The 71,125-nt window shown below is 34.4% G+C and overlaps 7 protein-coding genes across 7 annotated transcripts; 4 read left to right on the top strand and 3 right to left on the bottom strand.

Moving 5' to 3' along the window:
* Positions 1–630: 630 nt before the first annotated feature.
* Positions 631–11,843, bottom strand: LOC133303441 (homeobox-leucine zipper protein GLABRA 2-like). The gene is made up of 11 exons (XM_061503351.1): positions 11,645–11,843; positions 11,254–11,531; positions 10,347–10,464; positions 10,012–10,206; positions 9,533–9,907; positions 9,243–9,344; positions 3,122–3,331; positions 1,890–2,064; positions 1,533–1,804; positions 1,355–1,441; positions 631–1,247 (listed from the first exon to the last, which is right to left on the bottom strand). The coding sequence occupies exons 1-11, from the start codon at positions 11,795–11,797 to the stop codon at positions 867–869; spliced, it is 2,346 nt and encodes a 781-aa protein (XP_061359335.1). The 5' UTR covers positions 11,798–11,843; the 3' UTR covers positions 631–866.
* Positions 11,844–20,148: 8,305 nt separating this feature from the next.
* LOC133303453 (pentatricopeptide repeat-containing protein At4g21065-like) lies at positions 20,149–22,240 on the top strand. Its single transcript, XM_061503363.1, has one exon. It carries the CDS (start codon positions 20,164–20,166, stop codon positions 22,117–22,119), a length of 1,956 nt encoding a protein of 651 aa, XP_061359347.1. The 5' UTR covers positions 20,149–20,163; the 3' UTR covers positions 22,120–22,240.
* Positions 22,241–24,728: 2,488 nt separating this feature from the next.
* On the top strand, positions 24,729–34,039 carry LOC133303435 (golgin candidate 5). The gene is made up of 20 exons (XM_061503346.1): positions 24,729–25,005; positions 25,311–25,466; positions 25,667–26,685; positions 27,568–27,639; positions 28,369–28,443; positions 28,920–29,034; positions 29,739–29,800; positions 29,900–29,947; positions 30,370–30,654; positions 30,768–30,827; positions 30,959–31,042; positions 31,135–31,200; positions 31,289–31,387; positions 31,468–31,686; positions 32,121–32,235; positions 32,310–32,530; positions 32,757–32,816; positions 32,893–33,006; positions 33,424–33,498; positions 33,625–34,039. The coding sequence occupies exons 2-20, from the start codon at positions 25,319–25,321 to the stop codon at positions 33,658–33,660; spliced, it is 2,973 nt and encodes a 990-aa protein (XP_061359330.1). The 5' UTR covers positions 24,729–25,005; positions 25,311–25,318; the 3' UTR covers positions 33,661–34,039.
* A 1,848-nt stretch (positions 34,040–35,887) lies between these two features.
* Positions 35,888–50,479, top strand: LOC133303436 (probable plastidic glucose transporter 3). The gene is made up of 12 exons (XM_061503347.1): positions 35,888–35,991; positions 36,078–36,145; positions 36,238–36,370; positions 39,970–40,069; positions 40,155–40,267; positions 40,412–40,505; positions 47,995–48,148; positions 48,299–48,442; positions 48,537–48,610; positions 48,923–49,011; positions 49,505–49,619; positions 50,291–50,479. Exons 1-12 carry the CDS (start codon positions 35,888–35,890, stop codon positions 50,477–50,479), a joined length of 1,377 nt encoding a protein of 458 aa, XP_061359331.1.
* Positions 50,480–51,422: 943 nt separating this feature from the next.
* LOC133303448 (uncharacterized) lies at positions 51,423–52,452 on the top strand. Its single transcript, XM_061503357.1, has 3 exons — positions 51,423–51,713; positions 51,829–51,969; positions 52,121–52,452. The coding sequence occupies exons 1-3, from the start codon at positions 51,525–51,527 to the stop codon at positions 52,283–52,285; spliced, it is 495 nt and encodes a 164-aa protein (XP_061359341.1). The 5' UTR covers positions 51,423–51,524; the 3' UTR covers positions 52,286–52,452.
* Positions 52,453–52,669: 217 nt separating this feature from the next.
* Positions 52,670–57,730, bottom strand: LOC133303446 (protein NRT1/ PTR FAMILY 1.2-like). Its single transcript, XM_061503356.1, has 4 exons — positions 57,616–57,730; positions 57,052–57,269; positions 54,006–54,553; positions 52,670–53,925 (listed from the first exon to the last, which is right to left on the bottom strand). Exons 1-4 carry the CDS (start codon positions 57,728–57,730, stop codon positions 53,001–53,003), a joined length of 1,806 nt encoding a protein of 601 aa, XP_061359340.1. The 3' UTR covers positions 52,670–53,000.
* A 2,074-nt stretch (positions 57,731–59,804) lies between these two features.
* Positions 59,805–62,759, bottom strand: LOC133303454 (protein NRT1/ PTR FAMILY 1.2-like). Its single transcript, XM_061503364.1, has 4 exons — positions 62,651–62,759; positions 62,320–62,537; positions 60,982–61,529; positions 59,805–60,894 (listed from the first exon to the last, which is right to left on the bottom strand). Exons 1-4 carry the CDS (start codon positions 62,757–62,759, stop codon positions 59,979–59,981), a joined length of 1,791 nt encoding a protein of 596 aa, XP_061359348.1. The 3' UTR covers positions 59,805–59,978.
* Between the last annotated feature and the right edge of the window lie 8,366 nt (positions 62,760–71,125).

Below are 71,125 nucleotides of genomic sequence, written 5' to 3'. Positions count from 1 at the left end.
TATTGGGCGTAACATAGAGAGAATAGATATCATTTTCCCACTTCAAGGTGAAAAACAAGATAAGAAGGAGATAAGTTGATTCGATTTTAAATTTCAACAGCAAAGTAGAAACGTTATGTTAATCATGGATTAATTTAACGGAAGGGATTATTCGTGGTTTTCATTTTTTTGTGATTTCTGCCATGTTCAATTATATCATATTCAAGGAATTTTAAAAATTATACTTATCCAGCAGAATTATCATGCCATTAATCAGTGCATGGATTTAGATTCAAATATAAATTCAGGTTATAAATTACGCAAATCGATAGAGAGAAAAGGGAGGAGAGAAAGAGTGTGGGAGGCAGTTAGAAGAGAGAAAGTTAAGAGAAAAAAAGGGGAAAATGATTTATTTTATTCTGCAACTCTCCACCGTTGAATGAGATTGTAATTTAATGGTGTTGAGAGAGGTAGGCAAAGGTAGACAAAATAAGAGTAGAGAACTAGAGATAATATCTTATCCCAAATTCTAATAGCTGATTTCCGCCAAAAACCAAACCACATAAGGCACATGAATCACAAAATTTACAACCAAAAAACAAACAACATAAGAATTCACAAATGATAATTCTATACAAGACATACTTAATTTCTACGTTCTAAAAGCTTTTTGTGTCTCTTTATACCTGTAAAACTGCAGATACAGATATATAAATTTTCAATCCAAACCGTCCTTTTTAATGGAATAATGAATATAAGTAACCCAGAATAAGGGGACAAACGCAAGCTATTTCTGCCAAACCGAAGAATACAACCCAAAAAGGGAATAGAAAGGCATAACATTATCACCCCTAATTAAAGTCTATCAAGTAATTATCTGATTTTGACTAACCATCTTCGCATTGTAAACTTGTTCTGATATTTCTCAATGTACAAGACAAAAGAGTGTTGACCGAGTCCACAGACTCAACTGTTAACTTGGCTGTAGGAGAAGCATTAGTAAGGATCTGGAATGCTATTGTAAATAAAGATCCTCCCTCTGTATTCTTTTCTTCCTGCCTTGAAGTAATGACCATTGGCCTTGACTCGAGACCATCAGGAACAATTGAGAATCCAGATGGAAGAATGGCAAGATTGCTTGAATCACATCCTGTCATCACAGACTGAATACCAGTAATGTCCACAGGAGCATATACCACCATTGACTCATAAGGATTTGTGCAGCTATCTTGCAGTATCCACATACTATTTTCTTGAGATTTAATTGTCTACAAAATCAGAAGAACCCCATATTTTTACTTAGAACAATGTTTTAATAAAAACATTTTTGCATTAATTAATTCAGTTTATAAAATATTGAACTATAACTTATTACTTGGATGGTTACAGCATTGCCTCTGTCTTGTCCTTTGGATAAATTTGCAATGGACTGCACTGATCCACCACTGGACATGATATCCCACTGTGACAATGATAATTATGAACAAAGTTAACCATCCAAATCCACATAACTACTCACCAAATTGACAAAAGCATTATGAAGAGAGTGGTACCTCAGTTCTGCGAGCTTCATCCCTCAAGAAATCAAATAGAACATTAGGAGAAACAGGTAACCATACAGAAGAAACTGCGCACAATATCAACCCAAGAGGTTCACCAGGATCGTTCAAGTTCTTTCTAGAACTAATCCTTATGTCTTCTCCTGTTTTGCTTGTAACCTTAGTCCATGTATGGAAACTTGACGCGCCAATTGCATGGCAGAAACTCCATGTCATTCTTTGTGCCAACTTCAGAATGCTTTTTCTCCCAGCCAATGTGGCAACACCTAACATTTTAATCATCACCAATATTATGTTTAGTGAATGTATTCATTCAGCATAATAATTAACTTGTTAGAACACGTTACTCACCGGTTGAATCCTTCATGGGAACATTTGTTGCCATGAAGAAAACTAGACGTTCACATTGAAGTTGCAGTGTTGCAATCCAGTGCCTTGCCCCAAAGGCTAGACCACTGTTGACAATGGTGCGATACATTGTATGGACTGTGCTCTTCTGGCATTCCAAGTGCTCCACCCAGATTACCTTAAACCAAAAGGAAGATCAATATTTAGCCTTGTTTATTTTGCACTCTTAAACTTAAAGTTCTACACGCAGTTAATTCTATTTTCATTTCTGAATTCAATAATTCTAAATTCTAGTAACCAACCAATTCTCCTAATATCTAAATAATAAATAAAAAAGTATTGAATGATTTTTATACGAGGAAGGTTATACGTACAACTTTTTTTTTTTACAATTTCTTACAACTATATTTTAATACTGTTGATTTCCGTCAATCAACGGTTATTATTTATTGTGAATTAATAATTAATTAATGAGTTTAATTTGCAAAAATCATAACCGTTGATTGACGAAAATCAACGGTGTTAAGATATGGTCGTAAGATATTGTAAAAAAAAAAAAGTTATAAGTATCGAAGTTAAATTACCCTACAACTCCCATTAGTTTCAGTAAATTTTTAAATAAGTGCGTAGTTTAGAATTTTTTAACTAGGTTTTATACTTCTATTTTTTTTTTTAAAATTCCTGATTTGTTATTTGGGTTTAGTGTTTGTCATTTTAAATGACATAACTTTGTGTCATTTTTAATGAAACTACGTCGTTTTGATGTGTTTTGTCATGTTTTCTAATTTATAAAATTAGAAATTAAAAGAAAATGGAGGAAAGAGAATGTTAAAACACACCAAAACAGTTTCATTAAAAATGACATAACTTTGTATCATTTAAAATGACAAATATTTTTCCCTGGTTATAAATCATTAAACTCCATTAACTTTTACTAAATTATAGAGACCTATTTAAAAAATTAAATAAATTATAAAGATTCATATATATGACAGAAAGCACGATTGAATAGGCGAGTTTTCAAATAGATCCTGATAGTTTAGCAAAAGTTAACAACCGATATTGGGTAAGGGCCTATATAATTTTTTTTTCAAAATTATACGGACTCCGATAAAAAAATAAATAAAATTTAGATTATAGACTTGTTTTAAAAATTTTGTGAAATTATAAGAAACTACGTAATAATTTAAAGCATGAAAAATGAAAGCCAATTTAGAACTATAATTTGTACATACTTTGCAATGACCATTCGAATTGTCTTCAATAATGCAACCTGATGGGCGTTTTCTGCATTTCACGAGGGATGCGTCGATGTTGTCTTCTACTTTGTCTATGGATACATCAACGATTGCCCACTGTTCAGCACTCAACTGTTTGCAGTACCTGACAAAATACACTTCTCTTGTGGGCACCATTGGTGTGAGCATTTGCACCTCAGCAAACATCTGCAGACAATGCAAATTTAAGGTGTCATGTCAAATTTAACTTTACGCCTTTAGTGCTTCCGTGACAAGAGTTTCAGTAACCACATCTAAGAACCTCAACAAGAGGTCATGTTTGTCTTGCTATGTTCATGTAACTGTATATGGGATATAAATTATAAAACACATGTTTCTGTGTTTGGTTTGGCATATAGCCTTTGAGTGGAAAATCTTTTCTAGATATGAAGGACACGGAGAGAGAGAGAGAGATTCCAGCTGGAAATGTTGGATGACATATGGGGAAGAGTGAGAGGAAAGTGCCAAAGAGTTAACTAATTAAGTGATATTCTTTTTTGAAAAGCAATTAAGTGATATTCTAACTTTTGTATCATTATCCTTTTATGTATCTTTATCAATACTGTGTGATATGAATAAAAGCCGTATTTAAAGGCGCGGAAAAAGTCATAAGCACTTACATTTCCAAAAAGATTTAATGCATGGGTTAAGAAACCATAATTTCTATATGCGCAAGCGTAATTATACACATGCAACTCAAAATTTTCATCTTAATCATTTACAAGGTTAGGATGAAAATTTCAAATGTAGGGAATGATCATTTTAAATAGCTAGAAACCATCATTGGCCCTGTTTGTCATGGGTGGACCACTTGAAAAAAAAAAAACCTTAATAATATCAATCAATCCACTTTCTAACTGTTCCTTCCTTATTTGCAAGAGGAAATATGTTGGAATAGAAGATTCGATCTGATCTGATTGTTATTAGTTGTAGATTGGTTGTTATCTTAGTTTGTTAGGATACCTTTTTCCTAGCTTATTTTGTTATCTGATGTATTCTAGGATAGTAGCATCTTAGCTGTTGCATATATTTAGGAAGTAGTTGCACCCATCAGGAACAACCATAGGCCTATTTATTTGTATTCATGTTCACTTCATACGATAGAGAATTAATGGAAACAATTTCCTTTTGTACAATTTATCATGGTATCAGAGCTTGTCTTTCCTAAACACTTCCGCAGACGTGCACAACTCTAAAGCTGTGAGCAGATTTCAGTCTTACTTGAAGATGACCACTAGTGGAACGAAACCCACAGACCCGGGTTCACATTTCTATCTCGCCGGTTCAGATAATCCTGGCATTCTCTTGACAAATGTTACGTTGAGAGGGGAAGCAAATTATGAGAACTGGGCAAAACTCATGAAAAATGCCCTCAAATCAAAAAACAAGTTGGGATTCATTGATGGATCCATTAAGAAACCTGACAAGGCGCAAGCAGAGGAGTGGCGCGCCTGGGAGATGTGTAATTTTATGATCAACGGATGGATACACAATACCATCGATCAGAAATTGCAACCATTCATTAAGTGCTTTGATGAGGTAAAAGACCTCTGGAATGACCTGAAGGAAAGGTACGCTGTCGAAAATTTTACTCGTCAATACCAACTCAAGGCTAGTTTGGCCACCATAAGGCAGCAAGGTACCACCATTGCAGAATACTACATGCAGCTACGTGCTGTCTGGGATGAGCTCGCCAGCAGCAAAACTTATACACATTGTCCGTGTGGAGCAAACTGCGCATATGCAAAGGCAGTTGAAGAAGAAATGGAACATGATCAGGTATACAAGTTCTTTATGGGCCTTGATGATGTCTATGGCAATTTGCGGTCTCAAATCCTCAACAATTCACCTCTTCCAACGATGAATAAGGTGTATGCCATTATGACCCAGGAAGAGACTCACAGAGCTATCACTCGAAATCAGACTCCTCGTAATGATGAAGTTGGAAATGCAGTACAAGCACCTGCACCAGCCAAGGACCGGTTTGCCGATCGTCCTCCATGCATCCATTGTGGCATAAATAATCACGAGGCCTCGCGTTGCTGGCAAGCATTCGGATTCCCTGGTCGTGACGAAGGCAAGGGGCGCGAAGCTCTCAGCCGCGACGGTAGAAGGGGGCGAGGTCGTGGCCGCTTTGGTGGTTACAGAAGTAACTCACAAGGGGGATGGCGCAACTCACAAGGAGGTTCCTATGCAAAGCCTTTTGCTGCAAACGCAGCACAAACGGAGGACTCATCTGAGCAAGCAAATGCTTTTCCTGTTTTGACACCAGATGTAGTAACAAAACTACTCACACTGGGTGATCAGCCTCAACAATCGAAGGAAAAATTAATTGGTAAAAATTCACATTGGCTTATAGATAGTGGGGCATCGCGCCACATGACAGGAATTCTGGACTTATTTGCAAACATTACGACCATTGAGCCTTTGTCAATAGCTTTACCTAATGGAGCTGTCACTTATGCAAAGCAACAAGGATCTGTTTTATTTGACAATTTTTCTTTATCCAACGTTTTATTTGTTCCTAATCTAAAGTGTAATATGATATCAGTTTCTCAATTGATACGACAACAAAACGTTGATGTGGTGTTTACTTATGATTGTTGTGTGCTACAGGACCGCAAGCTGAGGACGGAGATTGGATTGGGTGACCAAAAGGATGGTGTGTATGTGTTGAGACCAAGCCAAGTAGCAGCCTTCACAACACGTTCAAATGATTCACAAGAGCTTTGGCACAAGCGGTTGGGACATGCATCACCTGAAGCACTTTCTATGCTCTCTTTTTCTAGAGGTTTTCAATTTTGCAGTATGAATAAAAAGGCTTGCGATGTCTGTTATCGTGCCAAACAAATTCGATCCTCTTTTCCTATTTGTGATCGCAAAAGCAATAAAGTATTTGATCTGATTCATTGTGATATATGGGGTCCTTATAGAACTCCCTCTTCTTCGGGTGCTTATTACTTCTTAACCATAGTTGATGACTTTAGTCGTGCTGTATGGGTTTGCTTAATGAATGATAAAAGTGCAACGTATTTATTTCTGCGAAAATTCCTTCTAATGGTGCAAAATCAGTTTAATACAACGGTTAAATCAGTTCGGACAGATAATGGCACGGAATTTACTTCTCATAAGATGGCTGAATTATTCACTGAAAATGGTGTGTTTCATCAGAAATCATGTGTCCATACGCCACAACAAAATGGACGAGTAGAAAGAAAACACAGGCATATTTTAAACGTGTCCAGAGCACTTTTATTTCAAGCTAACTTGCCTATTAAATTTTGGGGGGAAAGTGTCATGGCTGCTGCCCACATAATTAATCGAACTCCAACCAAGGTTCTTCATGGAAAGACCCCTCATGAAATTCTGCATGGGTACACTGATGACTATGGGCACTTAAAGGTATTTGGTTGCTTATGTTACGTGGTGACGCAACCGAAACCAGCAAACAAGTTCAGCCCAAGATCTAGAAGGTGCATGTTTATTGGTTATCCTTATGGGCAGAAAGGTTGGAAGGTTTATGACCTTGATACTAAGGAATTTTTTGTTTCACGAGATGTTAGCTTTCATGAGGAGGAGTTTCCATTTATTGCGGCAGACTTACCTACTCCGCGTCCTTTATTGCCTTCTTCTCTTCAAGAAGATTCGAATGAAGTGACCCCACATGTCCCTGATCATCCATCACGAAGTTCTGTACTTGAAGCACAACCCGACGCCAGGGGGAGTTCTACGCGTGGTGCAACAGAGTGCAGTTCTGAGCACCTTGAGCATTCTCCATCACCTCCTGATCCCATGCAAGGGAATCTAAATCCAGCACCTACTCTAGTACATAGAACTGAAGAGCCCAGTTGTGATTTGGGGCCCCGAAGTGAAGAAACAACTCAACCTGAGTCTCATCGTCCAACACGAACACGACGGACACCATCATACTTGAATGACTACAACTGTAATATGATCACAACACATACACCACCACCTGCTCTCACCTCTTCCACTTCTACCTCAGGTATGCGGTACCCTATTGCAAACTATGTAACCACTAACAATTTTCTTCAAAACATCGCATGTTTGTTGCTGCTATTGACACAGGAACTGAACCTCGCTCATTTAAAGAAGCTATGGCAAATGTCGAATGGCGTCAAGCCATGGCACAAGAGATCCAAGCCCTAGAAGAAAATCATACATGGGCTATCACCGAGTTACCAGTTGGGAAGCATGCTCTTCCATGTAAATGGGTCTATAAAATTAAATATCACTCAAATGGCAGCGTCGAGCGTTACAAAGCCCGATTAGTAATCGCAGGCAATCACCAAATTCCAGGCGAGGATTTCACTGAGACTTATGCTCCAGTAGCGAAAATGGTGAGTGTTAGAACTTTACTCTCGGTTGCAGCAGCAAAAGGTTGGTATTTACATCAAATGGATGTTCATAACGCGTTCCTTAACGGCGATCTTGATGAAGAAGTGTACATGCGCATCCCAGCTGGCTTTAATCAAGGGCAAGGAAGCAAAGTATGTCGCCTACAAAAGTCCTTATATGGTTTGCGACAGTCTCCCAGAAATTGGTTTGCAAAACTAAGCACTTCTCTTGTCCAATATGGTTTTATTCAATCTGCAGCAGATCACACTTTATTCACTTTGTAGCGTGGTCCTTGTTTCTTAGCCATTTTGATCTACGTTGACGATTTGGTGTTGGCAGGGAATGATTCACAGGCATGTCAAGAGGCTAAAGCTTATCTTAACAAATGCTTCAAAATTAAGGATTTGGGCCAGTTGAAATATTTTTTAGGCATCGAAGTTGCTCGTCATGATGACGGTATTTTCTTGTGTCAACGTAAATACGCGTTGGATATTCTCAAAGAAACTGGTTTGTTGGATTGTAAACCAGTTCAGTTCCCAATTGAACAAAATCATCGTTTGGCTTTAGATGATGGTCCTGCCTATGGTGATCCGGGACGTTATAGACGAATTGTGGGTAAGCTAGTCTATCTTACAATAACTCGGCCTGATTTAAGCTATGCCGTGCATATTCTCTCCCAGTTCTTGCAAGCTCCGAAGGAAGTGCATTATGAAGCTGCGATCAGAGTATTACGATACCTCAAAATGAATCCTGGCCAAGGAATTCTCCTTCCTTCCAAGAGTGATCTCAAAATTCATGCTTTTTGTGACTCCGATTGGGCCAGCTGTCCTTTAACTCGTAGGTCAATTTCTGGGTTCTTTATTATGCTTGGAAATTCACCTATCTCATGGAAAACAAAGAAGCAGCTCACCATCTCACGCTCCTCGGCAGAAGCTGAATACCGCTCCATGGCAACCACCACGGCTGAATTAGTTTGGTTGAAGTCCTTTCTTGCATCTCTTAATGTTTTTCATGATGATCCAATGGAGTTGTGTTGTGACAATCAAGCGGCTCTACACATTGCAGCCAACCCTGTGTTTCATGAGCGCACCAAACACATTGAAATTGACTGCCACTTTGTCCGGGAACGGTTGTTATCCAAGACTATCCGTACTATTTTTGTTCGATCTCAGTTCCAACTTGCGGATATTTTCACAAAGGCACTTGGACGCGCTTCCTTTATGGCTTTCCTTCCCAAGTTAGGCATTTCATATCTTCATGCTCCAACTTGAGGGGGAGTGTTGGAATAGAAGATTCGATCTGATCTGATTGTTATTAGTTGTAGATTGGTTGTTATCTTAGTTTGTTAGGATACCTTTTTCCTAGCTTATTTTGTTATCTGATGTATTCTAGGATAGTAGCATCTTAGCTGTTGCATATATTTAGGAAGTAGTTGCACCCATCAGGAACAACCATAGGCCTATTTATTTGTATTCATGTTCACTTCATACGATAGAGAATTAATGGAAACAATTTCCTTTTGTACAATTTATCAAAATAAATTTTATTTAAAACATCAGGTTAAATGAAAACGATTGAAGTTACATCACCCTTATTATTATTATTATTATTCTTTTTGCATTTTCAATTTAGTGTGACTGCCTTAACTTTTATGTAACCTTTCAGCAAATTCAATATGGAAGAAACCTAGCACGGAGGTAATCATTTTAATTCCCCTTACCAGTTGCACTGCGCCATTCCTGTTAGAACCTTCTCCATTGCATATAATATCAACAGTTGCCGCCTTAGTTATTAAACATGGAAACATCTCCTTCCATTGATTCTGCAAGATGCATAACAAAGATCTTTTGCACATCAAAACGAAATATAACATTCATTCTAAATCACACTTTATCTATGAACTGCTTTTAAGAGACACTTTGTTATAAGACATTAATAGACTATTCAGAAAGTTATTTAAAACAATCATATTCATATGGTTCAAGATTATATATATATATAGTATCTTACAGCATCTAGAAAACTTTGGACAAGCCGAGAGAGATCAACAAAAACAACACCAGTCTCTCTTGAGGCTTCGATGGATCTCTTTGGCCTTCCATTGTTTGAATTTTCAACTGTGAACTCCTTCATGTATTCATCATAGTTAAGAATTTCTCGACCAGTCTCAAAGCTACGAAGCCATAATGGTTCCCCTACTGTAGCCATCTTTATGAGCTCATCCATTGCTTGGTTTACTATATCCATTATCCTTGACTTATCAAGACCAAAAATTCCAGTGTAAAAATCCAAAGAGCTTCTATTCTCTTGGTCATGGCCTGCAGAACATGAAGGGGACATTGTACCTGGTGCGTATTTCCCTAAAGTTGTTCTGAGCTTCTCTACCTACAAATGTTTCAAGAGTGTAAATTTTTCAATCTGGATTTTATATATAAAGAAAATCAGAAAAGTAATTATAACCTATGTTTTTTAGTTTTGTGGACACAAACCTCAGCTTTGAGTTTGGCATTTTCAATTCGGAGTTGTTGTTCTTCAGTTGGCATGGCACCATCTCTGCTTGTTGTGGCCACACCACAGTTGGGGCAACATGCCCTGTTTATGGTATCTCGCAAGGTCTTATTTTTCTCCTTTAGTTTGTCTATTTCTGTCTTCAACAAAGAATTTTCATGACGCTCTTGTATTGCCTGCAAAAGGCAATATGTACTGCATATCATTGTTAAAGTCACAGGAGAAAAACAGTTTAGAAAATTTTATGAAAAAAATAAAATAATTGAAATTGAGTTGAATACCTGGATTCGCAAGTAAGTGAATAAAATTAAGTTACCTTGATTTGGGTTCGACGATTTTGGAACCAAAACTTGACTTGCCTTGGAGCAAGGCCTAATTGCTTGCTAAGTTGTTGCCTTTGCTTTTCATCAGGATGTGGGGACTCTTTGAAAAGCCTACAAATATTCTATTCGTGTCAGCTTTTTTTTTTTCTTTTATGGATTTATCTTTCACAACAAGCTTCCATTCTTATATGCAGAGTGGTCCATCAAATGGAGTTTAATAATGCAAACATGATATGCATCTCTTACTTAAACAACAAAAACAAATCAAGCGAAAAAGTGGGTTAACAAAAAAATTTCTTTGCATAGGACTAAGATAACAAACACATAAAGCAAAAGCTGTTCAAAATTTTAAGCTTTAGCTTTTAATCAACTTCCTTTTATAACCCTTATGATATCAATAACTTTTTTCATAATTGTGGCCAGTAGTACGGCCTACACGATGTATAAATTATGCAGTCTACGCTATGATTTCTCCACACAATATATATAAACAATGCTGGCATGCAAATCACATAACTTTGGAAGAAACCATTTTATAACCCCAAATTAATGACTGATTACTTATTTTACTTAACATCTAACATGTGCACAGAAAGTCATCGCACAATTAGTACTTTTTTATTATTATATAGAAAAAGCTGTCGCTTATTGCTTAATTAATAATTCTAAGTTTTCACTTTCTAGTAATGAAGACACACATAGAGTACTATGCACAGAAACTCTTAAAAAGAAAAAATGCAGGAAAATAATAATGCTCATTGTTTATTGCTCATTACTCACTAGTCACCAATGATGATCAATATTAGTTGTCCTCCAAACTCTGTTACTCTTACCATATACGCACACATACATATATACATACATAAGAGTATATAGAAAAAAGGGTGAGATTTTACGCACGTTTCCATTTCTCTGATTTGCTCAGCGGTGTGCCTGTGATATTTCTTCCTCTTCTTCTTCTTCTTGTTCTTATCCCCATCACCATCATCATCCTCGTCATGTTCACCTTCTCCTTCAAAATCATCCTCTGATCTTGATCTCGTGGGACCAGAGTTCTCGCTGCTAATCTCAACTGTGTCATCTCGCCGCTCACCTCCTCCACTTCCCTCGTCGCCCTCCTCCACCGAAGTTCCCACCTCAGCCTCCGCCGCCACCCCGGCATGGCGAAAAATTCCAGCCTGAATTCAATAAAGTGAAATAGAAAGCATAAAAGCATGTAAAACAAATGAAGCACAAAACATTGAAAAATTAATCAGATAAAAAAAAAAAAAAAGTGAATAAGAAGGTTTACAAGGCTTAGAGAGAGAGCTGGAGAGGCAAAGAAGTCTTTGGCATGAGAAGTAGGAGGTGGATTGTTGGACATGTCTGCACCCATTGGCAACGTTGTTGATGAATGGCTATGTTTTTTAAGGAACAAAAATGGTTGTGTCATCTTTCTGTACATAAAAGATAGAAAACAGAAAGAGAAGTAGGGACTGCGAGGAAGTTTAAGAATATAAAAACAAAGGAAGGAACTCGCTAAGGTTTTTTTTTTTTTAAATATTAAATATTTTTTTTTTTTTTTTTTGTTGCTTGCGTAAAATGTGAAGGACTGGTAGGATTGACTGATAGATAAAAGGTACATCGTGGAATGAGAAAAAGAGTCAGAACCAACTAACATTGAGTAGTTGAATTTATGGCCCCAACCGTTTATTTCAGGGTATCTTTAATGGAATTCGAAGCCTATAGCCTTCTCTGACTTCGTGGCTGCCTCAATCCTCAACCTAAGGCTCTGTTTGGACTTCGGACATGTTTGTTTTCGTTTGAGACTTTTTTTAGAGTTTCCATTGATAATTGCCTTTCTGTCTCCGGTTTTGTCTTCTGCCTAGTCCACAACATAATTTTTGCTTTGACTCCCAAAATTTCTAGTCAAGTCTAACTCAATTATATGGGTGAGAAATCATATTATATAATGAAATTGTGTGTGCCAAATTGAGGCTGATAGACATGTATTAGAGGGTAGGCAAGTTCACTTCATATAACTTACTGCACCTAATAAATTAACTCTGCGCCATGCATGAGGAAAATTATTGTTGTTATGGGTTTATTAGGTAGGGAAAGACACTTATGCTCTTACGGAAGAAGAAGTGTTTTCCCCGCAGTTGTGAAACCGGCACCGTTGTGCCGGGTCGACCTAGAACCCGGTGAATCAATCATTGGATTGGTTTGGGTTAAATATTGGATCATTTATGCATTGGATCCGGTCAAAACCCGGCGATCCGGTCGGGTTATACATTTTTATATAAGATAAATTAAAATTATATCATCTTGTCAAAAAAATGTATAATTCATCGGGGTAAAATATTTTAACAACCAATTACACTTACTACACAGTCAATTTCACCATTAAATCGATTATATTGATCCAACGGTTATATTTACTTCTATCTTTGTATGGTTATGATTCTCCATATTTAATGTGAAAGCATTAAATATGAAAAATCATAACAGAAATAAATATAAAATATTAAGTGTCTGTTTAGATCCTCTCTTTTTTAAGCTAGAAACTACTTATAAGCATAAGCTAGGTTAAACAGGTTTTGGAAAAAGCTCTTATAACGAAAAGTTCTTTTTTTTATAATGAAGAAAAAAGCTGAAAACTAAAAGCTCCTACGAGGAGGTTTTTTTAAGCTCTTATCTGTTTTTCTTGAATTGTGTGCTTTTTAAAAAAATGAAGAGTGATAAAGATAGAGAGAGATAATTTTCTTGAAATATGTGCTTTTAAGTAATTTTTAAGCTAAATTTTTTATGTAATTTCCAAACAGCTTTTAGCTTCTTTTTTAAGATCTTTTTTTTAGCTTTAGCTTATACGTAGCTTCTAGCTTAAAAATAAGAGGATCCAAACAGTTGGATCCATATATATCCGTTGGATCCATATAATCGATATAACTAACAGTGAAATTGATTGATAGTAACATTGGTTGTTACAATATCCTTTCTCTATCTCATTTTAAAAACTTTTTATAATTTTATTTGCTAGTATACTCTTTTACAATGACATCAAATTTCAGCTTTCAATGCTGAAGCAATTTGCGGAACAATAAATTAAGAGAATGTGACCTATGTCATTTGAATGTAGATAAATTTAAAAAATATGAGTTCAATGTCATTGAGAAGTATACTTAAAGGGTTTCTGAGTTGCAATTTAAATTAAAATAGTAATATTGTCCATTTCCATTTATTTGTAAAAGTGTGATTAGATAATTTTTGAGCTTATTTAATAAACCTTGTTTAACTCAATTTAGATATGGAGAACATCATTAAATTTATATCTTCATATTTATATATATTTATATATTTATATGTATCAGAATTAACCGATTCGATCAATGACTCATCAATCCGACCAATAATCGAATAATCTGTTCAGGTCAATGTGTCAATGTCTGGATTAAGTTTAATAACACTTTTTTTTTTATTGAACTATCGATAGCTCGCTTTTGATTTTGATTTTGATTTTATTTTCTTTCTTTTAATGTTCGTACACTTATTGTGTCGCTGAAACGAAGATAACTCCTCGTCCTATAACACGAGAATTAATACAACTTCAGCTTTCCATGAACAATAGCTATGACACCTGTTTTATAACTTCGTTCTCAAATTTCTAATTTTGTATACGTATAAGTTGTAGCTAATTAATAACACCTTTCTTTTCTTCCCCCCATTCACCGGTAGTTTCTATATCTTTAATGGAAATTATTATCTCATGTAATATGAGAGAGTTATCTTATGTTGCAGATACATCGACAAACGTATTTTTTATTTATTTATTTATTATTTTCTAACACATGGTGGAACTCACCATATATTGGATCTATGATATAATAAGAGTATTTCTTACAACATGAGATTAAATACTCCCTTCTTTAATTCACTATAATTGTAATAGTCAAATCATGAGGTTTCTTTTGATTTTCATCATAATCTCCACATGGAGTTATGGATTTTACTGTTTATATTTTATTCCCCTATGCCCCACTTATCACAACTGCCATTCTCATCGAAGTTGATCAATAAAAAAAAACCCCTACCAAAAACAATATAAGCCGATTCAGCCATGAGGAACGTGAAGCTGATATCGTACAATACAGTTGTAAGGGAAAACGACTTGGAGAGTCAAGTCACATCTCTCAGCTTTGTTTTCAATTAGTTTATTCATATTTAATTATTCAATTTCTTTGTGTCTGTATACCATTTAAGATGTAATGTATTTGCATCCAACCCCCTTTCTTCTAATGATTTAAAATGATAGTGTATATGAATATATAAAAAAAAAATGATAGTGTATAACTGCATGTATATGTATATATATGCTTGACAAAGTCTCATTAATACCTTACTTAAATGTTCGTCCCGCATTAACTCTCTTCTCTATCACCTTATATTGTGTTCAATAAATGATTGTGCAATTAATAAATCAATTAATATTAATTATTAACAAAAATATGATAATTCATTAAAACAAATCAACCGAAAACTCTCAGAAGAGTATTTTGATTTTTCGTTTGTTAAAATATCTCATTTATACATGGATTATATTTATTTTTTTCGGTAACGGATTACATATTTATTTATTAATAAAAATCCATATCATAAATATAAAATGGAAAAACTTCAAAAAAAAAAATTTGGTAATTTTTCTCATAATCATTTACTCCATTCCCAAAATTTTGAATTATTTATTCATAAATTTTTTTTATCGTTTATCCCCATCATTTAAGAGGTACGTGATAAAAAAAAAAATTGAAGTTAAGGGATAAGTGATAAAAAAAAACCTTTAACTCAATTATACATGAATAGTGCAATTAAAAATATTTTTTAAATAATATTATGCAACTCATTGATTTATCAATAATTTTTGCTAGATAAATACCGCCATTTTTTTAAAATAATATTATGCAACTCAATGAAATAAATAAAAAAAATCTTTGCAATTATGATGCATCAAAATTAAATTGTATCCTATGACCAGGGTTTTACAGTTAATTGACATGATGTATTGATGTGTATGTGCACAAAAGCTGAGGCCAAAATACTTGGCATGTACCCAAAAAAAAAAAAAATACTTGACGTACGTAGTGCTAGCAATAAAGTGTATTTTACATTGAGAAATAACTCTCTCATGCACTATATAGAAATTGAATGTAGAATTCACTTTAAATTTTTTTTCTCTTTTTTATTCTCTTTCCTTTATTTTCTATATGTGTGGGTAAGAGATTGTTTTTCTCTCATGTTACGTGAGAAAAACAATCACCTTTTACATTATTCGCAAATGAACAACGTCCTATGATCCAATTCAAAAAATATAACTGATAAATAAAATTAAGGTTATTATCTGTAAAATTTATAACTAAACTTTCTGAAGTCGGAACTAATTTGTTTGTATTTAAGGGAAACTATTATTTAATATTACTTGATTTGGTGCATTTCTTAAAAATATAATTTATATACTTTCAAAAGAAAATATAATTTATATAATCACTTATTAAAAACATTTAATGAATGAGGCTGCAGGGACAAAGAAAAAACCCATAACTGTAAGTTAATTTCTAACAAAGAAGGGAGTTGGTTACAAGCTGATAATTACGCACATAAACTAATCTAACTGATGTTTTCAAGCTATAGTAGCCAATCAGTGGAAAATAAGTTTTAAAATTTTGAGCCACGTTTATCGTGATTTTATTTTTTAGTGTTCAAATAATTTAACGTGGCAGGTATGGTGGGGAACGTTAAACAACGGATGAAAGTTATTTCATAAGCGTAAAATCTCTTTGCAAAATAAGTATGACTTTAAACTAAAGAAGTAACATTAAATTTATTTTTAAATTTTAGTATTATAATATGCTTAAAATTAATAATAAATATATGTCTACTTACTCGAATAAACTCATTTTAAAGGAACCTATCCTTTAATAATAAATATATGATGCTGATGTTCACTAGCTCCATATTTTTCTTACTTTTTTACCATTGATTGTCCAAGATATAAATCTGGATCAAATTTAATGTTGTAACAACGAATGACATAAATTATAGGCCGATTTATGATCAGATACATATGCTGTCATATTCCATAGTTAAAGTTTTGGTGTCATGCGGGTTATGATTATGTTTATCTGCAATTCAAACCATGTAAGCCATAATGTTTTATTTTCTTGTTTTGGTGGTTAGGAACGGTAGATAGCTTGAAGCAATCACATGATTCGAGCACAAACCTAATACAGAACAACATTAATTGATTTGAGGTTACTTTCACACCTCTTCACTTTATCTTTTTTGTTTTTTTTTTTCATCTTAAATTTTATGCACCTTTTTGTTCCTCCACTAAGGAAAGCAACAACAGAAACACCAAAAATCCCACAGGAAAGGAGAATCTAGCTTTCTTTGTTTTGAAGCTTTGTCAGTTTCTTGTAAAATAAGTTTTGGGTCAAAAAAGGTCGAAACAGGCTTTAAATATGGGAGACTGCCAAGGAAGAGAGGAAAAATAAATAAATAAATAAATCAAGTTGAACAAGTGAAAGATAAGAAGAAACCATTAGCTACCCTTGTGGGAGCACTGTTCATATTTCCTTGATGCTAATTAATAAAATGAAAGCAAGGTTTTATGACTAAGGTCTAAGAAAATACACTAGTGTTCTTTATACTCAGCACAAAAGCATAGCTATAAATTATGTTATAGATAAATTATATGTACGTACAATATTGCTTACAATATCTAACAACGATAAACACTTTGATGCTCTACTTTATATTCTTTAACATCATCGTTATCCATCAATGACCATTCATGGTTGCATAGCACATATCGTCAACAGCTGCAAAAACACCTGATTATAAACATCTTGTCTCTGAAAGTCAAGAGGTAATTAAACATGTTCCTTTCATGATTTGAATTCACGGTAACTTTCACAAGGCAGGTATTCAAAAAGAATTTCCACTTTAAAAGCAGAATCAAGGGACCAGTCTTAATTTATCTCAGACAGACAAGCTGAAACTTTGTTTTCTAGCACTTGCATATTCTATTTTGTTCTGGACCGTGACCAACTAGGCAAAATTGGTCTTATCCATCTTCGGGTAAAATTCCACTATGAATAAATGGTTAAGTATTTTAGGTATCTTTATGAAAAACCCTAGCCTCCTTACAACACACACCACCCCCATGTCAAGCAATTATCAATTTAACTACATAGACTTAAGTCACTAGTTGTGGAGCCTCATAGACAAGACAACATCAGAATCCCTCACATATATTGAAAAAAGTTCTTATGACCAATTCAAGTCACCCTCTTCCTTCCCAAATACATCCTGCATACATCAAACAAACAAGAACCGATTCACTCAAATTAAACACAATGAGCATTTTCCTTTATGCTAATTGGCATTGCCTAAGACTAGCAACATATTATGTAATTAGAATTTTAGAAATATCTAACAACCAAGCTAAGCCTGTAAATTCCAATACGGCACGTAATTCAGGGAATTGACAGGTCACATATACCGCAAAATCCATAACAGATTGATATAGATCCACCTTGATGCTTGCATTTGGTCAAATAAAGGATGTCATGACAGTCTAGTTTCAGCACACTCATTATAGAAAGATTTTACCATATATAAACTCTAGTGAATATAAAACTTTGAGCCTCTTCACCCAAATTTGAGAGACAGTTAGCTTTGAAGGGTAGATGAAATGGAGTCTCATACAACTGAAATGAAAAGCTAACACCAAATAGTACTGTCACATTTGCATAATTTATAATGAAATCATGGAGCACAGTATTTTAAAGAGAATTGATGAGTATTTCTACACTAGTCATGAATGCTCATTTGCTCACTGCCATTGTTTAAAATGAGGTCATACATTAAGAGATTAAGAGATAGACCTTCTGTAGCGTTGGGTTCTGTAAGCCCAATATGTTTCCTTGGAAGGGATAAGAATCACTGTATGGACGCTACCACTAGCAGAGATAGAGACCAAGCTAGGCAGTACCGTTCCAAGTATGAGTATGGACCACGAGTTTATGGGGGGGGGGGGGGTGAGTGTGTGTGTTGTGATAGTCAGGACTTATAGGAATTGACAGTACATAAGATACCCCTTTGCCAGTGATGGAGAGGTATTTATAGGAGGAGAAGGTGTCCACTTTGTGTGGGTAGGTGAGCTGGGTCAACTCTCCTTGGGGGTGCTAGGGGTGGTTGATGCTGCTGTGGTGCCAGCGGTGCAGCCTCTGCGAGGATGATGGCAGTCACTGCTGCGAGGATGATGGCAGTCACTGCTGCGAGGTTATTTATGGTGGACCGGGACTTGGTGAGCCTTAACCAAAAAGGGAAAGAAAAAAGGAGTGAGAGGTAATTTAAAAAGAAGATAGGGATATAAATGTAAGAAAATTATTCCTTTATTGGAAAAGGAGCATCTAAAAAAATGTGCACCGGGATTATAATAAAAAAATCCCACTGCTGCCAGCCTGCCACCTCTGTGGAAGGGAAGTTTCTATTTACGGGGTCGATTGGAGTTAACCTCCAGCAGAGTAAATATCTCAAGATAAGATATTTTAGTGTCTCACCTTAGGGATACTGCCGCCTGGGGGACAGAAAGGAAGGAAGAGGGTTGGTGGTCCCTAATCAGTAGGGCTAACGTGGACATGGGGAGGGGGCTTGGGCTTGTGTTACTTGGCCTCTAAGGTATGAGCCATCCAAAACACCTCCCATCTCTACTTGTCCTGTGTCAAGTTGATTGGAGACACAAAATTGATTTAAGAATTGGAATATTCCTAAAGTTTTGTTTATCCCTTCTCGGTACTCAGTGTACTTCTTCCTCTTGTTCTTCTATCTCCCTTTCCCTTAATTATCCATTGCACATCACAAGTCAACAATTCAATTTGGAATGGCTTTGGATCCACCTGATTCAAACCTGGTGACCTTAAATGCATTTTAAGTTAAGCAGTTGACATGAATATGGACAACAATTTACCAAACACAGAATATTTGAGCTGAGCCATCACCTCACAATGTTCTCCACATAACAGCTACATGTAATGCCAACGAGTTTGAAAATAACAGATTAGTGAGAAGAAACAACAACTGAAAGATATAAAATAAATAATCATATTTTATCAAATATATTAGTAGAACGCCACAAGGCTAAGCTGTTGAACCTTACTTATCGCGAAATGTATGGTTATTATTTTTGGAATCACAAACTCGCAATTGCTTCATAAATTATAGAAACAAAACGACAGCACTTTGAACAAAGAAAAAAGAAAAGGAAAAAGCTCCGCAACGTTAAAAGCTACTTTCTTTCTCGACTATCATATCATTGGCATTTGCCAAAAACACGTAGGAGTGTCAGAATTTTTATTCCTTGCAGCATATAACTCGGCGAGAATATAAATTCCCTTTACATGAAATTTTGGGCCATGACTCATATTATTTTCTTGGGCTTGAATGCTTTGCTTCAGGTCTTGGGCTGGGCCGCTTTACACCTATCTAACTATCTTAAATGAAAGTGCCAATTTTTTTTATTTTGTCTAACTATCCATATATTGGAGCTTTTTTATATATTTGATCGAAATCTTAAACATAATGTAATGAAGAACCCTTGAGCATTTGAATTTGGATACAGTAAGTAAGAGAGTTTATAAAAAATAATAACAATAAAAAAAGTGATCAACCAAAATATAATCCACATAATAGCTCTTACACAGTCTGTGCAGCGCAGTACCTGACCATTACTACTTGAAAGCTAGGTTTATTCATGAACCCTCTATTTTTTGTATGAGAAACCAAATGTCTTTGTATAACATTAAGAAGACACAGGAAACCTCAAGAACCCTGTCTATACTCTCATTCTATTTGAACCTCTTCCCTGTTTCACCATCTTTTTTCCAACCTCAAGTCTCGTACCACTCATTTGCCACACAACAAAACCCTCAGCAGAACGCTTTTACTTGTAAACTCCAAGTTGATTCCTTTCCTCCATCACCATCACCATCACCTTCACCTTCCAATTACAATTACGCTTCACTACTCCAGTCTTGTATAGCTGCCAAGGCATTAAGGCCCGGTAAACAGCTTCATGGTCGATTGTGTCAACTGGGTATTGCTTACAATCAAGATTTGGCCACTAAATTTGTAAATCTTTACAGCGTTTGTAACTCTCTTCGGGATGCCCATCAGTTGTTCGACAGAATTCCCAAAGGGAATTTGTTTCTGTGGAACGTCTTGATTCGGGGTTATGCGTGGAATGGGCCCCACGAGGCTGCCATTTCACTCTACCACCAGATGCTTGAGTATGGGCTCAAGCCCGATAATTTCACTTTCCCATTTGTTCTCAAAGCATGCTCAGCACTTTCTGCAATTGGAGAGGGAAGGGGCATTCATGAGTGTGTGATACGAACTGGTTGGGAGAGGGATGTGTTTGTAGGTGCAGCTCTTATTGATATGTATGCCAAGTGTGGTTGTGTGGTGGATGCCCGTAACGTGTTTAATAAAATTGGTGTAAGAGATGCTGTGTTATGGAACTCCATGCTTGCAGCTTTTGCTCAAAATGGACACCCTGATGAATCACTTTCTCTGTGCCGTGAGATGGCGGCAACAGGCGTAAGACCCACCGAGGCAACCCTTGTGACTGTGATTTCATCTTCAGCTGACATTGCCTGTCTTCCTCAAGGGAGGGAAATCCATGGATTTGGTTGGAGACATGGATTTCAATCCAATGACAAGGTCAAAACTGCTTTGATAGATATGTATGCAAAATGTGGTTCTGTGAAAGTTGCCCGTATTTTGTTTGAGAGGCTTAGGGAGAAAAGGGTTGTATCTTGGAATGCAATTATTACTGGTTATGCAATGCATGGTCTTGCTATTGAAGCTTTGGACTTGTTTGAGAAAATGAGGAAAGAGGCTCAGCCAGATCTTATAACCTTTGTTGGTGTCCTGGCAGCTTGCAGCCGAGGGCGTTTGCTAGATGAAGGCAGGGCATTCTATAACATAATGGTGAGGGATTACTGTATCAATCCTACAGTTCAACACTACACGTGCATGGTTGATCTCCTTGGTCACTGTGGTCAACTGGATGAGGCATATGATCTTATAAGACGTATGAATGTACTGCCAGATTCTGGTGTATGGGGTGCCCTGCTGAATTCATGCAAAATCCATGGGAATGTGGGGTTGGCAGAGGAAGCTTTAGAGAAACTAATTGAGCTTGAGCCTGATGATTCTGGCAATTATGTGATTTTGGCTAACATGTATGCTCAATCAGGTAAGTGGGAAGGAGTTGCAAGGTTGAGGCAGTTAATGATAGATAAAGGAATAAAGAAAAACATTGCTTGTAGCTGGATTGAAGTAAAGAACAAAGTCTATGCATTTCTTTCTGGTGATGTTTCACACCCAAATTCCGGTGCAATATATGCAGAGTTGAAGAGGTTAGAAGGACTAATGCTAGAAGCTGGATATGTACCAGATACTGGATCCGTTTTCCATGATGTAGAGGAAGATGAGAAGACAAATATGGTGTGCAGTCACAGTGAAAGACTAGCTATTGCATTTGGACTCATAAGTACATCACCAGGAACCCGGCTTTTGATAACAAAGAATCTCCGAATTTGTGAGGACTGCCATGTTGCTATCAGGTTCATATCAAAAATCACCGAGAGGGAAATCACTGTGAGAGACGTTAACCGCTATCATCATTTTAAACATGGAATGTGTTCATGTGGTGATTATTGGTGATGAAGACTCGGTCTAGTTAGTTAGGTAAAGTGACATGCACAACAGTCTCTGTCATCGAAGTTTTGTCCAAATGATCCGAGTCTATTTAAACATAAAATAACGAGTTCATATTCATACCCCAATTCTCTACTCCTTGCTAATAGAAAAGCCTCAGTTTTGAAAATGATTTTTTATTTTTTATTTATTTTTTTTCTCTCCAAATGAAGCTTAAGCTCACAGGCAAAGTCAGTGTTACATTAATGATAATTAGTTTTGGGAAAAGTTGACCAATTTTCCTATGATTTACTCAAAAACCACTTATTTTTCTGTGATTTTTTTTTATGATATATGTTCATGTGATTTGCAAAAGAATATGTTTTTTTATCACATATGCCCATATGATTTTTTATTTTTTACAAAACACAGAGGCATGTGATAAAGAAAAACCACTGAGGCATAGATGATTCTGAAGCAAATCATATGGACATTGATGAACTTTTCCCTTAGTTTTTTCTTTAAAACATTATTCATCAGTAAATGTTTTTTTAGATCATATTATTCATTCGTTTTTTATTCATCAGTAAATATTTATTAATTTTGGCCTAAGGGGATATATTGGATTAGGATTTTAAAAGACTTTTTTGAGCTAAAAAAACTTATAGATTTTAAAAGACTATTTAGAATTGGAGAGAACTTGTTTAAAAAACTTTTTTTACAATCAAGATTTCATAAGATTGAATTTTAATAGAATTTATAAGATTTGAAAGGACAATATGAATTTATAAGATTTTAAAAAATCATATGAATTTTTAACAAACATTCAAAATTACAAGAGTCAATGAAAAAAGGAAAAGGTTATAATTACAACCTATTTTTGTTTACAATATTTTACGATCATATCTTAACTGTAATTTTTGTCAATCAACGGTTATCATTCATTGCAAATTAAATATTAATTAATGAGTTTGATTTGCGAAAATAATAATCGTTGATTGACGGAAATCAACGGTTAAGATATGATTGTAGAATGTTGTAAACAAAAAATAGGTTGTATTGTAAGTATAATTTTTCCCTTAAAAAAAATAACAAAGAAATGCAATGAAATTAAAAAAAAGTAAAACATAATATACTTTTCTCAATCAATAAAACATAATATAATTTTTAACAAACATTCAAAATTACTAAACAACAGCTTTTCAAATATCTCAAGGGTTAAAAATTATCTTCTTCATTTGGTATCAAAGCTATGCATATATGATTATAAGACCCAATTTTTTTTTTAATTATAAAAATAATTCTAAATTTGCATATAGAACCTAAAGTTCATGATAAAATTTCGTTTGAAATTTTTTCTAATTGATCTTGAAAACCTTGGGGGTTTTGTTTTACGTGATGAGAATTTTCTAACCATATATCATATGCATATTTTCCATTGAATATTCTAAGAAAATTTTGAATATGAAATTTTGGGTTTAATTACATGAAATTTTAGAAAATTTCTCAAATTTTTTTCAATCGATACATTGAAATTTGGGGCTTTTAAGAAATAAGCTTTTAGTTATCTATTGACACAAAAATTGTTTCTGTTATCAAAAAAAAAAAAAAAAAAAATTGTTTGAAATCGTTTCCTATAGTGAAGGAATTTTGTTAATGAATATATAGTTACAAAATACATTGTTCATATTATGATAGTTTCAATCTTTCTTTAAATTGATATTGTTTCATTGATGTAAAACGAAAATTGGTTTGAGGGTTTTAGTTCCCTATTATTGTTTTACTGTTTTATGTGTTTTAATTAAAAAATCACACGTTTTTGTGCCAAGTAAAATCGCAACCCATAGATTGAAAAATCACTTTTTAAACTTCTAAAATTTCTCAAAAATGGCTAAAAAATATGTTATTTTTGAAATAGATTATATTAAAATCTCGTTGGTTCGTTGTTTCTGGGTTGTTTTACGATGAAAATCGCTCAAAAATATGTTTTTTTTTTTAATTTTGAGGAAGCTCCCGTTGCAGAACCCAATTTCGAGCAGTCAATCAAGCAAAAAAACACTGTGCACTAGTAGAAGAATCTCAAGAAATCCTACGGATTAGAGTGAGATTGTGAAAAAGACATCCTATTTATATTTTTTTACTAGAAAGTCTCACGAAATTTACACCAATAGAAAATCAATTAAAATCGTCGGATTTTTGAACACCACGAGATTGTGATTCCATTATCTATAAAATCATGATCGAATAAATTTCGAATTTGGACGAATTCTAAAATAATCCTTTAAAATCCTAATCGAATACCACGTGCTTTTTTTCAATCCATTAAAATCCTAATTCGAATATCAACAAATTTTTTTGTTTAAAAACAATCAATTAAAATCCTTTAAAATGTAAATCTAATACACCCCTAAGAATTATGGTTCAAGTGTAACATTAGAATCTGACAGAGTGACTGTCATCGTTCGTAACAAAATGAACATAATATGTAAAAACTGACGTATCACCAAAACAGAAAACAGAAAGTAGAAATTCTCTACAAATTCACCAAAATAATTAAAAAAAGGAAAAAGAAAAGAGAAGATAATAAGACATTGAAACGACAGCGTTGCGTTCGTCCCTAACGTGGGGAAGGAAAACATTAGAATCGAGATCCATCATCCCTCGCATAGTAATAGTTTTGCAGAGCTCATCAAATCGAACCTCTAATTCCCGCGTTCCCGCAAAGCCACTTTCTTCTTTCCAATAACACACGCAAATTTCATTTTTATTTGATTCAACACCTTTTTCACCGACAAACTTTTTCTTTTGTCCTCTTTTCAATGATTCATTTGTAGGTTAAACTTGATAATTCAACTGTGAACTCAACCAGTTGTAAAACCATGATTTGATTCTGGATCCGACGCATTCGTTAAGGTCCGCGTCTTTCACTATTCATCTTATACCTTCTCCAATTCACTCCCTCTGCATTGATCTCTTCCTTTAGTATTATCCGATTTCAGATTTATCTCGCATTTATTTTTTGGCATTATGAATTGCTTTTTAGATGCATAACTCAAATAAATTCAATCGTCTTTTCTTTTTACTTTTTAATTTATCTGTTGTTGTATTGTTCATGGGTTTCTGGGATCTGAAATTCGAGTAGAGTAGGAATTCAGAGGACATGGGTGCGTTCTGAATAGGTAATGTGCATCAGGGGTCGACTTTATTTTGATTTGTAGGTTCGGAGATGGCATGGTTTAGTGGGAAAAATACATGGGGCAACTTCCCTGATTTGACGGGAGCTGTGAATAAGCTTCAGGAGAGTGTGAAGAATATTGAGAAGAATTTCGATAATGCTCTGGGATTCGAAGAGAGGTCTGAATCCAGCAATGAAGGTAATTAATTAAAGTTCCTATCACTTCTCTTTGTTTTCTGAATGGATTTCTCTATCATATGTGAATTTCTATGATTGAGGTGGACGCAAGTTCCATTAACTGCTGAAATATAGGAGTTTTGAATTGTTGGATGGGATGGATGTTCTCTTGGTGGGGAGTTTTCACACTGATTAGACTTTTTCCCTTTTGTTGTATTTCAGCTGCAGGATCATGGCCTATTCCCACTGACAGGAAAGCCCTATTTAATCCTGTTTTGGCCTTTATGGGGAACACAAGTGAGGAAACTAGGGATGAGACATCGGAAAAAGTTGAGTCCTCTCAACAAGAATCTGAAACTGAGAAGTCACAGGAAAAGCCTGAGGCTCTGGACCATATACCTGTGGCTGAGGGAAAAGAAGGCTTTCAAACTGATAACACGGTCCACATCGAAGCTGAAGAAACCACTGTTCAAGAAGACAATAAAGTGCTCAAGGGAGAAGAAGATGGTGAGCATACAGAGTCAGCAGATGGAACAACTGCACAGAATTGGGACCATGGAAAGGAAGAACACCAGTTACCTGAGATGCCTGTTGAATTGCCTGAATCCCCCATTCAGAAGTTTGAGAGTTCGGATTCTGTTGACATTCCTCAAGAGAAAGAGATTGCTGAAGTGGGAACATCTGAAAGTTCAGTGTCAATGCAACCCATGCCTTCTAATCTTGGGGACAAGGTAGTTGAGGGTAGTACCAGTGAGCCTGGCGAGTCACATGGTGTTAATGATGTGCATGAAAATTTTCAAGTCGAGACAAAGGAGGAGACTCAGGAGAGTAAAGAAGAAAAGGAGGTGCAAGCAGAAGAAAGTGTGGAGAGAATCTCTTATGTTCAACCTGAAGCATCAGGTGATAGCGAGAAAAGAGATGAGATTGACACTTCTGTTCTACAGTCTGTGACTTCTGAGGAAATCAATAGCATTGATCAATCATATAATGAACATTTGTCCCCTGATCCTCCACCAAATGAATCTTTTGAGGTGGTATCTGAATTGGTTTTGCATGAAAATGAAACAACTGCTCAAAAAAATGAAAGGGACCACTTTGCCGATGATGTTGAAACTAACATGAAAGAGCAGCATTTGAGAAGAAATATGTCTGACTCAGAATCCATGCTTGAACTGGAGAGGGTGAAGAGGGAGTTGAAAATGATGGAAGCTGCACTACAAGGTGCTGCAAGACAAGCTCAGGTATTTCATTTACTGCACGTAATTGTAGCAGCAAAAAAAACTTTGGTATGAACATTCAATTTTGTTATATGTGCTCAGATGAAAAAACAATGTAGGGTTCAAATAATTTTATTTTATTTTATTTTAGCATGAAAACTAAGTTCACATGATCTCTAGGTAGTCTTTGTTATCAGTAAGTTGTTCTTGGCCTGTTGTACTTTTCTTCTTGGTTGAGACCTCCCAAACAGTATCGTGAAGATTTTTAAGCGGTGTAAAAATAGTTAAGTTTGGAATTCACTTTGCTGTAAATATGTTTTCTTGCTCCATTTTGGACTGATTGAGAAGTGTACATAACAAATTATTTCTTTTTTAGTATCAGCAACAAAGGCTTTTGCTTGCACATTCACTTTTATGTTGTAAGTGCCCAGATGGAAAGACAATTCAGGACTTCGATCTTGTTATTCTTTGAGCATGGAAACTATGATGAAGATCACATGGTCTCTAGATAGGCTTTGCTATGATTAAGAAATTTTTTCTTGGCCCATTGTCCTTTTTTTTTTGGTTAAGGCCTAAGGGTTTGAGGTTCCTGGCTTCTTGTACGTTAGACAAAGATCATGAAAATAATTTGGTGAAATTAGTTAACTTTCTGATTCACTTTGTTCTAAATGTTTTATTTTTCCATTATATCTCTCTTCTTCATCTATAACCAGCTAACATCTTGTGATCTCCTTAAACGTTTAAAAATCATTTGATTTTGGTGTTATTTTAATGTCTCACTATGTTCAAGAAGCTGCATGTTTTGTCTAATTATGCTGCTCATTCTTTATCTTCTATGTGTCTTATTTGGGGCCATTATAAATTGCATATCTTATTGCAATTTTATAATCTTTGTTCTCTTTGCAGGCTAAAGCTGATGAGATTGCAAAATTGATGAATGAAAATGAACAATTTAAAGCTGTGATTGAGGATTTCAAGGTATATTTATTTTTTAATACCTTGTAGTTTGTGGCACGTTTTTACTTAATACTCAGTTTTTTTATTGTTACCTTCAGATCGTGAATGTTTTCAGTCTTTCTGATTTCATCTATGCATTCACATCTGTCTATTAAACATTTAAAGTGATGATTATTGCCTATGTCACATCAGAAGCTAACCAATGATCCTATTTGCCCTTTCCAAGACATGATTTGGCATTATGGATACAACAAATTGATTATATATGACTAACTTAAATGAGATATTAACTAATGTTATGAAAAAAAATGAGCTGAAGGATGCTTATGTGTCAATGATAGATGATGTGGTGCAGTATACGCACTTTAAAATATATATATATATATATATATATGATTTTTAGGAATTTATTGGCTTTATCTTCTTGATTCAGCACGTGCAAGTTCTAGTTGTATGAAACATTTATTGAAGATGACTTTTTACATGTATTGTGTAGATGTTGTCCTTGTGACAACGTCACACTGTCTATCATGTTATGATATTTCTGATTTGATAAAGGTCTTGTTGATGTTGTTGCTGTATACTATAATGTTGGTTTTCCTTCATACATCTTCCTATGAAAATCCGTTGGTGTTTTTTTAAACTAATTAGCATGTGTCACTGTTCTCATTTTATCATGTGTTTCTCACTATCCTGCTGTCACCCTTCCTTTGAAATATTTATATTTAATTGCTGGTAATTGTGGAACAGAGAAAATCCAATGAGGCAGAAATTGAGTCTTTGCGAGAGGAATATCATCAGAGGGTTGCAACTCTCGAAAGAAAGGTATCACCTGTCTTAAATCTTATTTACTTTTTGTGCTTTACTAACAAAGTTGTCAATAATGTACACATGCATAGTTCAAAAGTTGTGTGTAGTTTTTTTAATCTGTAAACTGAAGTTCTGGTTGACTGTTTTGCCATAGAAACCAACGTAGTATGGCACAAATGAATTGCAGAGTTAATGCAATATTATTTGTTTATTCTTTCATTCTTTTATGCTCTGTCCATTTTGTCAGTGAAGGAAGGTGTACCAATCAAATTCTTGCAATATCAGTGCATATGATAAAGATGAGATTCCTATCAAAGCACAGTGAATGTATAATAATTTTAATATTACAGAACATGAGCATCATCTTAAGCATTGGAGATTGGTGTTAGAAATTCATGTAGGTTTTTGAAGAAGGTGATTTATCAAAGAGGATTATTAGTTCGATCTACAACTGTTACAGTATTTTATTCATTTTGTGTGTTTAATTGCAGGTTTATGCTCTCACTAAGGAAAGGGATACTCTTCGCCGAGAACAGAATAAAAAAAGTGATGCAGCTGCTCTCTTGAAGGAAAAGGATGAAATAATTAATCAAGTTATGGCAGAAGGTAGCGTAGAGATGTCAATAAACCATTCTTATAATATCTGGTTTCTAGATCATGTCAGATTATATGGCTTCTAGTTGTTGGGGTCTTCAGAATGCTACTTGGGTTTTTACTGGTTCTGTTGAAAGTGCTTCCATTAATGCATAGTTTGATGTAACCTTGGTTCTTCATAGCACATATCTAGGCAGCCATTGACCACCATGGCATAGAATGTTTGACAATGTTGGCAAGGACAAGGTTGTAGCTAGATGTATCATGCTTGCTGTTTTTTCCCTTTAGACAGTTGAGAGAGGTTAAAGTATTTAATTAATGCAATTGTTGTGGCTGCTAATTTAGTGTTTTCAAGATTGGAATTGGAAAGTGAGGTCTAGACAGATAGACATGGTTTGAAATTTACGCTTAAGAGGTTTTATAATTCCCTTTAAATGGACATCTTAGGCATACTCCAACAATCATGTAGGCTTGGTGGAAAGGATTGAACAATGTCTGTAGGAGAGAAGAGGGGGTTGAATTGAGGAAGGCTGATGTTGCATTATAAAATTTGTGCGTAAACTGCTACTATTCTTTGGTTTGGTTGGAAAATGAATAATTTCATCTGAAGAGTGTTTCTGTTGTAATTAAAAAGTTTCCCCATGGAAGCATGGTAACTTTTTAATTACTGGAGATTATAGAGGCCTTTTTTCATGTTAGACTGTCCCTCATCTCAGGTGAAGAGCTTTCCAAAAAGCAGGCCGCTCAAGAATCTACTATTAGGAAACTAAGGGCTCAGGTTTGCAGACTACTTATTGTATTTTCCCACAACCTTAAATCCTTTTATATGCCTACATATTGTAATAAATCTTTTACTTACTTTTTTTATGAAAGCTAGATTAGAGATCTTGAGGAGGAGAAGAAAGGTTTGACTACTAAACTTCAGGTAATGCAATTCCGAAAGCACTACTGAAGGTTGTTATTTGCTGGTAACTTCTTTGAAATAATTGTCTTCACTAATCATGCAATCTGGGAAGCAGAAATTTCATGCAGTATAAATTGTACTGTACTGTTTTACCTTCATCTTTGCTCTTTGAGTTCACTTGCCCAGGTTGTTTATCTCTTTGCAAAAGATCTTCTTCATTATGTAGTTTGATTAAAAAAACCCGTCTTACTGCTTGTAATTATGTCATATTGCTTTTAAGTTTAAAGGGTAATTTGTGATTTATTATTATGTACTACCATGGACAATCCTATATATCATTTGAAGGTGTCAAATTCTTTTTGGAACAAAATGTATTGACAATCCTCATATTTATTATTACTTCTAACTGAAGCTGCTGTTTGGTTAATGTCATGTAATGACAGATAGAAGAGAATAAAGTAGAAAGTATCAAGAGGGACAAGACAGCAACAGAGAAGTTGTTGCAAGAAACAATAGAAAAAAATCAAACAGAACTTGCAGAACAGAAAGAATATTATACTAATGCTTTGGCTGCTGCTAAGGAGGCTGAAGCATTAGCAGAGACACGTGCCAACAATGAAGCAAGAACGGAGCTAGAGAGTCGTCTAAGAGAAGCTGAGGAACGTGAATCTATGCTAGTCCAGGCGCTCGAAGAATTGAGGCAAACATTAAGTAGAAAGGAACAACAGGTTTTTTTGTGATTTTTTTAATTTTTTTTAGTATTTTCTGATCATCTTGTTACTAAGTTGACTTTCTCAAAGCATTGCTTGTAAGTTTTAATGTTTTCTTCGTACATATTCAGGCGGTCTTCAAAGAAGACATGCTTCTCAAAGACATTGAGGATCTTCAAAAACGTTACCAGGTGTGCTCCCTTGCTCTCTGCTTGCCCTTTAGTTATTTAACTTTCTGAGGATGTTGCTTTTCCTTGTTTTAAGATTTAGCAACTTTATTTATGCTTTTGGTAATTTTTGCTTATTGGTTTATTTTCTCTAGGCAAGTGAAAGACGGTGTGAGGAACTGATTACGCAAGTTCCAGAATCCACAAGGCCGCTCTTAAGGCAAATTGAAGCCATGCAGGTTAATAGACATATGATCCAATATTGCTTTTGCTTCTGTTTTATGTTCTGCTGCATGGGATCTGTACCAGACTATAATTCGCCTGATAACAGGAAACAAATGCCAGAAGAGCTGAAGCTTGGGCTGCTGTAGAAAGATCTCTCAATTCTCGACTTCAGGTCTCTATAATACTTATTTGAATTTAAATTTAGAAAACTCCCACTGGATATTATTGTATTTCTTTATCTCTTCTTATTGATTCTACAGGAAGCAGAGGCTAAAGCTGCAACTTCTGAGGAAAGAGAGAGATCTGTGAATGAGCGCTTATCTCAAACCTTGTCTCGAATTAATGTCCTTGAGGCTCAGGTTTTGCAAATTCCTGAGTGAAATCATTTCTTTAATGGCAGTTCTGAGTATGTGTGACTTACTTTAACAATGAATTGCAGATTTCATGTCTTAGGGCAGAACAGACCCAATTAAGTAGGACCCTTGAAAAGGAGAGACAAAGAGCAGCTGAAAGTAGGCAGGAATATCTTGCAGCAAAGGAGGAAGCTGACACTCAAGAAGGTCGTGTGAGACAGCTTGAGGAAGAGATTAGAGACATTAGGCAGAAGTACAAGCAAGAGTTACATGAGGCATTGATGCATCGGGAGCTTCTTCAGCAGGTAGAGCTTCTGCTTCTGGATTTCAAAGTTAGCTTTGTTAACCATGTTACATGAAGCTTTTGGTTTCTTCTTCCATTAAATTTCTTTTTCGTTTCTCATATTATTTGTGTAATGGAATGAACTGAGCAAAGAGAGATATTTGGTTTCATGCTGCATATTTTTTCTGACAAAGTTACAAAAGAAAGCCAACTTGCTTTTGTTATGGACTTTTCAACATTATGTGGATTTTTGGAAATTGGAATAGAACAAATGTTAGTGAGCGGATGCAGAATACTTGGGCAATTGTATGGAACAAAAACCATGTATAAAAAATGAAAACCAAATTTGATGAGGTATTTTATTGCTTGTAACAATATTAAATTCCATCCATCTTGTGAGAACCTTTGTGATTTTTGTTTTTCAAGTTCCTGAATTAATCTCTTCAATTTTGCCAGGAGATAGAAAAAGAAAAGGCTGCTCGATCAGATCTGGAGAAGACTATTCGTGTTCATTCTAATCCATTATCAGATCAAACTCCCACAACAAAGCTAACTTCTTCTTTTGAGAATGGTGCGAAACTCTTCTCTTTACATCACATGTCTGAGTTGTCTATGATGTTTTCTATAATATTCTTTATGATGTAGGGAACCTGTCTCGGAAAGTCTCTAGTGCAAGCTCCCTGGCAAGCTTGGAAGAAAGCCACTTTCTGCAAGCATCATTGGACTCATCTGACAGTTTTTCTGAGAGGAGAAATCCTGGAGAACTAAGCATGAGTCCTTACTACATGAAGAGCATGACGTCCAATTCTTTAGAAGCTGCACTTCGTCAGAAGGAGGGTGAACTAGCTTCATATATGTCACGTTTGGTATGATTTGTTGCCTTCATTCCCTGGCTTAATGTTTGGCACCATACCTTCCATTTCATTTCTCTATTGTTTCTCTTGTGATTGGGAACTTATCATAATGAATAAGAATAAAATTCATATTAAGCTGTTAGATCATAGGACAGTGATCGTGGATGACATTTTTATTTTGGGGGTACAATGATGATATATTTTATTTTATTTTATTTTTTAATTATAAAAATTCCAGGCATCACTGGAATCTATTCGTGATTCTCTTGCTGAGGAGTTGGTTCAAATGACAGAACAGGTGAGTTCAGTGGCCTATTTACTACTTACTGATCCCTTCATTGCCATTAACCATGAATTGCATATTGACACTGCAGTGTGAAAAATTGCGAGGGGAGGCTGCTGTATTACCCGGCTTACGGTCAGAGCTAGAAGCACTGAGGAGGAGGCATTCTGCTGCTTTGGAGCTGATGGGCGAACGTGATGAAGAGGTAATTTTCACTTTGTCAGCCTTTGCTTTCTTGGAAACAATATCTTAGACACAATTTGGTGTTCAGCTGATGGAAAGTCAATGAAATCCTATGAACTTGTAGAGGAACTCACTCTTCTTCACCTTATAAATTGTCTTCTTTTTGAAATAATTCAGAGCCCAGAGAAGAGCATGACACAGCAAAATTCTCTCTTCCTTCCAGAAAATATGAGAAATCAATTGAAATAAAAATATTAGACACGCTAGGCCCCAAATACAAGAAGGGGCAAAAGAGAAAAGAAAATAATGTCTAGGGCTGTAGCTATACTAAGGCCGCAGACTTTTGAGGCGTCGCAACTGTTCTGTTTCCTTTTATTTGTTTATTTTTTTAATAGAAAAGTTTTCTATTTTGTATCTAAAAGGAGTTTAATGTGTTTAGCTGGAGGAACTTCGTGCCGATATCGTAGACTTGAAGGAAATGTACAGAGAACAAGTCAACTTGCTTGTGAATAAGGTATTTTAAGCAGGATCTTTTGCTCCTTAGATGCCCCAGTTTTCTTTTTCCTCACTTCTTCTCATAATGCTTATCCTTTTCTTTTCTGTAATTTTGGATTTCTAACCTTGCAATATCTTTTTACAGATCCAGATAATGGGTTCATCAATAGGTAACACTTAATTTGGCCGAAGAAGGGGCCGAAAAGGTAGTGTCTAGCTACTGTTTGAGATGGCCATGTCTCTGACCTGTGCGATGTCAATTGGCACAGTAATAGTATTGAAGATTGGTGCATTTGGTCTATGGAGAATGATTCCTTCAGGCTCTTTATGGAAAGATTCATCTTTTGTTTGTCTGGACTCTGGGCAACAGATATGGATATTCACCCTTGTTAAATATGATTTGCATCATGACTAAGGGTATGTTGTATAGTCCGTCTCTTTATGCCACATTCAAACCTCGAAAGATCCAAAAGAATCTTCTTACTAGGATAGTTAACAATATACGGATTTTTGCGAGTGTGTGTGATGTTCCAAATAAACGAAATATATATTCCTTTGAATCTGTGACCATGTTATGCGTTTTTCTTGCAAATAAGTTTGTGCATTTAGCTATAAAAAATGACAATCTATTTGATATATTTTCATAGTTACTCTTGATAAACTATGAATTGGCTTAAATGAATTGCATTACTAACTGAGGAATCGTACAAATATATATATATATATATATATATATCAAGAAAAGGTAAAAGAAAGATTACAAGAGAAATTGCTAACTGAATAACTAAGCCTTAACAAATCTCTAACTAACAGTTTGCTGATCTGTCATGGTTCGTTGGATAAATAACAGAATCAACCGAAGCTTTATTCCCAGCTTTGCTAAACACGTGAGTCTTTATCATCCATTGCTTTATCATCACCTGCTGACGTGGAATGTGTTAGTTACTCTGCTCAAATGGTATTTATTTGTGAATGGATTTCGCAGTCTTTTACGAACGAACTGGTTGCAAATTAAGGGCTATCGCCTATCGCCATCAAATATTCGTATAAAATATCAGGAAAAATAAATAAATTGTTTTCATACAGACTCATGACCTATCTCTCTCTGAAACGTGTTGATTAATGTCATTGTTACTGATTTATGGTATTCGTCCTAAAAGGAATTCAATGCAAGAGAAATAAACAGATTAAGACCATGAATCACATTTTAAGTAGACCCTGTGTGGTCTTGTAATCCGTTATCATCTTTGTTTTAGGAATTAATTTAGTGATTTATAGGCATTAAGATTTATTAGTAACTCATTCATAAATCATAATAATATAGTACAACTAACCATCCTCGTGAAAGAAGAAGAAGCAATTCATTTTCCTTTTTTTATTTTGGCACAAACTTAGTGTTCGCTTTGTTACAAAGTATTATTGACCACTATTACAAAAAAAAAAAAAAAAAAAAAGTATTATTGACCACCCAAAGATTACGTGACATACTGACACGTGGCATGGTGTGATGAACTACCCCGACAACTATTAACTGCCAGCAGTGGAAAAAACAGTTGGAGAAGGAACGGAAGCTTAAGAAGCACGCAAATCCACAAGATAATTCTCTCTTCTTCCAATGTGAACTGTGTGCCAAGGGTGGAAGTACCCCTCACTTTCTCAGCTGCTTTCGGATTCAATGTTATCGCTTTTTGTTCAGCCATGCATTTTCAACGCCATTCAAAGTCCCCATCACGTTCTTCTATCTCTATACTTATAAATATGATGTATGAACGCATTTGCAGTTCCTGTATTTATTTTTGTGATTCTACAATTATAGTACTGATAGAAAGCTTCTTCATTTCTGTTTCTCTAAAAAAAAATGGTGAGATTTTCGGAAAACCAATGCTTTTACAAAATCATTGTGAAATTTCCCTGTTTTCTTGCCATGCAAGTAAAAAAGAAAATCAAGTTATGGAGTAGTGTCAGATCTGATCTGACAAATGTTTTGAAATTCTGTTGTTGAAATTGGTGACTGATGAATTCATTGATATCTGTTTGTTGTTGCAGTCTGCGGAAAGCTACTCTCTTCATTTTGATCCTTACAAGCGAGTGGCATCCAGGGAACAAATACCTGACTCTGATAAACGGGAAAATACAAGTATTATTTTGTTCTTATAAAGTAGTTGCATTGCATTGATTATTGGTTTCCAGATTGTGCTTAAAAGCATTGAGTATATTTTTCACAATCGATTTCCTTTCTGAACTTGTGAGTTTTGGTTTGAAATAGCAAAGAAAAATTGTGCAGACAGTGATATACACACATCAGAACACTTTTTCCTTTCTTTATCTCTTTTTTCCTTTTTTGTTAAATAACCCAGTTGGAGAAAATCCTTTTTAATGATGTCACTGATAGAGGAATTTCATTGTTCATGGCTTCAGTACGTTTACTGAATGGCAAAGCTTCATGGCGGCGTTCGTTGGGGCATGTACTAGTGGCTTCTCTTTCTTCATTCTTATTTGGTTACCATCTTGGGTATGTTCTTCTACTGTGAAGCTTGATCCAGATTCTATCTTCTTGTGTCAGTAAGAAATAAATCAAATTCCTTATTGCTAATGCAGAGTAGTCAATGAAACCTTAGAGAGTATTTCCATTGATCTTGGCTTTAGTGGGAATACCATGGCTGAAGGTGCTTCGTCTGATTGACACTAAAACTATTAATAATATTTTATATATGTCTACAAATTTATCAAATTTTATTTCATGCTTTTGTTGATGAAGGTCTTGTAGTAAGCACATGTCTAGGAGGTGGTTTTGTTGGATCTCTGTTCTGTGGGTGGATTGCAGATGGAGTTGGGCATAGAAGGGGTTTCCAGTTGTGTGCTTTGCCTATGATCATTGGGGCATCAATGAGGTATTACCATCATTAGGCACAAATATATTCCTGTCTTCAATATCTGTATTACCTTGCTACCTTGTGCATTAAAATGCAGGTTTTGTGTCTAAAAAAGAAAGTGCAAAAGCTATGCTGTTTAGTGTTTACTAACAATATATAACCTAAAAAGTATGTTTTTCCTTGGAAGGAGGATAATTTTCTTCTAATTGGTTCCACTACTGCGAATTCATGCCATTTTCAGAAAAAGTTAACTTTTGATCATCATTGAATTTGTTCCATGATAAATTGGCGGTAGAAATTCTCTTTTATTTTTACTGTTGATCATTTGCTTAAATCCTGTTACTTAAATCATGGGTTAAGTTGTGAGGCTTCAAGATCCGTTCAGACAATCTCTTACTGTACGTTCAAGCTGAGCTTTTCTATTGCCTGACTTATATTTGTTTCTGTTTTTTTTTTTCAAGTTAGTTTTGATAGATGTTTTTGTAAATAAAACTCAGATCTGAATCAGGAAAAGTATAAATTTTTTGAGAAAATCATTTTACAACTCTAATAATTATCACGATAATATAATGGACTGACGGTGAGCCCCTTACCTCATCATCTCTTCTTTATAGTTACATTTGTTCAGCTAATTGTTTTCAATTTAATGTCTACCTGGTACATGATATTTTTCTGCATAAAACAGCTGATAAAAATTAAAACCATAAAAAGAGGGAGAGTGCACGAGAGAAGATTAAAAAATAGTGATGATTGTATGTTTAAAAAGAGTTTCCATTGTTCAAATTAAACATTAAACTCTTTTATCTATTCTTTTTTATGTATGTATATTGGGAAGAGTGTGACACAAGTTGTGTCATTTTATAGATACAAAAAGGTAGGATTCACGTCTTTATTTTTTTTTTGTGGTACTCACACCTCTTTCTGTCTATGGGGTGTACTGAATTGAGATTTTAAACGATTTTAATGGATTATTTTAGAACAAAAAAATCCATCGATATTCACTTAGGATTTTAAAGGATTGAAAAAAAGTTACGTGGTATTCGATTAGGATTTTAAAAGATTATTTTTAGAGTCCGTCCAAATCAGGTGGTATTCAATAAGAATTTTAAACAAAGAAAAAACAATATTGTGGTATTCAAAAATCTAACGATTTTAGTGAATTTTCTATTGGTGTGGATTTCGTGTGGCTTTTTAATAAGAAGTATGAATAGGATGTCTCTCTCACAATCTCACCATAAACCCTAAGATTTCTTGAGATTTCTCTATTGCAATACTTCTTATTCCTTTGGCGGGTCGACTCACTCAAAATTGGGTTTCACTATAGGAGTTTCGTCAAAACTCAAAAATAATAGATTTTTGAGCGATTTTCATCACAAAACAACCCAAAAACAACAATCCAACAAGATTCTAATATAATCCATATCAAAATTAGCATATTTTTTAGCGATTTTTGAGAGCTTTTGAAAGTTTAAAAAGTGATTTTTTTAACTATATGGGTCGCGATTTTTCTTGACACAAAAATATGTGAATTTTGTATTAAAAAAAATAAAACACTAGAAAAATAATAGGGGAACAAAAAAAACCCAAACCAATTTTGTTTTACACATGATGAAATGAGATCGATTTAAAGAAAGATTGAAACTTTCAGAATATGAACTCTATGTTTCGTAACAATACATTCATGAACGAAATTCCTTTGCTATAGGAAAAAATTTCAAACAATTTTTGTGTCAATAGATCACTAAAAATTTACTTTTCAAAAGCCTCAAATCAATTTAAGGTTTCAATGTATCAATTGAAAATAATTTGAGAAATTTTCTAAACATTCATGTAACAAAACCCAGAAATTCAGATTGAAATTTTCTTAGAATATTCAATGAAAATATGCATATGATATATAGTTAGAAAACTCTCATAACGTAGAATAAAAACACCAAGGTTTCCAAGATCAATAACAAAAAAATGTAAACGAAATTTTATCATGAACTTTAGATTCTCTATGCAAATTTTGAATTATTTTAATAAATAAATTTTTTTTGCATCTTATAATCATATATACATAGCTTAGAATAGATATGTAAAGAGCAAGAGTTTAATAGGAAATCAAATTACATCAAATTAAAAAAATTATATTAGATTTTACTTTTTATTAATATCATTGCATTTCTTTATATTTTTATTGACTCTTGTAATTTTGAATGTTTGTTAAAACCTTTCATATATTTTTTAAAATCTTATAAATTCATATTGTCCTTCCAAATCTTATAAATTCTATTAAAATCTTTTAAAATCCAAAAAATTTGATTGTAAAAAAAATCTTTTAAAAAGTCTTTAAAATCACTACAATTTTATATTGTCTTTTAAAATCTATAAGATTTTTGTATTTATGAAATGACACAACTTACGTTATTTAAAATGATACACATTTAACCATAAAAAAATGAAACACTTTTCCCATATATATTTTGGATTTAATGTTTTTGCTTTTATTGTATAATTTATTTTTATCATAATCATATAAAAATAACAGGAAAATATTTCTGCAGTTATTCCAGATAAGTCATCTGCATTTACTTCCAAAACGACGTCATTTTGGGATTGAAATATAAAAAATTATAATTATAAAGACTATAATAACTTTGAAATAAATTAAAATTACAAAATCACCATAATTTTCGCTTCAAAATGACGTCGTATTGAACTTACTGTATATAACTTATTTGCAGTAACTGCAGAAAAAGCGAACTCTAAAAATAAATGAATCCCATCATAAATAGTTGAGAGAAATTTTTTTTAATGAAATCCATTCAGTATTGTGTGGGCCTGGCAGAAAAACTTTTTCTGCTTTTCCATATATTTTCAAGGGAAAAGTGTTTGTCATTTTAAGAGAGATATAGACACAGAATTATTTTAAAATTTTAAATTAAAAAAACCACCCACTCTCTCTCTCTCCCATGATTTTCATTTTATGTGTCTATCTCTCTCTCCTAAAATGACATAACTTATGTCATTTAAAATGACAAACACCAAACCCTATTTTCTATGGGCAATGATTTTCTCCGTCCATATACTAGAAGATGTTTTTCCTGTAGATACATCAAGTTATGTGTCAAATTTGTTTTTATTTTTTATTTTTATTTTAAATCGATGGTCCCATCATTTTGTTTCACTAGGAGATAAATTTTTAATTTCTGTAAAATAAGAAAAGTTTATCCCATTTTCTATATTCCACTGCTATTTTTTTAAGAGTAAATATCATTTTCGGTTCTCAGCAAATTTTACGATATCCGTTTTAGTCCCTAGCAAATAAAAAAGTTATTCGTGATTCCTAAGAAATTAAAAGTGGACCCATTTTTGTCCTTTTGAAGGACTAATGTGATTTTTTTTTTAAAATTTGTGAGGGATCACGATTTCAACTAAACGGGTCTATTTTGAATTTTTTAGGAACCATAAATAATTTTTTTATTTGCTAAAGACTAAAGCAGACATCGTAAAATTTGCGAACCAAAAACAGATATTTAGTCTTGATTTAAAATTAATGTCTTCCTTCTCCACAATGCTTGTCTAATATAAAACTCCAGATAAAGCTATGAACTTATTATTTACAACTTTTACAGTGCAACAGCAAAAAGCCTTTGGGGTATGCTTTTGGGAAGGTTATTTGTTAGAACTGGAATGGGACTTGGCTCACCTCTTGCGGCTCTTTATGTGGCTGAGGTACACTACGAGATCATGTTATTTTTCAATAGAGGTCTTTTCAGTTTCTTAAAAACTTGCCAAAAAAACCCATTCGCATTTATAGGTCTCACCTGCAGCTGTAAGGGGTACTTTTGGGAGCCTAACTCAGATTGCAACATGTCTTGGACTCATGAGTTCTCTCTTTATTGGACTCCCAGCCAAGCAAATGGTGGGATGGTATGAAATGTTATAATAATAGGCTTAGAAAAGTTCATGGACATGTATTTAATGTAGAGTTATCTGTCAATTCCATTTCATCTGTCACAGTTTCGTTATTTTCTTTTTGGAAATGTTTTATGTTATGTGGACTTTTGTGCTCAGGTGGAGGATTTGTTTCTGGGTATCTGCCATTCCTGCTGCATTACTTGCCCTTTTCATGGAGTTCTGTGCAGAGAGTCCTCATTGGCTTTTTAAGGTTATCTACTTGCCAATGTAACTTATAAATAACTTTCAAGTACTAACTAAACTTGATAGACTTTCAGGTATTTGTTTTCTACTATTTTCGATCCTTTGTTTGGAGGCTAATTGATTGGTGGAATGAAGTACTAAAAAAAATTTGATACTCATCTTGGCTTATATATACCTAAGCATGAACTTTTATAATAGCCCTAGCCTAATTATTTAGTAGATTACATGTAATTAAGTAATTAAGCATGTATTAGTGAGTAAAATTAAGAATAGAGCTTAATTAAGTGAATTGGGGTCACATTTGAGGTAAAAAGTGTACTCAGTGAAAATTAAGGGGTATAAATGAGCGTAGGCAAAAGTACCCAAAATATAAAAATGGAAGTGGAAATATTCCTAGAAAAATATTCCAGACCTTTGGGTAAAGTTTGGTGGTGAATAGAGTTGAATAGATAGATGAGCTAATACCTGCTTAAAGTCACTTAACATAAGTTAAGTGACCAAAGCAACTAAAGGACCCCATTTCTTCTTCCCAACCCGTCGAGCCACCAGGAGAAAAAGAGAAAGAGAGAGAGTGAAGAGCAAGAGAGAAAGGGAGAGAGGGAAAGCCATAGATCCTTCAATCCTCAACCATTTTTAGTGATTCCAAAGCCTAAATCACTCCAAATCTTCTCCTCTTCCATAACCCTAGCTTGGTTTTGTGTGGAAAGAATTGCGGTGGGAGATTTCTTCCTCCCAAAATTCGACCCACATGGCTTTTGGAGGTGTTTGAAGACATTTCCTTCAAGGAGAGCTTAAAGGATCCACACTCCTTGGTTGTGCAACCCTTTGTGGTGAGTTTCCACTACTTGAATCTTGTTTTCATGAGTTAGGTACATGAATGAATCGAATCAACACCCGAAAGAGAGGGATTCCAGAGACTGTGCTGGTATGGGACGGTATAGTTGCGAATAGCTTATAAGAATTAATTGGTACTACCTATACAAACAAGATGCATCTACTTTTCGGTAGCCCGGAACTGAAGAACTCCATAGTTAAGCGTGCTTGACTTGGGGCAATTCTGGGATGGGTGTCCTCCTGGGAAGTTTTCCCGGGAAGTGTGCGAGTCAGGACAAAGCACGCTGAAAAGTCTCGTGTTAGTGTGTGGGGACAGTCGTTGATCCTTGCAAGTTGCCAGGCATTACACAGAGCAGTTTCTTAGGGAAACTTGTGGATTATCTTTATATCTTCTTGGTGTTTAATGCTTTATAGTTATTTTGGTACTTTTTATGATTATTGCATTTGTTATCACTGAGTATGGGCCTGATCAACTCATTTCTGTGTGTAACATGTGTAGTGTCATGACGAGGAACCGGAATAACGCTGAGGCATCGAATGCTAATGCTCAGCCAGAACCTGTTTTGGCTGCTCTAGTTAGGCCCCGAAGTGGTCGGGGGGCTACAGGTGAACAATTTGATCCTGTGGCGGCCACTATGGCGGATATGCAAAGTTGACAGGCTGCTAGTTGACAGGCTAATGAAACATTGACGAAAACTAATGAAGATGCGCGGACTGCCATGGCCGCGATGATGAATGAGTTGAGGACATTGAAGGGTGCTAGACCTGAGAACCGGCAACCCACTCCTCCTCCTCACACTGCCACGCCTACTCCACCTATTCTACAGGAAGAGGGTGAAGCGGGTAAAAATGATGGTGAGGCCAGTCACCATTCTTGCAGTCATAGTCATCACACTGAGGTTCGTCAACCACGTGTAGAGCATGTCGATGAACATGAAGCCGAAGAAAGGAGATTGACGGCTTTCAGAAAACACAAACCTCCTTCTTTTAATGGAGGCTATGACCCACTGGTGGCAGCAAAATGGCTCCAAGCTATGGAGAAGATCTTCAGGGTGATGAGATGCCCTGATACATTGAAGTTGGTCTACTCTGTGTATATGCTGGAAGGTGAAGCTGAAGACTGGAAAATCACCTGGCGGTTGTTCGAGACGTTGTTCTTAGACAACTACTTCCCCAGGGAGGCTAGGGAAAAGAAACAAAATGAATACAATGATCTGAAGCAAGGTCGATGTCAATCGACCAATATTTTGCCAAGTTCAATGAATTGGTGAAGTACGCCAACTATGGGAGAGCCCTACCTACTCCAGCTGAGATGACCTCCAAGTTTCAATGGGGTCTGAATGAGAAGATGTCTCGGAAGATGTCAAATTGTGACACCCGAGAGTTTAGCAGATTTGTGAATCAGTGCCGAAAGGTAGAAGAAGTACACAATGTGTCCAAGACCAAGAAGCCTTCTGAGGCCCAGGCACCTAATGCTAATGAGAAACGAGCTCAAATTATTGGAAGAACAAGAAAATGAAGGGTAAGAAGCTGAGTGTGAACAATCCACTTGACTTATTCAAGAAGCCCGGAACTTAAAAGAACTTTGTTGATAGAGGATTTCCTCCCAAGTGTAGAGGATGTGGAAAAGAGCATAGAGGTCTGTGTGCTACGGGTGAAGTTATTTGCTATAAGTGTGGAAGATCCAGCCATTACTCTAGACAATGCCCTCAAAATGAAGTGAGGACCATGACAATTCAAGCTACTGTTGTTCCTGTTTCGGTTGTTCCACCTATGATGGAGTCCCAGACTGTTGGTAGAGTATATACTATGGACCGTCAGCAATCAGAAAAGGCTCCAAACCTTGTAAAAGGTACAATTTATATTGATAATATGGATATTGAAGTCTTGTTTGATTCAGGAGCTACACACTCCTGTATGTCTGATTTTATGGTCGTTGGGCTAAATTTGCCTATGTACGACATTTCTCCTCCAATGAAAGTGGTGACTGCTACTGGAGAGAAGTGTTATACATCAGTTTTATGCAAGGATGTTGAATTTAAATATGAAGGCCGAGATTATGTGTTGGATTTTATCTGTTTGCCTATGATCAGTCTTCAAGTTATCTTGGGAATGGATTGGTTATCAAAGAATTGTGCTATGATAGACTGCTGTGGAAAAAGCGTTGTGCTTTCTGCTGATGACTCTACTACTAGTTCTTCCCCATATTTATCTGTGTTGCAGGTTAGAAAGGCTTTGAGGGCCGGAGCATTGGGATATGTCTTTGTGGGGGGTTTAGTGGGTGGAAGTCATGAGGAGATCAACAATATTCCCGTGGTGAAGGAGTTTGTGGATGTGTTTCTGGATGAGATTCCGCAACTTTCACCTCAGAGAGATTGAGTTCACGATTGACTTGTTGCCTGGTGTGGGGCCTATTTATTTGGCTCCATATCGGATGTCACCACCGGAATTAGCCGAGTTAAACAAGCATATTGAGAAACTTTCGGCTAAGCAGTTTTTCAGACCAAGTGTGTCCCCGTGGGGAGCACCAGTTATATTTGTCAAGAAAAAGGACGGTAGCACGAGATTATGCACTGATTACCGTCAGTTGAATAAGGTTACCATTAAAAACAAGTATCCTCTCCCTCGCATAGATGATTTGCTTAACCAGTTGAGGGGTGCTTGTGTCTTTTCAAAAATTGATTTGAGGTCGGGTTACCATTAGATCCGAATTAAGCAGGAGGATATCCCGAAGACTGTTTTCCGATCTAGATACGAACATTATGAGTACCAGGTAATTCTATTTGGACTCACTAATGCTCCGGCGGTGTTTATGGATTATATGAATCGCATTTTTAAGCCGTTTCTGGATCAATTCGTGATTGTTTTTATTGATGATATCCTGATATATTCCAAGAGTAAGGAAGAGCATGCGGATCACCTGAGAACAGCGTTGCAAATTCTTAGAGATAAACAGTTGTATGCAAAGCCTTCAAAATGTGAATTTTGGCTTTCTCAAGTGCAATTCTTGGGTCACGTCATTTCCGCTGAAGGAGTGGCGGTTGATCCTAGTAAAGTAGATGCGGTTATTGATTGGGAGAGACCCAAGACTGTAACGGAAGTAAGGAGTTTTCTGGGATTGGTTGGTTACTACCGGAGATTTATTAAAGGATTTTCGGCAATGGTTCCAGAATCTTAAGGAGAAATTGACGACTGCTCCGGTGTTAGTGCTTCCTGATCCGGAAGGTGAATTTGAGTTATACAGCGATGCTTCTAAAAAACGGATTAGGATGTGTACTGATGCAAGATAAACGAGTGGTAGCATATGCATCCAGGCAGTTGAAACCGCACGAGGAAAATTATCCGACCCATGACCTAGAGCTTGCTGCAATTGTTTTTGGGTTGAAACAATGGAGGCATTTCTTGTATGGAATGAAGTTTGCCGTATTTAGTGGCCACAAGAGCTTGAAGTACTTGTTTGATCAAAAGGAGTTGAATATGAGACAACGACGGTGGACCGAGTTCCTAAAGGATTATGATTTCGAATTAAAATACCATCCCGGCAAGGCTAATGTTGTAGCTGATACATTGAGCCGTAAATCTGTGAGCTTAGCAAGCATGATGATGAGAGATTTTGATATGATTGAGAGGTTCAGAGATATGAAATTATCTGAAGTCTTTCCAGTCAGAATTTGTGACATCGAAATTATAAGAATCGAAAATGAAATGATGACCAGAATTAAAGAAGCTCAACTGCAAAATGAAAGTGCTAAACGACTGAAAGGTCAGAGTGGTGTATCATGCAATGAGGAGGGGATATTATTATATCAGGGCCGTATTGTTGTACCTAGGTAGATGGTAAAGGAAGTAATGACAGAGGCCCATAAAGGTCAATTTACAGTCCATCCGGGAGCTACAAAGATGTATCAGGACCTAAAAATTAATTTCTGGTGGCCTGGTATGAAGAAAGACGTTGCCGAATACGTCTCTAAATGTCTGGTATGTCAGAAGGTCAAGATTGAGCATCAAAAGCCTTCTGGTATGTTGCAACCTCTGGATGTTCCTGAATGGAAATGGGAGAGTATCTCCATGGATTTCGTAGTGGGATTACCGCGGACATAGGCTAGTTATGATTCTATATGGGTAATTGTGGATAGATTGACCAAGTCCGCACACTTTTTACCAGTACGGGTAGATTTCTCGGCTGAGAGATTGGCTAGACTCTATGTGAAGGAGATTGTGAGGCTTCATGGGGTGCCTGAGAGCATTGTTAGTGATCGGGACTCGAAGTTCACTTCCCGCTTCTTGGGAGCATTACAGGAGGCTCTTGGCACTCAGTTGAGACTGAGCACTGCCTATCATACACAGACGGATGGTCAGACTGAGAGGACCATTCAGACGTTGGAGGATATGCTGAGGGTTTGCACCCTGGAGCAGGGTACTGCATGGGATCGATATCTCCCGCTGATTGAGTTTGCATATAATAATAGTTTTCATGCTAGTCTGGGTATGGCTTCCTACAAGGCCTTGTATGGTCGCAGGTGTAGGACACCTACTTGCTAGTCAGAGGTTGGGGACACAGAGCGATTTGGTTTGGATTTTGTTCAGGAGACCACTGAGCAGATTAAAATGATTAGGGATCGTCTGAAAAAGACTCAAGATCGCCAGAAAAGTTATTATGATCTCAAACATCGGCCTCTAGAGTTTGAGGAGGGAGATCATGTGTTTTTAAAGTTGTCACCGGTTATGGGTGTTGGACGAGCCCTTGGAGTGAGGAAGCTGAGTCCGAGATTTATTGGACCCTACCAGATTCTACGTAGGGTAGGACCGGTTGCCTACCAGCTTGCCTTGCCTCCTCAATTATCAAATTTACACGATGTGTTCCATGTTTCTCAGTTGAGGAAGTATGTAGCTGATCCTTCTCATGTGGTTCAACCTGATGATGTTGAGATTCGGGAGAATTTGAAAACTCCCGTAGGGCCACTGAAAATACTCGAAAGAGATGAGAAGAGGCTGAGGAATAAATCCATTCTTATGGCAAAAGTTCAATGGGAAGGAAGGGCGCCTGAAGAGTCCACTTGGGAGCGGAAAAACGAGCTTCTCCGGCAATATCCTGAGTTTAAGGACAGGTATGTTCTTGATTTTGCGGACAAAATCACAAAAAGGTGGGATGACTATAATAGCCCTAGCCTAATTATTTAGTAGATTACATGTAATTAAGTAATTAAGCATGTATTAGTGAGTAAAATTAAGAATAGAGCTTAATTAAGTGAATTGGGGTCACTTTTGAGGTAAAAAGTGTACTCAGTGAAAATTAAGGGGTATAAATGGGTGTAGGCAAAAGTACCCAAAATATAAAAATGGAAGTGAAAATATTCCTAGAAAAATATTCCAGACTTTTGGGTAAAGTTTGGTGGTGAATAGAGTTGAATAGATAGATGAGCTAATACCCGCTTAAAGTCACTTAACATAAGTTAAGTGACCAAAACAACTAAAGGACCCCATTTCTTCTTCCCAACCCGTCGAGCCACCAGGAGAAAAAGAGAAAGAGAGGGAGTGAAGAGGAAGAGAGAAAGGGAGAGAGTGAAGAGCAAGAGAGAAAGGGAGAGAGGGAAAGCCATAGATCCTTCAATCCTCAACTATTTTGAGTGATTCCAAATCCTAAACCACTCCAAATCTTCTCCTCTTCCATAACCCTAGCTTGGTTTTGTGTGGGAAGAATTGTGGTGGGAGATTTCTTCCTCCCAAAATTCGACCAACATGGCTTTTAGAGGTGTTTGAAGACATTTCCTTCAAGGAAAGCTTAGGGGATCCACACTCCTTGGTTGTGCAACCCTTTGTGGTGAGTTTCCACTCCTTGAATCTCGTTTTCATGAGTTAGGTACATGAATGAATCGAATCAACACCCGAAAGAGAGGGATTCCAGAGACTGTGCTGGTGTGGGACGGTACAGTTGCGAATAGCTTATAAGAATTAATTGGTACTACCTATACAAACAAGATGCATCTACTTTTCGGTAGCCCGGAACGGAAGAACTCCATAGTTAAGCGTGCTTGACTTGGGGCAATTCTGGGATGGGTAACCTCCTGGGAAGTTTTCTCGGAAAGTGTGCGAGTCAGGACAAAGCACGCTGAAAAGTCTCGTATTAGGTGTGGGGACAGTCGTTGATCCTTGCAAGTTGCCAAACGTTACAACTTTATCTTTGTTATGATTTATATAAAGTTTAATTCCTGGTTAGAAATTTTAGACTGAAAAGAGACCGAGGGAGTGAGAGAGGTAATAGAACCTACCATGGATTTAGACCTCTCTTTTTTGGTTCAACTTTATTCTGATGAGTAGTATTTGAAGTGCTGTTTCTTCTATCTCCCTTCTTCGGACAATATTCTGCTGATGTGCTGTTATAGGAAGGCACTATTGCTAGTTGACTTGTGATTGATCATATTGCTTCTATCTTGGTCAACAAGAAAGAGATTCGCTTTCCTAGATTACTGAGTTGCCCCTCTCATAAAGATTAACTCACTTGGCAAAATAAGTGAATATATAAATTCTTCATGATGTCCTTTTTTAACCTATTATTGAACTAGTTAATCATAAGACTTCCAAAGTTTTTCGTTTTTAAAATAAAAATAAAAAATTAGTTTATTTTTCTACTCAGGGACTTATAATTCTTTGACTTTGTACAGAGAGGAAGAAGCATTGAAGCTGAAGCAGCATTTGGGAAGCTATTAGGAGGGATACATGTGAAACCTGCAATGGCTGAACTTTCAAAGTCCGACAGAGGCGATGAATCCACCACAGGAAAACTCTCAGAATTACTCTATGGCCGCTATTTCAGATGTACATATAAGTAGTTTGGTCGTGGAGCAGTTTATAGTTGTATCTTCTGGATGATTGCTTAATATATCATAAATTTCTCAAAATATTTGTTTGGTTAGCTCTATAGTTGCTCTTATTGATAATTGCTTAATTGCTAAATTCATTTTGCAGTGACGTTCATTGGATGTACGCTTTGTGCTTTACAGCAGCTATCTGGCATAAATGCCGTTTTCTATTTCTCTTCAGCCGTTTTTAAAAGCTTTGGTGTACCGTCAGATCTTGCAAACACATGTGTAGGAATTTGCAATTTATTGGGTATGTTCTGGTTCTATTTTCAATTTACTTATAATGATTTGTTATTGGTAATTGCTGTATATTTCCCTCCACCTTGTTTTTTATGCCACTTCAGGGTCAGTACTTGCAATGATTCTGATGGATAGACTTGGAAGGAAAGTGCTTCTCTTGGGGAGCTTTTTTGGCATGGTAAAAAAATATAATGAAAACTATAACTTTGCTGAATTGATCTTTTTTCAAACTCGAATATTGCTTGGGTAAAATTTCATCAGAAACTTTTGCACAAAATTCAAACTATACTGCATGCATTTCATCAACATTTCCAAAATCTGGTATTGCATCCGAGTTAAGTTGAACTTTGCTTGGTTGGATAATATGACTTCTGTGATCATACTACTCTAACTGTTTTTCCATTTTTGACTATTATATAATCTATTGAAATTTCGTAAGTTGGCTAATGAGAGTTACATTATCTGACCTTTACATATTTTCTGTGTTTAGGCCGTATCAATGGGTCTACAAGTCATTGCTGCAAGTTCTTTTGCATCAGGATCTGGAGCAATGTATATATCTGTTGGTGGGATGTTGATGTGAGTGGTCAGAAAGCTTCAACTTGCATGGCGAGGGGGGGGAAAAAATTAAAAACAGAAACTAAGAATAATTATATGGAAAAGATGGAAGGAAATATATTGCAGCAAGTCAGCAACATAAAATACTTGCAATATATAAAATTTCTTTGCTCTTATAGGAATATTCAGTAAATGGTTTTTGAAAAATCATTATTAGTGAGTATAGCTTATCTTTGCAAATTAAATGTATGCATTGACAAGTGATTAACATATATTTCAATTTTTTTTTTTGTGTGTGTTGAAAACATAGATTTCAATGTCATTTTAACTGCATAAGAACAGAGCAATAAATCTAATGTAGGTTTTTCATTAATATTTGATTCTCTTTTTCTGAAAAGGATAGCTACATAGTTTTGTTGTTGTTGGACAAATAGCATATAGACCCATTCCTTGTTTAGAAATCTAACTTTTGAATGTAAGTATTGCTAAATGTGGAATTGACAATGCAATGCAGGTTTGTCCTGTCATTTGCTGTTGGTGCTGGTCCTGTTCCTGGTCTCCTCCTCTCCGAAATCCTACCTGGCAAGATTAGAGCAAAGGCAATGTCTATTTGTATGGCTGTGCATTGGGTAATTTTCTTCTGCATTTGTTCCTTTTTAACGATTCTTTGGAGTATATATATATATATATATATATATATATATATATATATATATATAGGTCACAATCATTTACATCAGTTTACACTCTTAATCTTGACCATTGATCTTACTTATATCAATAACCATTATTTTGCACTAGTGTAAGAATATCTTGCCCCTATATATATATATATATGGGATAGGTTATTCTTCCTATCATTTTTTCTGCCTACCTTTGTCTACCACTCTAAAATACTATTAGATCAGAATCTTAACTAACATTTATCTTTCTCTCTCTTTTTAAGATTCTAATCTAACAGTGTTGGAGTGTGATAGGCAGAAAAAAATGGTAGGTAGAATAACCTGTCTCTCCTATATATATAAGGGTAGTTTATATTTATAAACTTTTTGTTTACAAACTCTTACAAACTACACTATAAACTACGAGTAAATATAACCTACCCTAGTCCCCGTATACATTTTCTTCCAGGCTCTAAATTATCAAAATCAATGTGCATATAGGAATGGAGTTTTGGCCTCTCGAATTTCATCAGTGTCATTTTATTTCCCACCTTGTTATCTTTTATCCACGGTCCATTTCCTTGTTCAATGTTATCGAAGATCTTTAAGATTGCTAATTATACACACTTGTTTAACAGGTGATAAACTTCTTCGTTGGTCTATTATTTTTGCGCTTGCTGGAGCAACTCGGGGCACAACTCCTCTATACTATTTTTGGTTCATTTTGTGTAATGGCTGTCATTTTTGTGAAGAAAAATGTCCTCGAAACAAAAGGCAAGTCACTCCAAGAAATTGAGATTGCACTTCTTCCACAACAACAAAACTAGATGAACTCAAATGACCAGATGGGCGAGGCTTATTATCAGCATAATGATACTTCAGGGGAAATGTAAATCGTATCATGAATAAGGTTTTTATACTATTTAACTTGACATAAACAATTTCAATTCTTCCATTGTAAATAAAATGTTTAATACCAAAAATAAAATGTGTCTCATGTCTAACGTTACTTTTATTTAAATTATTTATTCTTATTTTAGCTAACCTCAAAATCTTTTTCAATTTTATTTTTTATTGGTCGAAGCTTTCTTAAAAGGAATACAACACTAGACTTCCAACGCACCTATCATAATTATTATTATTATTATTATTATTTTTATAAACCACGAATATCTGCAATTTTAGATTAAGGTTTTAAATTCTTTTCAAAAATAATTTTTATTCTGTAATTTATAATTAATTATTTAATTCATCAAGATCCTGATATATTGGGAGTATTAGAAGAATCCTATGTAATTTTTTTATTTTTTTTATTGAAATCCTATGTAATTTAATTTATAGTTGAATCAGTGTCTCAGAGACTAAATCGTCATAGACACGTACTAAACGAAGGAATATCTCATGGGTGATGATGTTTTTTTTGGAGTAAATTTTTTTTTTTTCATCAGCAGATTTCACGATGTCTGTTTTAGTCCTTAGCAAATAAAAAAATGGACTTATTTTAGTCCTTTTAGGGACTAATATAGATTTTTTTAAAATTTGTGAGGAACTACGATTTTAACTAAATAAGTCTATTTTGAATTTTTTAAGGACCACGATGAGACTAAAATGAGCATAGTAAAATTTGCTGACGATAAAAAAAAATATTTACGCTTTTTTTATATTATTTATTTTATGTAACATGAATGCATAACTCCGAGATTATGGGGTTGGTGAAATTGGCCCCGTTATCTCAGCACCAAAAAATTGAAGACGGGAAATGGTTAAGTCCTTAGCCCCAAAAAGTCCTACGATATAGAATCATAGATAGTTGTTCACTTGTTCTTTAAAACATAACATGTAAAGACTTTGAGGCACGCTATTTTCTTGGGCATGTTTCAAACGAACAAGAACAATAAGATGGAAGATCCCGGTTTGCAACATAGCATCAAAAGACTAAGTGATCTATCAGATGGTACTGTTCAACAAGAGTTTGAGGCTATAACGACAAAGGGTATCCGATTACTCGAGGCCCGCAAAGGTTTCCTCCATTGTAGTTTCATCGTGCCCAACACCGTATCTGTAAAAGCCTTATTCAACCCTTGTTATAATTCCTCCTTTTTTAACCCTTTTCTTTATTTTTGTATTTTTTTCGTTTTTGGTTCATAAAAATTATGCCATGGCTTTGTTTTAATAGGATGAAAATGGAAATTGGCACGTCGGAGCAATCGCAACCTTAATTGACATCATTGGCAGCTTGGCCATCTATTCCTTTTTTCCAAGGTTTAGTGTTTCTGTTGATTTCTGTATATCATTCTACTCAACGGCTAAGATTCAGGTAAAGTTGGTGGCCAATTAAAGGCTTATAAAAATGAAATTTTTTTGTTTGGTAAATTTTTCCCTAATGTCTAATGACTGTTTTTTCATCCCCTTTTTAAAGAATTTTTATTTTTCTTCCATTAACATGGGTTTTTACATTTTAATGACAGGAAGAGGTTGAATTAGAAGCAAAAGTTGTGGGAAAGAAGGAGAGGTTAACTTCTGTGGTAGTGGAGGTTAGAAAGAAAGAGAATGGAGAAATAATTGCATTGGGAAAGCAATGGATGTCAGCAACTAATATTATTTCGACTTATAGTAAGGCCAGTAAGCTCTAGAGCTTGAGTCTTTCAGAGTCTTTGACATTGATTTCTTCAATAAAATGCATTTGTGTAGGATTACAAGAATGTTATCATACTATTAGATATGAGTTCATGGATCAACATAAGCTTGTATGTTTTGTTTGGTTTCTTAAATAGACACTCCCATTCTGATTTTCTCTTCATCCATTTCATTTTATTTGAAAGACAATGTGGTAAGGATGAAATATAACTGCTAAGCAATGTAATTTTTTTCCTTTCTGTTTTCATTTATTGAACAAGACTGGTTTAATTGTCATTTACCGTTTTTACTTATGTTGTTGTTGCTGTCCTTATTTTCATCTTGACAAGGCGTACCATTAAGTCCTGAACTCAATGCTTTGAAGTAACTTTTCACTTCATCACTCCCTTTTTGCACATGCCAACCATATCTTCCTATACTTTACAATGGATCCTCGGAAGAAAATCATTCTTGTTAGTTTGTTTTCACCCCATGGACAAGAAATTATGACATGCTAGTTCAGTTTTGCTCTTCTTAATTAAAACTTACATTGCAAGATGCAATTGCTGTGCACAAATAATATTATTCATGGACGCAACTGCTACAACAGCAGAACCTGGGAAAAAAGTAAAATAGAAAGCTACTATCCAAATTGAGTCTGGCTCCCATTTTGGTAGTAAACGTTTTTAATCAACAGTGTGACCAGCATGACTGATTAATTTTAGTGAACAATTATCTGGGATTCAGCATTTGTTCCACATTGGAGCCTTGCATTGCCTCTCCTTGCTCATGATGAACCCTATTACCTGGTTCAGTTAACAGTTCCTCCTTCTTGGAGGCAGCTTCAGCACTAGGTCCATAAGCCCAACTGCAAACCAAATAGTACAGTATATTAACAAAACCCATCATGGCAAGAAGCCAGTAATACTTGTCATAGTGACCCTTGTTAATATTATCTGAAACCCAGCTCTCTTTACCCCCTCTGGAAGTAATGTTATCCACAATGCTGACTAAAAATGAAGCTACCAAGTTTCCTACAGCAGATCCTAGGCTGAATAGGGACGCGGCAATGCTTGACATGCTGCTTGGAAACTCAGAGTAATAGAACTCTGATTGGCCTATTGCGTTAAATGCTTCTGCTATACCACACACAATGTTATGTAGGATAAGCCACATTGCAGACATGTCCAACACTGCTTGAGGATTATCAATATATCCCTCCTGAATTGCTTTCCTTCGCCTTTTACTCTCAATAACTGCTAAAGCTATGAAGTCCACGAAGGAGAAAAACAACCCAATTCCTATTCTAGTTTTGGCGCTAATCCTAACTGGCTTTCCTCTGACTTTTGATGCTAAAGGAAGGATGACACGATCATAGACACTCGCAGTTATAAATACTGACAGCATCATGAAGACACCAAAAGAGCCTGCTGGGATTTCAAAGTTTGAAGTTATATGTCTGTCCATGGATTTAGCTTGGAGCAACCAAAATGAGTTTTGGCTAGTGCCGACTGCCACCATGATATTGGTAGACCAAAGGGGAATAACTTTAATTATGGCCTTTAGTTCTTCTACTTGCTCTGTTGTGCAAAGACTCCATGTATTTGAGGCTGTATCTTGTTCTCTGTCTTTGATGATGCAAGCTTTATTCAGAAACCTAAAACACAAAGCATCACCTGAAGTTAATTATTATTTCATCAAACTCAATATCATTAGGAGAAAAGGTTTGCATTCGACCTCAGTTTATCAGTTGGAGCAACAAGGGTTGAGTCCTTCTTATGGTGATACATTCCAGCCATGTCCTTAGGTGGAAATGAAAGCTTTCTGTTCTTATAGGCAACAACAATTACTTGTGCAAAGCCAGTGAGAATGCTGCTTTGTGGTTTCTGCTTCACATAACGTGGAGAAATGAGGAAGAACAAGATAGTGGACAAGAACATAAGGGCTACTGGAACACCAAAACCCAATTTCCATCCAAAATGATCTTGGATGTAAACTATTCCCGTCAAGGAAAAAACGACAGCAATAGCTTGAGAAGCTATGTACCAGCTTATGAAGCTTTCCAAGATCCTCTCGTTATTGGCCTTGGTTTTTTTGTTAAGTTGATCTGCACCAAATGCTAAGGAGCATGAGATGCCACCGCCTCCAATGGATATGAGAGCAAAGCAAGACAATAAGATAGCAATTTGGCCTGTTGTTGCAGATTGGCAGTTTTCAGTTGAGTGGCTGCAAGGGGGAGGCCTTGTCTGAGGGGTCATGGCTGTTAACCACATCAGTGCCATTCCCTGTAATAATTGATTCTTCCAAAATCAGAATGGCTAAATTTCCTAAGGATATGTTATACTTACTACCATCTTTTCTTACTACTTTTTATCGTTGGATCAAAATCAAATCAACGGTTACAAAATAATATCAAGTGAGAACCGTTGATTTGATTTTGATCCAATAATAACAAAATTGATAATAAGAAAAAATGATAATAAGTATAACCTTCCCATTTTGAAATATTTGAATCTCATTTTTTTTTTTTTTTGAAGTGTGTGACTTCAATTTTGAAAAGGCCTACTTCATGATCTGATCTGAATATATTATTTCCTAAAAGCTACTAACATTTTTTCTTCTATGACCAGGTATCACACCCCAGTTAGGGACTAGGCCTGGTACGAATTGACCCAGAAAATCATTGAACATTTTTTTTTTTATGAACTCGTGTTACTTAAAAAGAAAAAATATATGAGCGACTCTTGGAATTTGGGGTTGAAGCCTTCTCTAGGAATGTGCAAAACCCCTCCCCACAAGTACACACTTGAGTTTACTATACTCAATATGCATGATTATTAATTTTTATTGTGTTATATCAACAATGTGTTCTTGGCCGAGTTTACGATTTCGATTGGAATTTTTGTTCTGCCAATTTTCGAATTTGGTCTTGATCATGAATTTAGTACCTTCAAAATGAGGGCTGCATTTTAAAAGGTAAATTGCGGAGTTATTAAAATTAAAAAATCAAGTAAATAAATTTTAACAATTTCATAATTTATTATTTAATTAACGGTTACAACTTACAACTCTATATTTTGCTTTATAGATATACTCTTCACTTTAGAAAAGTTTAAATTCCCTAATCACGACACAGATTCGAAAATTTGGTCCTTTTTAACCAGATTGACCCGAGTCTAAAATGTATAAATTTACCTACTGTGTATAGTTAAGTCATAAAATTGAAAATTTAAAAAACTTAATTAAGAGATATTTTACCAAATATATTTTTAAATAAATTATGTAAATATACAAATAATATCATATTATGTACAAGTTATTAATTTAAGTTAAAAATTTATCATTTATCTTTAATTTAAAAAATATTATATAACATCAAGTAAAACAAATCAACCGGCATACATCTGATTCAAAACACATCTGATCAATTTTTAAACTAACACTTAAAAGTGCATGAGAAATTAGGTAAAGTTGAGACTTAAACACTCCTAGGTTTACGTTAACAATCACTCGACGAAAAAGCTCCAATATAATAATAAACAGTATGTAGCATTATTGATACTTGTTTCTTTATATCTAGTAGGGAAGTTTCGTAGATCATATTCTCATCAATCATCATCTCATGCTCATACCCAAATATTTGTGTTATAAAATCTGACCTGGACATCGATTCGGTTGGTTAGAATACTGGATCACTGGTCAAGTTGGTGGGTCATGGGTCAGACCGGTTAACTCAGATATATATAGATATATAAAAATATATATAAATATGAATATATAAATTCAATTATACTCTTTATATCTAAAATGAATTAAACAAGATTCATTAAATAAGCTAAAAAGCATGAAGCATAAATAAATAAAAATGCATGTTATTACTATGTAATTTTTAAATTGCAACTCAGAATCCCCATAATCATACCTCTTAATGACATTAAACTCATATTTTTCAAATTCAACTACATTAAAAATAACATATGTCACATTCTTTTAATTTATTATTCCGCAAATTACTTCAGTATTGGAAGCTGAAATTTGAGGTCATTGTAGAAGAGTATACTAGCAAATAAAATTACAAAAATTTCTTAAAATGAGTTCTGCATTTTTTTTGACAATATGAAACAATTTTGGTTTTTTGATTTTTTTTTTAAATGCATGACCCAACCGGGTCACCGATTTTGATCGGAATTGACCGATTTTGTCCGAATTTTGATCGGACGATGCATTACCAATCGAATACTTGATCCGAACCGGTCCGATGACCAGTTCACCGAATTCTGGGTCGAACTAGCCGGTCGGGCGGGTGTTACCCAAAACAACTAGGCAACCTTTTGAACTACATGTCAAATTATTCCACTAACCAATGAGATTGGGCATCAAGCAAGCACTTAATGCACACGCGGACATAGAAAAACAGAAAATTTTAAACATTACAAGATATGATATGGTTATAATATAACATATAAAATTAACATACAAACATAAATTTTTAATCAAAAGAGAAAATAATGTTTTCAAAATTAACATTAGCTAATAAAATATTATCATTTATTTAATTACTAATTTTTATTTTTTTTTGTACAAAATATAGTTCAGAATATTTAAAGTGTCCCGCCCTTGCAGGGCATCCGAATTACATGATTACATACACAGATCCAAAGGTATAAAGGTTAGTTCAGAATGGATTTACATGATTACATGTGCTTACAGTAATCAAAGAGTAAAAAAGGGTATGATCAGTAATAAGATAACATAGGTAGTTAGAAAGGACAAAGAATGGTACCAGGAAACTGATAATTGAACCCAAACCAATGGCAAGGAAGCGACCCAAATAAGAATCAGCGATGAAAGCACCCATCACAGGAGTGAAATTGGTAGCAGCAAACCATAAGAACATAATTTTGGTTGCTTTCACTACTCCCAGCTTGTAATCTCCTATCAAATACAATATCATGTTTGGAAAAAGCCCTACGCTAGCCAGCTTAGCTAGTGCCTCATTTGCTGCAATATATTTTCATTTTGAACACCCAAATCAAACTACAAAAAAATTGCTAGTATAGGAAAGCTTATGCTCATAAAGTAAATGCATGAAAAAAAATTATAACATGTAAAATTTTAGTACAATGAAATTATACGTATAATCTTTTATAATTATTTTTCTTATTATTGGATTAAGATCAAATCCACAGTTATCAAATAATATCGAATAAGAGCCGTTAATTTAATTTTGATATAATTGTACCAAAGTAATGGTAAAAAGTAATAAGAAAAAAAAAAAAAAAAAAGGTGACCTTAAGGAACCAAACACATATTTTTGTTTTTCTTTTGTTTGTTGAGCACAAAGTACCTATAATGAAAGGCATGGTAACGAAGCCCCCTTTACGCCTTTGAACATGTGGATTGATCATGTGTTGGTGAGTCATATCCTCATGAACTGAAGCAGCCTCCTCTTCTTTCTCCATGCTCTGGAAAACCAAGAAGCTGGAATACCAGAGAAAGAAGTAGTGAACTACAAAATCTTCATGCACATGCCTATCCTAATCTTTTGGACAATGACCTATTTTCCCTGCATCTGATACTACAATTGGGTTATTATATATTAGCAAGAGTGGACTCTGTCCAATAATCTCTAAAATTAAAGAAGCATCTCGAATACTTGGAAATAATTTAGAATAGTAATTAAAGACACCACTGACTCAAGTGCTATGATGCTTTCTTTTCTTGGTATGACGAAGTAGCTAGATTGGAGTATATGCGAGTGCTGTGCCAATTAAGTAATATCATCCAATAGTTGGCTAGAACTATGCTTCATTCAGGATTTTGTTTTTTTTAATCTGTGATTGAAAAAGATATTGAAGTTCGTACTAAGAAATAGTTGGATCATGTGCCATTTCATTGCTATTCCTCCCTTTAATTCTAAATAATTGTGTTTATGACATTAAATATTTTTAATTTTAAAAAATATAGTTATAATTGACTCAATTATCTTTTTATTTCATTAATATACTTTCTCTCGTTTTACTCATTAGAGATACTAAAAGCCAAAAATGAAATTAAGAAAGTAATAATTAACATTTTTTTTAAACTTTTTTACAATGACAACTATTTTAATATGGACATAAATAATGATAAATGTTATTGAGTAGAATTTCATTTAAGTATCACTACACACTCATTAAATGGGATTGACATAAAATTTTATTCAATAATAAGAAATATTAAAACACATGTGAAAAATGTTTTTTTTTTCTCTCACTACTCAAGTTCGAATCTTATTTCTTTACTTGATCATCTGTATCAAATCAATCAAATGCATTTGTCAGACTTTAAGCATTGCGTAACATGAAAATTTATTGGATATTCTATTAATTTCCTCAGTACTTGAAGAAAAATGAATCATAATCTGGTGTTCGAGCCTTCGGATCAGTGGACAAAAGCAATTGAGTTGCAGTTGGACAATGGACACGTAGAAGACATTTACATATTTTTTTATTGGTGGGCATGATTATTTCTTGTGACAATTAATGCATTTGTCTCTAAAATGATCAATTAATTACTATTTTTTATTTAGAAAATTCTTGGTCATATGGTGTCAAATAATTATCACATGTTACTTTATTTTTTTATTAAGAAAAAAATGCAAGATAAACAACCTTGACTCTTGACCTATCACGTGAGTTGTACGGACTGTTTGTCATTCACAATCAAGGTCTAATAAACCCAAAGCCATGTTGTTCGAATGGTAATATCATGGGGTCAATTGTATCTTTTTGTAAAATGCAGAAAGACAACTAAGTAAGGATTAGACTCTAAGTTTAAAGAATGTCAAAAATACTTCATTAGAATTAAAAAGTGTAATAAAGCTTAAATTCAATGTCAATGTTTTTGCTGACCAAAATCAGATTACAAAAGTTTACTTCTAGTTAATCTTTTTATATAAATTTCACTCATGAGACAATCTTTTCACATATTTTCTTTCTTCATCAAATACACGACTCTTTGATCAAAAATTATATTTTCCTTTTTTTTTCCTTTATTATAATTTTTATATTTAATATTTTTAATTTCACTCTCTGCTTTCCAAACTTTTTTCTTTATTTTTTACAATTAAAATCTGCTCAGATAATTTTCAAATTTTCTTAATCAATCATATTATTTCCTTATTCATTTGCTTATTTCTCATTTATCTGATTAATCAAGTATTGAATTTTTATGGATAATATTTATATATAGCAAGTATTATCGTGCTCAAAATGGAAAATCTTCGATTTTGTATTAATTATTCATTCATTCAATATTAGTTCCTACAGCCCAAAACAGAAATCAGTGCCAAGTAGATTGATTATACTTAGACATGTCCCAATTAGAATGACTATAGGAACTTTGACCCAGAAAATCTTTGTTTTACCCCTGGCTTTGGATAATTTATCCTTTGCAATAGTCTCAAGACCGTTCAAATCGCGGTTTTAACTATAACATTAATTTTATAGCATTACAATTTTAATATACAACATGCTATTATACACAAACATAGATGCGACTAGTAATTGTCAAAAAATGGAAAAATAAACATGTCTATCCAAATTTGAGTGTGAATCACTACATAGTAAGGTTTTTTGCTTGATCAAAAATCTGATCAGAATTCAACATATCAACTAAACAAACAACTTTTAGGACTTTGAGCATCTATATCTCCACGGAGCCTTCCTTTTACTTTTCATCCTGAACCCCATTAATCATCCCAATTTGGGTTAACTCTTCCTCATGCAAGCCATTTTCATCACTTACCTTGGATACTTGATCAACAGTAGGTCCATAAGCCCAACTGCATATTAGATAATACACTATATTAAGAGCACTAACTCCAGCAATAACCCAATAGTACTTGTCATAACGAGCCTTGTTAATGTTGTCTAAAACCCACCCCTCTTTCCCCCCTCTTGATGTAACATGTTCTATAGTGCTGAACACAAAACTAGATACCAGGTTTCCTGCAGCCATTCCCAATCCGGAAAGGGAAGAAGCAACACTGGACATAGTCTTGGGAAACTCGGTGTAATAAAACTCATTTTGGCCTATTGCATTGAATGCTTCAGCTATGCCACCCAAACAAAGCTGAGGGACAAGCCAAAACGCTGACATATTCAACACTGCATGAGCATCATTCAGATATCCCTCCTTCATAGCTCTCCTACGCCTTATAGTCTCAACCAATGCTGAAGTTACCAAGTGGAGAAAAGAGAAAAGCAACCCAACTCCCATTCTTGTCTTTGCACTGATCCTAACTTGTTTGCCTCTGATCTTTGATGCTAGAGGAAGAATAACACGATCATACAGAGCTATCCATACAAATATTGTAAGTACCATGATTACACTAAAAGAACCAGGTGGAACTTGGAAGTGTGAGGTGATATGTCTGTCCAGGGATTTAGCTTGCAGTAATCCAAATGAGCCTCCAATGTTAAGTGACATCATGATCCCCGTAGACCATAAGGGAATAACTTTAATAATGGCTTTTAGTTCCTCTACTTGATCCACTGTGCAGAGACTCCACCTATTTGATGCTGACCCATCAGAGGCTATATCTTGTTCTGGATCTTTAATAACGCAAGCTTTATTCAGAAACCTAGAAAATAAAAAGCATCAGCTGAAGTTTATGTGTTTCATTCACAGAAAATTCAAAAGATTAAAAAGGATGGTAATTTGATTCTACCTTAGTTTATCAGTTGGAACATCAAGATCCGTGTCCTTCTTGTGATGGTAAAGCTCTTCTGAGTTCCTAGGTGGTAATGGAAGTTTTCTGTTCTTATAGGCCACAACAATTACTTGTACAAATCCAGTTAGCAAGCTGGTTTTTTTTTTATTCTTTACATAAAAATGAGAAGCAAGGAAGAAGAAGACAGTAGATAAAAGCATAAGTGCTGCTGGTACTCCATAACCCAATTTCCATCCAAGATGATCTTGGATATATACAATTCCTGTGAGGGCAATTATGACGGAAATAGCTGAAGAAGCATAATACCAGCTGAAGAATATTTCCAAGACCCTCGGGTTATTGGGGTTCTCTTTTCTATATACTTGGTCTGCACCAAATGCTAAGGAACATGAAAGGCCACCATTTCCAATGGACATGAGAGCAAGGGCAGAGTATAACATTGCCATTTGCCCTCCTGTTGCTGATTTACAAGTTTCTGTTGCATGGCTACAAGAGGGAGGCCGCGCCTGTGGAATCATGGCTGTTAACCACAAGAGTGTCATTCCCTGTTACCAAAGAAAACAAAATAAAAAAGGTTACTTATTTTTCTGATTAAAGCATAATTTTCAGAACATCCACTAATTTGAATGTCTTCTTACCAATTGGGAAGACTACATCATTAACCATTCCAATGACCAAAGAGTTTTCGGAAGATTGTCAAATTCCATAATGGTATTTTAAAAATTGATGTGCAATAGAATCAGAGACAGTTATTAGTTTCTTTACATTAAATTTTTTTTCTTCCGTTATACTTATATTGTAGCTATCTAATATTCACAACACATGAAACTTTGACGGCACTTTTCCCTTGTATCATTCTTTCTTTCTCTGAATAAGGGAATATGCCACCATCCAATTGTGAATAGTAGATAGGGATTATTGGATTATAGTCCGAAGAGACTTGAACAGAATCATAGGGTTTAGCAATCCAATTGACCGGATCAAATCTTATTTATCCATGAATAATAACTTCATCAGATGAACTCTGCTATCGTAGTTAATCATATTAAAACGAAAAAGACCATATTTATCTTATCTTCCAGAAAATCCCAACTCGCAGGCCCCCAAAAAATAATAATAGTGATAATAACTTAAGATAGTTTTCCTCAGAAAGTTACATGCTATCGTTATTAAACAAGATCTGCCATCATCCTCACTGGGATTCATTGCTCTCACATTATTTATGAAAGCAATTAATGGGTAAGAAGACAAGTCAAACTCCAAAATTGGACTCGAGCATATTCGAGTCAAAAGATAAGAAAAAGTAGAATAGAATCAGAAAAAGAAAATGAATACCAGAAAACTGATGATGGAACCAAACCCAACAGCAAGGAATCGACCCAGATAAGAATCTGCAATGAAAGCACCAACCACAGGAGTGAAATTGCTGGTTGCAGATGACAAAAGGAGTATCTGGGTTGCTTTTGCTAGATGAAGCCTGTAACTCCCCATCAAATACAATATCATGTTGGGCAAAAGGCCTATGCTTGCCACCCTTGCAAGTGCCTCATTAGCTGCCATTTCATATCAACATCCAAACCAAACCAAACCAAACCATCAACAAAACTGAACCAAAGGATTAACAAAAATCCAAGTTGTGTGTTTGATGTGCGCAAAGTATACAAACCAATGATGAAAGGCATGGTGATGAGACCACCCTTGCGCCTCCGTGGTTGTGAAATGTGTTGGGCAGCCATTTCACCTTCACCGGATGAAAGCTCAACTTCCTTGTCCATTTGATAAGAGTTTTAGGCCCTTCCTATTGCAAGGAAGAAAGCAAAAAACACAGAGTGAACTCTTAAGTAGCAATGGTTGTTCATGCAGAGTAGATAGACTAGTGTGGAGTGATGTCAGTGCTTGCGATCGCCACGACGATCGACAATTGACAATCAATTTGCGTGTTCATACGGTGACTGTTAAAACCGCATATCTGGAATGCCTCATGTCTGTGCCACAAAGATTCTTAAAAAGTAAAATATACAGACAGATATAACAACATCACAAACTAGTTGGGTTCATTCATTAGTACATCAACTATATGAAACCAATAAGGCTATAACACCCTAAATAATATTTTACCTGCAATAATAGAAATATTAAACCCTAAAATATATATTTAAAAGAGAAATAGACTCAACGGTATATGAGAGAGAAAATTTTTCATGCATACACAAATTAAAAGTGGGATTGACTATGTATTTTTTCTTTACCCTCTCTCCTTGTGTATGACTTTCACCTAATATGAGAATAATAAAGCTCATATTTAAAAGGGATAAATTATCCTTATACAATATAAGAATAAAAAATCTTACCTTTGATCATTGATTTGCTTACATCCAATTATTCACATATTTAGTAAATCGAAATCCTTAGATATAAATAGTATCAATGGCCAAAATTGAGAATGTAATTTACACCGATGTAAAATAATTGTGTCCTAAAACATTATTTAGGGTGTTATAAACCAGTATAATGAAAAATAAATAAATAATAACAAATATTGATATATATATATATATATATATATATATGTGGGAGCGTCTAATCTCGTGTTGTAAGAGACACTCCCTCTTATACCAAAGACCCAACACATGATGGATCACATCATGTGTTAAAAAAATAAAAAACAACAAGACAGATTTATCAATGTATTTTACAAGGTAAAACAAGTCTCTCCTATTACACGAAACAATAATTTATATATATATATATAGAGGAAGGTTATACTTACAATCTTTTTTTTTACAACCTCTTACAACCATATATCATAACCGTTAATTTTCCGTCAATCAACGGTTGTCATTTATTATGAATTAATAATTAATTAATGAGTTTAATTTGCGAAAATCATAACCGTTGATTGGCGGAAATCAACGGTTATGATATATGATTGTAAGAGGTTGTAAAAAAAGGTTATAAGTATAACCTCTTATTTATTTATATATATATATATATATATATATATATATATATAATAAGAAAAAAAGTATTTCTCCTATCAAAAAAGATAAAATTATCTTCAGCAAAGCAATCCCAACTAAGAGAATAAATGAAGAATGTTATATGAATTTTGATTGTTTCTTTATTATATGAATTTTATTAAAATATTCTTAATTAATTCTTTTGATCCCGAAAACGATATCATTTTCGGATTGATGTTTAGGAGAAATAATAAACGCATATAATAATAATTAATAGCATGTATCTTTACCAAAATAGTAACTGATAAAACGGTAAAATTTATGATACAGCGATAGTACTTTATTGCACTACTGAATACGTACATGATGCATTCTGACTTATAAGTCAAAGTTGTAGTTATTTATATTTAATTTTTTGTTTTGTGGTGGTTTGGTGTGTGTGTGTTGTGTGGGGGGGGGGGGGGGGGGGGAGGGGGTTTGTTTTTAGTGGTGAATTTGAGCACCTCTATTACAGGAAGCATTTGTTTCTTCTCGTTGATTCAAAATCCTTTACTCTCACTCTGATATCACTCTTAGGATGAAAAAGTAGAAAAGTAGAAATTTAAGATGAAAAGAAGAAGAAAGACACACATTAATTTTAATGTGTAAAATCTCTCCCAATACAGACGAGAAACAATTTCACTATTTAAATAGTAGGATTACAAGTTCTTCCCTAATAAATAATAGAGAATAACACACAATTTCTCTACCTAATAAAGATGGATTACAAAGTTTATTATCAGAAAGAAAGAGAGAAATTTATTCCCCGATCTCTTTTTTTCTTTTTCTTCTCCTTCTCTTTCTCTCTTCTATCTCTGTACTTTTTTCTCTTTTACGAGAGACCAAAAGGTCGGCAGCTCTAAATTTTCTCTCAGGTGTCTATCTAAATTTTCTCAGGGGAGGGAGTGCTCAAGGCCTTATAAAGACCACATTACACAAGAGCCCATTGAGCTAACAGCCTACCTGTTCTAAGAAATTCCACAAGAGAAAGTGGGGGACGGCGAGACTCTGATACCATGTAAAGAACCTTGGGATACACCACCCCAAAAGCTAGCTCAAGAAGTGGGAGTGCTCAAAGCCTTATAAACTCCACATTAGTTGCACATACAATCAATGTGGAACTATATATCTCAACAATGTTAGAAAAAAAAATTACTAACTCAATTTCTCCTATTTCTTTCAAAATCTTCTCATTAGTGAAAAGTGATTGCATTTATTGAGATAGTTCGCATATTAAGCCTTGAAACAGTTGATAATCAAAATAATTTACCACCAAAATATTAAGGAAAAACACGCCCCAACCAAATTTGTTCTCTTATGATTTGACAATCACAATTTCTAATTACCAAAAAAAAAAATCTCGTTGCCTCAATTTGGTCTTTTCAGACTACATAGTAAAAGTGTCGTGTACTCCTCTTTTTCATTTTTCTTTTTTTTGAAAATATTTATATCGGTTCATTATTTCGTAATTAATTCGATTCGGGGCGGATCCAGGATTAAGGCTTTAAATCTTCCAAATGTGGTACTGGGGAGATTCGAACACATGCTCTCATCCCCCACCTGCTTAGCTCCCATGCGCCAACTGAGCTACTCCTCTTTTTTTTTTTTTAATCTACAAAATCCAACTTTGACGGTACAAATACAAAAATACTTTTAACACATTTTTAATAAAAAAAATTCATGCATAACTAAGATTTTATAATATAGATAATAAATATTATAATTTTTTTATAGATACGAATTTTTTATACATATATGATAAAATGAGTCCATAAATTTTTTTAATGAACATGCATTTAGTTTATTTGATAATTTAAAAATAAGACATAAATAATTAATCAATTTTTTGCACTGAACTGATTAAGCAGGTTTTTTATTGCACTGCGCTGCCGACCAAATTGGTTAAGAATTATGATTAGTGAGTAGGCTACTCATGACCGTACGTCTCGATCTCGCCTACAATTCTTTTCTACTAATTATTCAAATCTTTCCTTTTTCCTTTCATACCAATGGAGACGCATGCGTGGGCATCGGATAATTGATTAATTACATCTATTTTTTGCTAATTTATTTTTTGTGTATGTATAAACAAATGATGCACAAATTAAAATTTATCATTAAATATCTCATACAGCATCCGTTTAGAAATACACAGAGAACAAATATCCATTAGCAGATAACCTTTACAATTTTTGTATTTGTGAATGGTTTCTGTTATCGTTAGAGATTCCTAGAATTCCATTTACTATACATTATTACAATGAATAGCCGTCTGGTTTTGGACGGTGAAACGGTGATTAGATGGGCCATCGCATGGAAGCGCTCACACTTGTTTTTATATTCAAAATATTAAACTTCAATCTTCTTGTGGTCGTGGTCGAAGAGTGCTGGGTTGGGGTATGTCCTTTCATGTGGCCATCAATGCGTTTGTCTTAATGTCATCAATTTAATCACGTTATTACTTCTCAAATTTACGAAAGTAAGAGATTTTGTCGTTTGAGACATAAATTACATTTATAAACATATTACAAACATATAAAAGATTATTTAACCAGTTTAAAAATATTTAAGGCAATAAATCATTACATATACATTTTAAATGGCAGATTAGAAAAAAAAAAATTTAAAGCCTATATAGCTTGAGAGTTTAAGATGATCCTTCCTCTTAGTCATCTTATTTATAATGGAATAGTATTACAGTCAAGTAATTACGTCTAACAAATAAACATCTTTTTCTTGATAGTGTTAGAATTTATGTCTAAAATTTCATGAGTTATGAATAAGAAGTAATTGGAGAAGATGAAAAGGTGCGTGGGATAGAAGTTTCACATTAGACAAAGAATAAAAGTTGGAAACATTTATAAACCTCTACCTCACCTCTCTAGTTTGTCCCTTGGGGCATACCGCTCTGTGGAGGAGAAAGTAGGTAGGTGAGCCTTGATCCACCATGTGTGTGCTGTTGTCCGGTCTGATCGTGTGTGAGAGAAATAAAATTATTTTTGCTTTCCTCCAATTTTTTCAAACCAAAACGTTTAAAAAATTGTCTTAAGAAGACAATTTTTATTGGGTTCGAATTCTTCATCATTTTCTGCATCGGTTCTTCAAAAATACTGTGAGTTCCATTGTTTTTATTCGTTGGTGCAGATTTATTTTTGTATGATATAGATCCATCTCGACTACTAAAATTCTGACCATGTGAAATAGGATATATTCCAATTTTTAAATGTCTTAGTCAATAACATATAGGTAGTTACATCTCCCGTAGTGCGTTACGATAAAAATGATTCAATAACTTACAGACATGCATGTAATATTTTATAAAAGTAAATAAATTTCCTTTTAATAATGAAATAATAATATATATTAAAATTAATATTACTCTCTTCATGAAGTATTTATAAAGATAAAAAAAAAAAATTACCGGGAAAAGAAAAAAACAATAGAAAGACCTTATTGATCCTCCAGAATACATGGTACGTAGAGATCAGAAGCCCCACCTAAACCATTACGTGCTGTAGTGTAATACGCTTGATATATAACAATTAGACTAGCCTACAGCTAATCACGCAAGCATAAAACATCTTTGCCTCATACATCTCATTTCGATTTCAAAAGCAAATTCCATAGTGCTTTACAAATTATTTTCAAAAACCATTTACAAATGTAACTGATCTCTTGTCAATTGTAAATGTATCCAAACATTTTAACAAATTTAAAATAATAAGAAAAGTTAAGCCATTTTACCTTATTAATTTTAATGAACTTAGTAACTAAGTAGAAACGAGTCGTTTTACCTTGAACAAATTTGGTCTATTTTTTAAATACAATATCCGAGTTTAACATTTATTTAATATATTTTTTATGTTTCACTTAAAATTTTAAAAAGTCTCATCTAATCTAAAAGTCTATTTATATGCTTACTTTATAGTAATTAGATATTCAAATAAGCTAACTAATCAAATTTATTATTATAGTTCTTGTTGGTGTTATTGTTATATCGTATATTATTTAAATAAAGAAGTTGTTGATCCATTAAAATAAAATAAAAATATTACGGTATGAAACTTGACTTTTTTAGTCAAATTTTTTTTTAAAAAAAAATATCTAATTTATTTATTGAACAAACCAAATTGCACCTAACACAAATCACATCAAAGACCTAATGGACCACCTAACTCTCCAAAGCACGGACACGTTCTTTTCAAAAAAAAATTGCGTGTCTGACACGTTCCGATACGCTCGGACATGCGTCTGACACGCGGTCAATATTTAAGAACACGCGGTTAATGTTCCGACATGTTTTTTCGACACGCAGTCAACTTTTTTCGACACGCGGTCAACGTTGGGACACGTTTTTTTTTTTTTAAATCTTAATTTTATTTTGTTAACTAAATATAAAAGAAATAATTTGTAAATTAATTTTTTTTCTCTTATGAAATTTGACATGAAAAATTAACAAAGTACGAAAAATTATTTATATTTATATTTATGTTATGAAATTTAAATATTTGATTGGTTATATGACTTATTATGGACTCTTATATATATTAAATATAAATTTTAATATATATTTATTTAATATCAAAACGTGTCCCAACATGTCGAAATATTTAGAATTAACGTGTCGGCGTGTCGTGTCGTGTCCCGTGTCCGTGTCCGTGCATCATAAGGTGTAAATAAGGTGAGTCGAGCCAAGCTTTAGCTTAAACAAGTCAAATCTATGAAAAATATTTTGAGTTTGGCTCGGCTCATTAGCTTGGTATGAGCTAAATTCTAGGCTTGGCTCGGCTAGTTTATAAAAAATTAAAAGCTTGACTTGACTCATTAATAATTATAAAATATATTTTTTCCAAACTCACATACCTGCAAATGTTGAGACTATAAATGCATCAAGTATTCCTTCGGTAGAGAAAAAACAATCATAGAACTCACTCAGTCCACATATATTTTAAGATCCAATAATGAGTTCCGCAATTTCTTCTTAAACATTGATCCATCTCATGAAATAGAGAATGTGGGGAAAAATATTTTAAGAAAAAATATGTAATATAGACTAACCTTTAAAATTTCTTCTTAAACATGCGACGACTTCACTACTAATAGAATAAGTTGTCCAAACTCCAAAGATCATTATATTATAATGTTCAAAGAAGAATAGAGAACGAGTATCTGAGTTTGGTCAGTTACTTGTGGAGTTAAAGACAATAGTAAAAAAATAGGGTTAAAATGATTTAGTGACATAAAAATATAGTATTTATTATAATAATATATCGGCAAGCCTCATTAAATTAGGTTTGGACTTCTTTGCTAAACAAATCTTTTTTGAAGCATGAGCCCATTTTATTTTTTAAACAAATCAGGTCAAGCCAAGCCTTAAGCTCTTGACAAGCCGATCAACTCATTACACCACCACCCCCCAACCCATTTTCATTGTAGTAACTATAATATAATAAGAGAAGGATCTGTTTATAATTTTTTTTTTTTACAAATTTTTGTAAATTATACTATGTACTCCCAAAAATACATAATGTGATCTAGTTTATTTTCGAAAATATATGATATAATTTCTATGAATTTATAAATAAAAAATTTATAAATATAGCTTTCCCCTTGTAATAATTAGAAAATAAAGTTAAAGACGCCTAACCCTGTTTCATTGTGGTAACTCGTAAGGTTTTCTAATGCAATTGTACTGAATAGTAGTGACAAGGGTAACACCAAAGAGTGACAAGAGACTAATATTGTTTTACCTGAACTTTCTATCTGATAGGGTCATGTAAAAAAAAAAAAAAAAAAAGTAGGAATCCTTGATGGGTTTTTATCAAATTGAATTCATTAATATTTTTTATGTTTACTTTTTTTTTTATCACGATCATATTATATAAAAAGTTTATACTAAAATATTCACTTTCTTAATAACGCACTTACAAATTAACCTACATATATCAAGCATTTGGCTTGTGATATAATACACCCACTTTTAAAAAAATAAACTTTTTCTGATTGACTTTTAAAAGTAATTTGTTATTTTATAAAATAGAAAAAAATTATTTTTTTCTTACATAAAATTAACTGGACTATCCAAAATGACTTTATTTTGAGATTTTTTTTAATAATTACATTATTTTGAGATATATATATATATATATATATATATGAGACAAAAGTATATATCTAACGTTATTTTAGATATTTTGTCTAATGTTCACAGAAACAATATCATTTTGGGTTAAAAAATTAAAAAAATTGAATAATATAAATTATTATAACGCTGAATAAATTAAAATTACAAATACATCATAATTTCTGTTTCAAAATGACGTCGTTTAAGTGAGAATTAGACAAAGTTGTCTAAAATAACTTTATATATATATATATATGCATATATATACACATATATACATATATATATATATACAAACATATATATATACAAATTTATTGTTTATTATATCACATAATATAAAGTTATGCCATGTCACTCCAAATCTAAGTCGTTTTGGAAGTTAGGAAGGGTGTATTGATATTTTAGTTGTTTATCTATTATATGAATTTTTTCAAAACACTCTTAATTAATTTTCCTAACTCGCAAAATGACGTAGTTTTGTGATGACATGATATAACTTTATGTCATCTGACATAGTAAAAGATAAATCATATATATATATATATATATATATATATATATATATATGGGGTTAACGTTTCACATGTTATAGGAAATAATTTGCTCTTCTACTTGCACATAAAAGTGTGTGGAGTCCATGTCATATATCTCTCTTTTCTTTTCACATGGTCTCATGTGGATCCTACATACTTTTATATGTAAGTAAGAGATAAAATTATCTCTTACAACATGCTACTTATCTTCCCTATGATTTCTTTTAATATATATATATATATTATTTTTTATTTTTTCAAAACCTAAAAGTCACATAACGAAATATTTTATAAGAAAACGTTATTTTTTTTAAATAACTTATTGTTTGCGGCTCAATTGATGTCACTTTAATTAATTTATAAAATAGTCATGTATGCAAGACAACGCGGTGCCTTTGGTTCACACGCATCACTCAACCATTTCTCACGCTTGCCGCTAGTGCTGTGGTTTACTGGCCGACCTTCTTCACATGTGGCTTGAA

The sequence above is a fragment of the Gastrolobium bilobum genome, unplaced genomic scaffold (genome assembly GCF_033153095.1).
Source record: "Gastrolobium bilobum isolate Gb01-03AN ecotype WA unplaced genomic scaffold, APGP_CSIRO_Gbil_v1 utg8714, whole genome shotgun sequence".
NCBI lineage: Eukaryota > Viridiplantae > Streptophyta > Magnoliopsida > Fabales > Fabaceae > Gastrolobium > Gastrolobium bilobum.
Note: the sequence above shows the minus strand (reverse complement) of the source record. Positions and strands in the feature narration are given on the sequence as shown.

Excerpts from the sequence above, each read along its gene's own strand:
- LOC133303441 (XM_061503351.1), bottom strand. The coding sequence starts at position 11,797 with ATGTACAGAAAGATGACACAACCATTTTTGTTCCTTAAAAAACATAGC. Across the intron at positions 10,465-11,253 it reads CAAATCAGAGAAATGGAAAC|GCTTTTCAAAGAGTCCCCAC; the intron begins GTGCGTAAAATC and ends GAATATTTGTAG. Across the intron at positions 9,345-9,532 it reads TCCAAAGTTTTCTAGATGCT|AATCAATGGAAGGAGATGTT; the intron begins GTAAGATACTAT and ends TGCATCTTGCAG.
- LOC133303453 (XM_061503363.1), top strand. The coding sequence starts at position 20,164 with ATGAGAAACCAAATGTCTTTGTATAACATTAAGAAGACACAGGAAACC.
- LOC133303435 (XM_061503346.1), top strand. The coding sequence starts at position 25,319 with ATGGCATGGTTTAGTGGGAAAAATACATGGGGCAACTTCCCTGATTTG. Across the intron at positions 29,801-29,899 it reads TTAGGAAACTAAGGGCTCAG|ATTAGAGATCTTGAGGAGGA; the intron begins GTTTGCAGACTA and ends TATGAAAGCTAG. Across the intron at positions 31,043-31,134 it reads GGCAAATTGAAGCCATGCAG|GAAACAAATGCCAGAAGAGC; the intron begins GTTAATAGACAT and ends GCCTGATAACAG.
- LOC133303436 (XM_061503347.1), top strand. The coding sequence starts at position 35,888 with ATGGCTTCAGTACGTTTACTGAATGGCAAAGCTTCATGGCGGCGTTCG. Across the intron at positions 40,268-40,411 it reads GCCAAGCAAATGGTGGGATG|GTGGAGGATTTGTTTCTGGG; the intron begins GTATGAAATGTT and ends TTTTGTGCTCAG. Across the intron at positions 48,149-48,298 it reads CTATGGCCGCTATTTCAGAT|TGACGTTCATTGGATGTACG; the intron begins GTACATATAAGT and ends TTCATTTTGCAG.
- LOC133303448 (XM_061503357.1), top strand. The coding sequence starts at position 51,525 with ATGTTTCAAACGAACAAGAACAATAAGATGGAAGATCCCGGTTTGCAA. Across the intron at positions 51,714-51,828 it reads TCGTGCCCAACACCGTATCT|GATGAAAATGGAAATTGGCA; the intron begins GTAAAAGCCTTA and ends TTGTTTTAATAG. Across the intron at positions 51,970-52,120 it reads ACTCAACGGCTAAGATTCAG|GAAGAGGTTGAATTAGAAGC; the intron begins GTAAAGTTGGTG and ends TTTTAATGACAG.
- LOC133303446 (XM_061503356.1), bottom strand. The coding sequence starts at position 57,730 with ATGGAGAAAGAAGAGGAGGCTGCTTCAGTTCATGAGGATATGACTCAC. Across the intron at positions 57,270-57,615 it reads TACCATGCCTTTCATTATAG|CAAATGAGGCACTAGCTAAG; the intron begins GTACTTTGTGCT and ends AATATATTGCAG. Across the intron at positions 53,926-54,005 it reads GCTCCAACTGATAAACTGAG|GTTTCTGAATAAAGCTTGCA; the intron begins GTCGAATGCAAA and ends TTTGTGTTTTAG.
- LOC133303454 (XM_061503364.1), bottom strand. The coding sequence starts at position 62,759 with ATGGACAAGGAAGTTGAGCTTTCATCCGGTGAAGGTGAAATGGCTGCC. Across the intron at positions 62,538-62,650 it reads CACCATGCCTTTCATCATTG|CTAATGAGGCACTTGCAAGG; the intron begins GTTTGTATACTT and ends ATGAAATGGCAG. Across the intron at positions 61,530-62,319 it reads GTTCCATCATCAGTTTTCTG|GGAATGACACTCTTGTGGTT; the intron begins GTATTCATTTTC and ends CTTTGGTAACAG.